The sequence below is a fragment of the Trifolium pratense genome, linkage group LG5 (genome assembly GCF_020283565.1).
Source record: "Trifolium pratense cultivar HEN17-A07 linkage group LG5, ARS_RC_1.1, whole genome shotgun sequence".
Taxonomy (NCBI): domain Eukaryota; kingdom Viridiplantae; phylum Streptophyta; class Magnoliopsida; order Fabales; family Fabaceae; genus Trifolium; species Trifolium pratense.
The window spans coordinates 31,719,773-31,791,861 of record NC_060063.1 but is presented as its reverse complement, the minus strand read 5'-3'; the positions used below and the strand labels follow the sequence as shown (position 1 = coordinate 31,791,861).

Here is a 72,089-nt window from a genome sequence, read left to right as displayed (position 1 = left end):
TCCATGTACATGAGGTCAGGACTGTAATTTTTGAATTTGTTGACATTCTCATAGCTGAGCCCAATATTTCTAGGCTTTCGAACATTTTTCTCTAAGATTTCCTCCAGTTGTCCATCAGCCTTATGAAGTTTGTCAAGATGCTCATCATCTTTATACAACATGTCAGAGAATTTTCTCAGCCGCCAAATGTCAGTATTTAGTTTTTCAATGACTTCCTTAGCTTCTTCAAGATCAGCGGATAGATAATTTACCTTCTTTTGAAGTTCCTCCATCTTTGAGATATTCTCAAATTTTTCTAACTCATTGATGGTTACCTTTTGTTTCTCAATAACCCTGCAGATCTCAAGATTAGAGGACAGAAAATTTACCTTCTTTTGAAGTTCCTCCATTTTTGAGATATTCTCGGATTTTTCTGCTTTTAACTCATTGATGGTTACCTTTTGTTTCTCAATAACTCTACAGATTTCTTCACTTTTAAGACAAAGTTCCTTGTAGGATGCAGCAAGCTCTTCATAGGTTACCTCTCCATCATCAGATTCTGTATCAGATGTAACAATACCTGTCAGGACTGAGATGTGTTTAGCAGTTACAGATGCTGTATCATCTTCTGAGTCATCATCCTCAGACCAACTGACAGTTAGCCCTTTCTTTGCTCTCTTCTGATATGTTGGACACTCAGGTCTGATGTGACCATATCCTTCACATTCATGACATCGAATGTTTCTGTTTAAGTTTGATTTTTCATCACCTTTTGGTTTTCCTTGATTTTCATTGCTGCGCATAGTGCCTGGAGCATTGTTTTTGAAATTAGATCTGGGTCTTTTATCCATTCGTTTCAGAACTTTGTTGAATTGTTTTCCCAATAACACCATGGCCTCAGAGATACTCTCATTAGATTCTTCTTCATCCTCCAGTTCTTCTTCATTATTTTTGGATGAGAAAGCAATGCTCTTATTTTTCTTTTCACTTCTTCCATTTGCAACACTTTCATAAGTTTGGAGTGATCCAACCAATTCATCCAGCTTCATCTGAGATATGTTTTTGGCTTCTTCTATAGCTGTGACTTTCATATCAAATTTCTTTGGAAGTGACCTAAGCATTTTTCTTACTAACTTTTCTTCGGGAATTTTCTCCCCCAAAGCATCAAATTGATTATCATAGTCTAGAATAGTCATATGAAAATCTTGAATTGTTTCCTCCTCCTTCATACGTAAATTTTCAAACTGAGTAGTAAGAATCTGTAATTTAGACATTTTTACCTGAGGAGTACCTTCATGAACAGTTTCAAGAATCTTCCAAGCTTCCTTTGCTGAGACACATTGCTTGATTAGTTTGAAGATGTGCTTATCTACCCCATTGTATAATGCATATAATGCTTTTGAGTTTCCCAAAGCAAGCTCATCCTCTTCTTTAGACCAATCCTCCTCAGCTTTTAGTTCAAGTGTTGGCTTTCCATCCTTGTCAATGACCACAGGGGGGTCCCATCCTTTCAGAACAGCCTTCCAAGTTTTGCTATCCATAGATTTTAGGAAAGCAATCATGCGTGATTTCCAATAATCATAGTTGGAGACACCAACTAGAAGCGGTGGTCTGCTTACAAGCCCTCCTTCCTTTTCAATGTTGCCAGACATTTTCCCTGGAGCTCACCCTATAACCAGAAAGGGTGCCTGCTCTGATGCCAATTCAAATCTGGCACGCAGTGAACACAATGCTGCACAAGATGCTATAGCACACGTTGCAGCACAACAGTCGCAGAACACAGTAAATAAATAAATAAATTACAGAACAATAAATAAGACAGGAAATTGTTAACCCAGTTCAGTGCAACGTCACCTACTCTGGGGGATACCAATCCAGGAATGAATCCACTATAATAGCTCTAGTTCAAAGCCCTCGACCAACACCCGGTACTTGACTTATCACCTAGACACTACCCGTGCAATCCTACCTAAGAACCTCTTAGATAATGAGACCCCGTCCCAAATTCACTCTAACAACACGCACTATGTTGCTGTCAATAATAACGATAAGGATGGAGACACTCTCCTAGAAACTAGACCACACTCTTGCTTAAGAGCTTATGAGTGAATCACACAAACTAACTCCGTGCTTAAAAGCTTAGGAGTCGTTTACAATTAACAACCAAAACTCAGTCCTAAACTTGCATCAAAAACGACACAAGAAAGGCTCACAAAAAGAACACACTAAACCTTAAAAAAACTCACGCTTTAGTAATACACGGTTTAGAAAATACATAAAAATAATAGCTTGAGGCTTCACATATTTATAGTCTTCAATGTCTTGATGGGCAAGCTAGGGTTGCAGACAAAAACCCTTGCAACAGCTGCGGCCAAACCTAGATTAAAATTGAAAATATGTTTTGTGTTGTACCAAACAAAAAAAAAGCGAACAAAAATATAATATAATTATATTTTTGTTTTTAATAACTTTCCTTAGGCCGACTTGGACAATTCTTGTGCAGTAAGTCTTGTCTTGCATATACACACGTGCTGGAATTAATATTTGAAGCAAATCTTGAACGAGATTGACAGAAAAAACTCTGCACTTAAAACAGAGCATCAGGATGCTGTACGAGGATGCTGCAGCATCTCAGTCCAGCATCTGGCTGGTTGGCTTTTGCAAAATGTAGCCAATCAAAACACCAACACTTTTCTCCCAAGGCATCGAACTGATTATCATAGTCAAGTAAGGTCATGTGAAACTCCTGAATGGTTTCATCATCATTCATTCTAAGATTTTCAAACTTAGTGGTTAAAAGTTGCAGCCTTGACATCTTCACCTTGGAGGTACCTTGATGAACAGTTTGGAGAATGTTCCAAGCTTCCTTAGCAGAGGCACATTTTTTTATGAATCTGAATATGTGCTTGTCAACACCATTATACAATGTGTATAATGCTTTTGAGTTTGCAAGAGCAAGCTCATCCTCCTCTTTGGACCATTCCTCCTCTTAGAACTGCTTTCCATGTCTTGTTATCTACTTGTTTTAGGAAAGCCATCATACGAGACTTCCAATAATCATAGTTTGAAGCACCAACCAGAAGAGGTGGTTCGTTGACAAGTCCTCCTTCTTTGTCCATATTTGCCAGAAAAGTCTCCATGAAGCTCACCCTAAAATTCAGAACAAGGTGTCTGCTCTTATGCCAATTGAAATTCCTGGCACACAGTAGACAGGTGTTGATCAAAGTGTGTCAACACTTGTCCGTCACGTAGTAGACAGATGTTGACCAAGGTGCGCCAACACTTGTCTATATACAGAACACAAAATAATAAAGACAGTAACGTAAATAACACACAAGAGTTGTTAACCCAGTTCAGCCTAACAGCCTACTCTGAGGGATACCAATCCAGGAATGAAGTCCACTATCAGCAGTATTACTTCGAAGCTAAACTCACCCGTTTACAACTCCTCACTTAATCACTACCCAATGACACTTCTACCTAGGAACTCCTAGATATGAGACCCCGTCCCAATTTCCACCTTAACAACACACTCAGCGTTGTTATCAACTCAATGAACACGAATGATGGAGACATACTCCTATGAAACTAAGATTCACTCTTGTTTAAAAGCTTGTGAGCAAATCACACATAACACTAGAACAATCTCCATACTTCAAAGCTTAGGAGAAGTTCACAATTACAACTCAATAAAACACAGGTCCTAAGCTTGCATCAATGGGATACAAGAAAGGCTCATAATTAACACTCTAAAACCCTAAGACTCACGCTTTGTAATAACACGTGTTGGCGTTGTATGGTTGGCCTCATTTTGCTAAAACATGTGATCTTTCCTGATGTGGAACTACATGCTTCCACCATCCAGTATAAGCAAGATGTTCGGTACAATGCTTCAACATTGGATACCACATCCAGTAGGCCGGGCCTGTGTATGTTGAGATCTCGCGCCTAAGTTCTAAATATGGAATCCATAATAAATGATCGTTTGTGATAAGGAGCGTTGTCACGCATAATTATTAATGGATCTCGTGATCAACTTGTGCTTACTAATCAGATCTTCAAGTTAAGGAAACAAAACATTTTAATCGAAGAATATTCCTTGAAGGATCCTTTAATCAAGCTATGCCATTGAAGCCTAAGTGAAGACCTAGCCTGAGCTTGTGTAGGCTATTTAAAGAAGGTTGAAGCCTTTGTTCAAATCACTAAAACCAGAATTGAGTCTTACAAAGCGTGAGTTTAGGTTTTAGTATTGTGATTACTGTGTTCTAAGTCTTGTGTTGATTTCCCACTAGACTAGGAACTGTGTGTTTTTGCATTGTAATATCTCTGGAGCTTCTAAGCAAGGAGATAGTGTGTGTATACAATTCCAAAGCTTTTAAGTAAGGAATTGGTGTGTGTTTTATGAAGTGTGTCTTCACCTATTGAATCTAGAAGTGTACGATCACAGTGGCTGTGATCAAGAGGAGGTGAGCGGAGGTTCTCATACCTAGGTGTGTCTTAGGTAGGATATAGCACGGGTGGTGTTTAGGTGAGAAGTCATAAACGGGAGGTTTATTGAGGGCTTCAAACTAATACTATCATAGTGGATTCACTCCTGGATTGGTATCCCCCAGAGTAGGCTTATGCTGAACTGGGTTAACAAATCACTGTGTTAATTTACTTTCAGTTTGTTTAGTTTATTATTCCTTGTGTTTGCGCTGTTGGATGTTGGATCATTGATTCACGCATTAAAAGTATACTATAGTGGTGAAGCGTTGAGTACAACATCTTTATACTAGTGTGCCAGAATTTCAATTGGCATCAGAGCAGGCACCCTGCTCGAATCTCAGGGTGAGCTTCAGGGACGGAAATTTCTGGTGAGATGGACAAGGAAGGAGGAACGGTTTCTAAACCACCACTGCTAACTGGGCCTGAGAACTATGACTACTGGAAAGCTAAGATGATGGTGTTTCTTAAATCCATTGATAGCAGAACATGGAAAGCTGTAGAAAATGGATGGGAACCTCCTATGGTCATTGATAAGGATGGAAAGGTAACAGGTGAAATCAAGCCTAATAAAGACTATTCCAAAGACGAGGATGACCTAGCTCTGGGAAATTCAAAAGCCTTGAATGCCATATTCAATGGGGTGGACATCAACATGTTCAGACTTGTTAAACGATGCACTGTAGCCAAACAGGCGTGGGAAATACTCAGGAAAGCACATGAAGGAACCAACAAGGTAAAGCTGTCCAAACTTCAGATGCTTCACACAAATTTTGAAAATCTGAGTATGAAGGAAGAAGAGACTATTCATGACTTTCACATGAATATTTTAGAATTTGCAAATTCATTTGATGCTTTGGGAGAACCCATATCAGATGAAAAGCTGGTGAGCAAAATTCTCAGATCTCTACCTAAGAGGTTTGACATGAAAGTAATAGCAATAGAAGAATCTCAGGATCTGGCCAACATTCAAGTGGATGAACTAATAGGCTCACTTCAAACCTATGAGATGAGCATAAACCAAAGAAAAGACAAGAAAAACAAAAGTTTGGCTTTTACTTCTAATACTGCAGAAGATGATGAGATAGATATGGAGAGTGATGAAAGTTTATCTGAAGCCATGGTGTTACTTGGAAGACAGTTCAACCGTATCATGAAGAGGATGGATAAAAGAAATAAATTCAATGGTCCAAACACCAAATCTGACCTCAACAATAAGTTCAATGGTCCAAGCACCAAATCTGACTTCAACAAACCTGTATCTAGTCAAAGGAGGACCAGAAGTGATGATAAAAGTACTTCATCTAGAGGAGTTCAGTGTCATGAGTGCGAAGGATTTGGTCATATCAAATCTGAATGCCCTACTTTTCTGAAGAAGAAGAAGAGTCTTGCTGTTACTTGGTCAGATGAGGATGATTCAGAAGAAGATGAAGGTGAATCTGCTAAACTTGTCAATGCATTGACAGGTGTCTATGAATCTGATGTTGAATCCTGCGATGAAACATTATATGAAGAACTTCTGGCTACCTATAAGGACTTATTCATCAGGAGCAATGAATTCTGCAAAGCCTTGGAAAAACAAAAGGAGACAAATTGTCAACTTCAGGCCGAGAAGAATGAATGTCTGGATATAATTAAGACTCTCAACAAAGAGATTGAAAAGCTGAATGAAGACTTGGAGCATGCTAGAAAACAAGTTAGGGTCTTTGCATCAGGAGAAGAAAAGTTTCAAGCCATGCTTCTAAAACAAAGTGCTGGTAAGAAACCTATTGGTTTTGATTACGAGATAGTGGATCAAGAAATGGGTTACAACAAAGCTACAATCACTACCCCCATTGATAAAACTTTTCCTGTTAGTGGTGGGTTACTACCTCCTCATCCTCCCACACATCAGGGAACTGACACATGGTTAAAACCCAAGCAGCATGTCCAGGCTAACTCGATGGCTCAACATCCGCCTCACCATCAATACAACAGGTCAAGATCTAGGACTAAAAGAAGGAATTGGAGGTGTCATTATTGTGGTAGGAAAGGGCACATTAGACCTTATTGCTACAAACTGTACGGCTATCCACAGAATTCACGGCCACTTGAACCCAAATCTGAGAACGTGAATGTCAAGAAAGAATGGAAGAAGAAGGAAGATGGTGTAAGCCTGATAGCTCATACATCACTGCGGGCATCATCTAGACAAGATTGGTATTTTGACAGTGGATGCTCTAGACACATGACTGGAGTGGAAGGGTATCTAGCCAACCTAAGGTCCTATGCCACAAGCTTTGTAACATTTGGAGATGGAGCTAAGGGAGAAATAAAAGGAATTGGAAACCTAATTGATAATGGGTTACCAAACTTAGACAATGTTCTGTTAGTAAAAGGACTTACAGCAAATTTGATTAGCATCAGTCAACTATGTGACCAAGGCATGAAGGTGAACTTCACACAATCAGAATGTCTTGTTACAGATGAAGAAGGAAAACTGATAATGAAGGGAGTAAGGTCCAAAGACAATTGTTACTTGTGGGTGTCTGAAGAAGGAAATTATATGTCTACCTGCCTCATAAGCAAAAATGAGGAAGTCAAACTCTGGCATCAAAAGTTGGGTCATCTACACCTGAGAGGAATGAAAAAGGCCATAGCTGAAGAAGCAATCAGAGGATTACCCAAGCTAAAGATAGACGAAGGAACAATATGTGGAGAATGTCAGATAGGCAAACAAACCAAGGTGGCGCACCCAAGGCTTCAACATCAATCTACTACCAGAACACTTGAATTGTTACACATGGATTTGATGGGACCTATGCAAACTGAAAGTCTTGGAGGAAAAAGGTATGCTTTTGTTATGGTGGATGATTTCTCTAGATTTACATGGATAGACTTCCTTAGAGAAAAATCAGATAATTTTGAAACATTTAGAAACTTATGTGTACAACTTCAAAGAGAAAAGGGGTCTGTCATTATAAGGGTCAGAAGTGATCATGGAAAGGAATTTGAGAATAGCAAATTCTATGATTTCTGTGCAGCAGAAGGTATCCAACATGAATTCTCTGCTCCCATAACACCACAACAAAATGGTGTAGTAGAAAGAAAGAATAGAACCATTCAAGAGTCTGCTAGAGTAATGCTTCATGCCAAGGGTCTTCCATATCAGTTCTGGGCAGAGGCTATGAGTACAGCCTGCTACATACACAACCGTGTAACACTCAAAAAGGGAACATCTGCAACCTTGTATGAATTATGGAAGGGAAGAAAGCCAACTGTGAAACACTTTCACATTTTTGGGAGTAAATGCTACATTCTTGCTGACAGAGAACCTAGACGAAAACTTGATCCTAAAAGTGAAGAAGGTATATTTCTGGGATATTCCTTGAATAGCAGAGCCTACAGGGTCTATAACACAAAAACCAAAATCATTATGGAAACGATCAATGTTGTGATTGATGATGCACCATCCACTCAACCATCGGATGTGGAAACAGATGTTGAACCATCTACTGACAACTCTGATGAGATGACACAAAGTGAAAAGTCTGAACTAAAAGGTGATGAATCTGATCAAGACTCTGTACCTGCCCCAGCAAAAGCACCATCTATTAGGACACAGAAGAATCACCCTAAAGATCTAATCATAGGTGATCCAGACCAGGGCATTGCTACCAGAAGAAAGATTGATGCTATCTCAAACACTTGTTTTGTATCAAAATTTGAGCCTAAAAACATAAAAGAGGCTCTTACTGATGAGTTCTGGATTGAAGCAATGCAAGAGGAATTGAATCAATTCAAGAGGAATGAAGTCTGGGACCTTGTTCCAAGACCACATGGAGTAAATGTCATAGGCACTAAATGGGTATACAAGAATAAGTCTGATGAGAAGGGTACAGTAACAAGGAATAAGGCAAGACTGGTAGCTCAAGGCTACACTCAGGTGGAGGGAATTGACTTTGATGAGACCTTTGCTCCCGTGGCAAGACTAGAATCCATAAGGCTGCTTCTTGGTGTAGCTTGCATCCTCAAACTCAAACTCTACCAAATGGATGTCAAGAGCGCCTTTCTAAATGGGTATCTTCATGAAGAAGTATTTGTTGAACAGCCCAAAGGTTTCATAGATCCAAATCATCCGGATCATGTCTACAAACTGAAAAAGGCTTTGTATGGCTTGAAACAAGCACCAAGGGCTTGGTATGAAAGGTTAACTGAATTCCTGATTAACCAAGGATACAAGAAAGGTGGAAATGACAAGACCTTATTTGTCAAAGAAATGAATGGAAACTTGTTGATAGCACAGATATATGTTGATGACATAGTCTTTGGAGGGATGGCGGAACCGATGGTCCAACACTTTGTGAGACAGATGCAGTCTGAATTTGAGATGAGCTTGGTAGGAGAATTAACCTATTTTCTTGGACTACAGGTGAAACAGATGGAAGACACAATATTTGTGTCTCAAAGCAAGTATGCTAAAAATATCATAAAGAAATTTGGCATGGAAAATGCTGCACACAAAAGAACACCTGCTGCCACACATCTAAAATTAACCAAGGATGAGAAAGGTGTAGATGTAGACCAAAGCCTGTATAGAAGCATGATAGGGAGCCTACTGTACCTCACAGCAAGCAGGCCTGACATCACCTTTGCAGTGGGTGTATGTGCTAGGTACCAAGCTGAGCCAAAGATGAGCCATCTTACACAAGTAAAAAGAATCTTGAAGTATGTCAATGCAACTTCTGATTATGGAATAATGTATTCCCACACCAACAATGCTAGGTTGATGGGATATTGTGATGCAGATTGGGCTGGATGTGCAGATGACAGAAAAAGCACCTCTGGTGGATGTTTTTATCTAGGAGAAAATCTTATCTCATGGTTTAGCAAGAAACAAAACTGTGTTTCTCTATCCACTGCAGAGGCTGAGTACATTGCACCTGGGAGTAGTTGCTCTCAATTATTGTGGATGAAGCAGATGCTTAAGGAATACAATGTTGAACAGGATGCTCTAACATTGTACTGTGACAATTTAAGCGCCATAAATATTTCAAAAAATCCTATTCAGCACAGTAGAACAAAGCATATTGACATTCGTCATCACTTCATCAGGGATTTGGTGGAAGAGAATATTGTGAAGTTGGAGCATGTTGCAACTGAAGAACAGGTAGCTGATATTTTTACCAAAGCTTTAGATGCAAATCAGTTTGAAAGGCTTAGGGGCAAATTAGGAATTTGCCTATATGAGGAATTATAGCAGTTAAGGCATTATGTGCGCGCAACCGTTTTGTTCTCCAAATTTCATCTATTGGCGCACGTAAATCAAGGAAAGACAAAAAATACTTTCCATAACTGCTCTATTACACGCTATCAACTCTCATATCATCATTATTTCTTTCCAAAACTTTCAACTTCCTCTGAACTTTCTGCTGCGATCCTCAAACACAAATCATCATCTCAAATCATCAAAAATCTCAAAAACTTCAACAAGTCCTTTGTGAAAATGTCTCAATCTTCCGGTTCCGCTCAGATCAAAAACAAAATTGCTGATACTGTGAAAACAAGATCAAAGTCTAAGAAGGAAGGAACAACTGTTGTGGTAGATGCGATGCCTTTATCAAGTATTCCTGCAACTACTTCTAAGAAGAAGAAATCTGCAAAATCCACTAAGAAAGTAAGTGAATCGTCTCCCTCAATCTCTATTAAGTCTGATTCTGTTAGGTCTAAGAAGAAGAAACCCCAATCTCCCATAAAAAGGGGTTTGAGCATGTCTGATCTATACTTGAATAAGGATCTTTCTGAAACTGCGAATGTGGAATCGCATGATGTTTGCTCCGGCAAAAATGCGAATGTTGAATCGTCTGTTAAGTCTGTGTCTGAAAAGGTGAATCAAGAAAACCCTTCTGTAGAGGAAAACCCTAGTTCTGTTGAAACCCTAGGAAAAACCCAAAATATTGCTGAGAATGTTGGTGTGAGCAATAATCCGAGTGTTCCTGAGAATATGACAGTTCCCACGAATGTCATAACTGATGTTACTGAAAAATCTCAAGAAAAGGCTGTTGTAACCGATGCTCCAACCGGTGTTGAACCATCCTCTATACCAACTGATGCTGAGAAGGATGTTGAAGCATCCAAAGGAGGATCTAGCCCACATGCTAACACTGCCACTGGGTCGTTTGGCAGTGGATCTAATACTGAAGCTTCCACTGAAGAGGAAGTAAACAAAGAAAGTACCCCTGAAGATGTGGCTGATTCTGAGCCAGAAAATGAAGCTGGTGAAGATTCTGAGAAAACCACCAATGAAGAGCAGGACATAGTAGATGTTGATGAAGTCCCCTCTGAAGAAGATCTGCAACCTCCACCTACTCAGAAAGGAATTGGGAGAAGACTGAGAAGCAGGACCACTACACCTGCACCTGCTGTTACCACTACCCCTGTTGTCACCAAGAAAGCAAAGGACACTACTCTGAAGCCTGTCAAGTATGGTCCTAAGAAAAGTTGGAGCAAGTCTATACCTCCTCCTGAAAAGAAAAAGGGTGTGCTGAAAAGGAAGAGTGCACCATCTAGTGACTCTGATTTTGAAGCTGAAAAGGATGATTCAAGCATCAAGCCTCCTGCTAAGAAGGCTATGTCTGCTAAGAAGGCCATGCCTCAAGTTGTTGCTCCTGACATTGAAGACTTTCCTTGTGACAATGTTTCATTTCATCTTCCATCCTATGCTCAACGATGGGGAATCATTTGCAAGCGAAGATTGGCTCTGGAAAGGGAACTAGGTAAAGATATTCTGGAATGTGAAGAGATTGTGAGTTTGATCAATGATGCTGGATTGATCAAAACTGTGTGGGGCTTAGGCTCCTGCTATGAGAAGCTGGTTAGGGAGTTTGTTGTCAACATTCCTATAGGTTGTGACAATCCCTTGAACAAAGAATTTCAGAAGGTATTTGTTCGAGGAAAATGTGTGACATTTTCTCCAAGTATGATCAACAAGGTGCTAGGTAATGCTGATGATCCTCACCTTGACATAGATGTATCTGACAATGTGGTCTGCAAAACTATCACAGCTGAAAAGGTGAAAACCTGGCCAAAGAAGGCGAAGGTACCTGCTGTCAAGCTAACCCAAAAGTATGCCATCTTGAATCGTATTGCATCTGTCAACTGGGTTCCTACAACACATGCATCTGATATTGCAACAAATCTGGGTAAGCTCATTTATATGATTGGTACTGGTACTAAGTTTAATGCTGGTCTATATATTTTCAATCAAGTTGTGCAGCATGCTAAAACCTCTGTCACCAAGCAACCCATTGCATTTCCAACCTTGATCTGTGACATCATCTTGTCCCAACATCCGAATATAAGGCATGAGGATGAGTCTGCTAAGAAAAGGGCAACTCCTTTGGCCATTCATCAGAAGCTGTTCAGTAAACAGCATGTTCCAGATATTGCTGGACCATCAAATGCTGCTGCTGACACTCCTATGACAAGGAAGGAGATGATTGCTATGCTGGAAGCAAACTGTAAAGAGCTAGATGAAAAGAAGTTGCAGTTTGAAAGGATGATACATGCTCTCAGGGTTGAAGAGGCTGCAGCTCAAGCAGCTGATGCAGATGATGATAGTTCTAGTGGTGAAGAAGAAGCGGACTCAGATGCTGAAGGAGAAGAAAGTGATTCCTCCCCAAGTGCTTCTGTGTAATTCTGATGTTTTCTTATTTGGATTTTTTTGTTTTGCATGTCTGTGGGCTGAGCCCTGAATTTAGCACCTAGTGTGCATGGTTTGTAATATTTTGTCTGCACTTTCTGCTCTGCTACTATCTGCACTGTCTTTGGATATTATTTTATGCAGTTCCCATTTTGTCTATTTTGTGGCTAAAAAGGGGGAGTAGTTATTGTATGCCATAATAGATGCTGAGCTTGATGTGCCATCAGATGCTGGATCATCTGAATACTCCTATGCATGAATTAAGGGGGAGTAAGACGAACTTGGTACTCGATTCTATTTTTGAGGGGGAGCAATATTTTTGCTTAGCACACAATGTGCTACTGCATGTTGAAGCATCATCTGTTCCTGAGAATTTATTTTTCTCAGTTTTGAGGGAATTTATTTTTCCCCAGTGTTTCTTTTATGAGAATCTTATACTCTCTATTGGCAAATTTCTATGAGGCTCTTGTGCTTATCCTTCCGCTGTTGCATGCCTCTGAAGTTCTAATGTGATACATGATAAATATGTTATTTGTTTTTGAGGGGTTATTAAAACAAGCATGTTAAATTATTCTACTTTACTTCATGATTGTGTGCCTACGTTGAGTTGAAGAAAAGGTAGCCTGTGTATCCCTTTAGGATGGTTGAAATTATCTTAGGATGTTTTAGCCAAAAATTGCCAAAGGGGGAGATTGTTGGCGTTGTATGGTTGGCCTCATTTTGCTAAAACATGTGATCTTTCCTGATGTGGAACTACATGCTTCCACCATCCAGTATAAGCAAGATGTTCGGTACAATGCTTCAACATTGGATACCACATCCAGTAGGCCGGGCCTGTGTATGTTGAGATCTCGCGCCTAAGTTCTAAATATGGAATCCATAATAAATGATCGTTTGTGATAAGGAGCGTTGTCACGCATAATTATTAATGGATCTCGTGATCAACTTGTGCTTACTAATCAGATCTTCAAGTTAAGGAAACAAAACATTTTAATCGAAGAATATTCCTTGAAGGATCCTTTAATCAAGCTATGCCATTGAAGCCTAAGTGAAGACCTAGCCTGAGCTTGTGTAGGCTATTTAAAGAAGGTTGAAGCCTTTGTTCAAATCACTAAAACCAGAATTGAGTCTTACAAAGCGTGAGTTTAGGTTTTAGTATTGTGATTACTGTGTTCTAAGTCTTGTGTTGATTTCCCACTAGACTAGGAACTGTGTGTTTTTGCATTGTAATATCTCTGGAGCTTCTAAGCAAGGAGATAGTGTGTGTATACAATTCCAAAGCTTTTAAGTAAGGAATTGGTGTGTGTTTTATGAAGTGTGTCTTCACCTATTGAATCTAGAAGTGTACGATCACAGTGGCTGTGATCAAGAGGAGGTGAGCGGAGGTTCTCATACCTAGGTGTGTCTTAGGTAGGATATAGCACGGGTGGTGTTTAGGTGAGAAGTCATAAACGGGAGGTTTATTGAGGGCTTCAAACTAATACTATCATAGTGGATTCACTCCTGGATTGGTATCCCCCAGAGTAGGCTTATGCTGAACTGGGTTAACAAATCACTGTGTTAATTTACTTTCAGTTTGTTTAGTTTATTATTCCTTGTGTTTGCGCTGTTGGATGTTGGATCATTGATTCACGCATTAAAAGTATACTATAGTGGTGAAGCGTTGAGTACAACATCTTTATACTAGTGTGCCAGAATTTCAACACGGTTTTAGATGCTTGAAACCATATGCTTGCCTTCGTATTTATAGTAGTGGAATAGCTTGGGCTTCAAGACGAAATTAGGGCTTCTAGAATTGCGGCAGCAGCAGACATAATTTCGAAATTAATAGTTATATTTTTGAATTACATAAATATATTTTCTAAAAATATAATTCCTTTAGAAAATAGAACTAGGGTTCAGCTGCCTTCTGAAACACATTGAACATGTGCGCCTTGTTATGTAAGAAACCACGAAACAATTCTTCAAATCAAATCTTCGAAAGATTGAGTAGAAAATAAAAACGCTAGCTGGCGCGCAGTCAGACATACTGGTGTTGTTCCAATGTGTACGCACATCTATCTCAACATATGATGTATGTACATATGTCTCAACACTTGGCTAAAAGATGATTTTGCAAAATGTAGCCAACATACAAAAACCCAACAGAACCCTTAACCTCCCTGTCCAATAATGCTCCACCTTTTTCTTCTCCACGAAGCCTCAATCTTTCACCTATGTTCAATGAAAGCCTTACCAATCGCATTTTCAACTTTTCACCTCCTCCAAATTTGTTTTCACAACCATGTATCCATGAATCAACCCACTGTGAATCTACCTAACATATCAAATTTCAATGCTGGACCTTCAAATGTTGCACCTAGGTCTCCACCAAAAATGCCAAGATCCAAAGTTGGGAGAACAACCTCCAAAACTAGGAGTGATGTGAAAAAATTATTCCAAGCTATGCAACTTCTTGACTCTCATCTCACATATATTACTCTTGAAAACTCAATCAGTGGAGATTGGATTTCAAATGTTTTCTGTGAAAAGTATAACCTTCCAAAACCTCAACTCAATCCAAATCCAATCCCTGTTCTTGTTATGCCTCAACCTTCAACATCATCATCATCAGATGGCTCATCACCATCTAGGCCTGCTCCTTAGATCACATTTTGATGTGACAAAGGGGGAGAAAAGAACAGAAGAACAAGTTGCAGATGCTGGCACAACACAAAGTGCGCACTTTTCATTTTATGTTATGTTTTTAACTTATTTTGCTTTAGGTTCTGTGATGTTAAAGAACTATGTTTTGTGATGCATTTTCATGTGTATTTTGAACTAATGCGCTAGTATGTTATGCTATGATAGCATGCATCTGTAAGTTTCATTTTGAAATGATGTTTTGAAAAACTTCTGCTGCTATGAAATGAATGATTTATATGTTATGATATTAGCAGGTTTGTGAGTCATAAGTCATTATTTTGATCACAGGAAAACAAAGCTATGCTTTGAGAAAAAATGCAGTTGAGAGATATCTCAAAATTTTATCATGACCTCTTTTTTTCTGTCAAAAGACAGTTTCAGGATTCATGTTGAAATATGTGATAAATCTTATATTGTTTGATTCTCTGAAACAAGCTAAGTTTTAAACTATGATATGTTTAGAATCCATCATCACTTTCTGCAATGAAGGCAGATAAAAATTATTCAATCAAAAGGATAAGTAATGCTCTAATCAAAACATAAAAACTGTTTTGGAAATATCCTTAAAAAAATCTGATATGAAACATTTATTCAAATTTTGAGCAAAACCATCATAACCATAAACATTCACTTTGGTAAAAGAACGACTTGTTAAAATTTGTCATATTACTTTTAATCAAAGTTTAAAGTCAATTTGCTATTGAAAATAGAATGCTTAAATTGAGGGGGAGTTATTGACAAATCAAATGCAAAAGATTATCAAAATCTTTTTATCAAAAACTCAAAATCAAAAATAAGTTAAATGTTTGTCATCATCAAAAAGGGGGAGATGTTGAAGACAAAATCCTTATTTGATGTTTTAAAGATAACAAATATGTTAATTAATTTTAATTATGATTATCTTGTTATCTACTAATGTGTTTTGTGAGATTTGTTTCAACGATAATGTTACTTTCCTTGAACGATAACGTTATGGATGAGTAATCAATGCAAAAGCAAAACATAGAAGCAATGAGTAGAAACAAAAGAAGCAACTTAAAGTCTTGGCCTAAATGATATAAAAGCTTCACATGAAGATATTCCTTTTTGTCTCACCAAGAGTGATAGCATTTTAAGGAAACACTTATGTAAGAAATATGCCAAACATGGAATAAATTAAATCATGGTCCATAAAGCCTTTTTGGACTAAAGTGAATAAAAGCCGCTTTGGACAAACAAAGGAAGCTTCCATGAATGATTGAAGATTTGAATGATTTCAAATAAAAGTCACATCACACAATGATGCCTTGGACGAAAATTGGACACCAAGGTGAAGTCACACAATAAGGCAAGATGTAGCAAGTCTCTTTCTCGTCAAGGGAACATAGAGGGGACAAGAATCCAACAAGAGTTATCCCTTTGTGAACAAAGGACATTAGTCACCAAAGCAAGTACAAATGAGCACATGGCCTTTCCCACTTGCATACAAGTTGTCCAAACCCTAAATTAGGAAAGATTCCTTCTTATGGACATATATGGGCCACGTAAATGCAATGGAAACCATGTATTAAAAGTGAAGTGCAAATTGGCCTAACGGTAATGTTACTGAAGCAACGATAACACACTATTCACAGCAAATTGACAGCACAACATTGTGACATGTCAAGTTGGATTTGAAATTCAAATCCCTCTCTCATACGCTCCTCCAAAGGTCATATTTGCCTATAAATACAATGGAGCTACAAGAAGGAAAGTTTAAGAGTTTGCAAAAAGAATCAATCATATACTCAGTTGAAGCAAAAATCAACAAGTCATAAACTCTTCACAAGCAAAGCAAATCTTCAAAGATATTATTCATAAATGTGTGAAAAACAAATAGATAAAGCTTGCTATTATCAATCTCTTACTTGAGTTGATTTAATCCATATTCCGCACAAATATTGTAACCCTCTCAAGTCTTTCTTTCATGTTAGATTGAGTGTTTGTGAGAAAGTCTTTTCGAGTGAAGAAAAACATTTTGAGTGAAAGTCTTTTCAAGTGAAGAAAAGCAGATTGTGTAAAAGTCTTTTCGAGTGAAGAAAAGCAGATTGTATTGATCCAGTTGTGATCAAGTTTTTGATGCGAAGCAGAAGGTTCTGATCTGAGCATTTTTAGTGGAGAATCTCACAAGGACTGTGAGGACTGGACTAGCCCAAGTCGGGTGAACCACGATAACTTCTGTGTGTTTTTCTCTTGGACTCTAAAAGTCTTAAAACATAATAAACTAACTAACTAACTAAGTAATACCAGAGTGCTCTGGGCCTTAAACATTTATTTATTCAGCAACTAACTCAAGAATTATATTGTTCATTTATATCTTGTCTGTTTTATTGTTGCTAACTATATTTCTTGTTATGTTATTAATTGTTAACTAACAAATTAAAAGAAATATTGTCTTGAGTTATTTAAAACTAACATAAAATAATTTTAAAAAGGGTCACAATTCAAACCCCCACTTTCTTGTGACATTTATTGCTACTTCAGTTTTCACTCCTCAAAAGACTACGACATTGTTGTAGAGCCCAAGTGAAATTGTCTTATTTTTCATTAGTAAGCCAAGCAAACCCAACATTGAATGTCGTCTCAGTTGAAGTGAAACTGACTATCTTAAATAATGACATTTTGTACTTGTTCGTTTTGTAGGTCGAATCCATCATCAAGACAGTAGGAAAGGAGTTGAACAAACTTACGAATTTTGAATGTGCAAAGAAAATATCCTGAAGATGTTCAACTCTATCTTCAACAACCAATCTATGTTTGAAAAAATATTTGTTATCGTCAAGATTTTTGAACAAGTGTTGCATTTCAGTCCTTGACGCTTTCATTACAACTTTATACCTATGACGGGCGTTGTAGATTTGCTTTGCTGAAGTCTTATTCTCCGGATCTCTATCTTTCAATGTGGAGATTATATTTCTTGGTGTGACCAAATTCCTTGTCATTTCGTCCAAAAACCCCTTCTCATTCGGTTTCAAACGACCCACCTCAAGATGTCCTTCTAGCTCTTTGTCCAACTTGTGGTTGTGTGTGCCATTCACAACACTTAAACGCCATACCTTTGATGCAAGATAATAATCACGAAGTAGGAATGGACATCCACATTTCCTAGTTCTGGTTTGATCAAATTTCAACTTCTTATTGGTTGACACGTACTTCCCACCCCGTTCACAGCCCAACACAAAAAACGGCTTTCTCTTATCGTCGCCGCTGTCGAATTTCCCAACTACAATAACAAAGTGTGTCAGACCTTTCCTGATATAGAATGAAAAGGATAACAAAGCGACAAATGTAACGACCCAATTTTCAAATTATTAATTTTTAATGTGTTAAAATATTTTATTTAACGTGACATTTTAATTAAGTAATAACTAGAGTTATTTATCGAGTACTTTAGTTATTAAGCGAATAGTGAGAGTTATCGTGTTATTGGGCCAAGCCAATTGGACTTGAGGCCCAATGGGCCTTGTGTGTGTGAGGGGGCGCCATATGGCCATGAGGAAGGGAGAAACATTTCATTTCTCATAGTTCTTGTGTTCTTGAGAGAGTTGGAGAGTTTGGGAGCTAGGGCAAGAAGAAAAGGGAGAGATTCAAGATCATTCATCGAGTTTTCTTTGAATCCAGGTATGAGAGTAGATTCCTTAATCGTGGGTGACCCGAGGAAGGGGAGAATGTCGATTTCTCCTCACCCGAACTTCCTCCACCCCATTTTCGTTTTAGCTTGGAATGGATTTTCTTGATGAAAATCGTTTCTAAGGTTCTTGATATGTTTAACATGCTTTTAACATGATTAATGAACGAAAATAATGGTTAAAAACGAGTTTTCTAACAGATTAAACTCAAGAACTTTGTGTTCTTGAGAGTTTTGATGAAAAAGTGTCAATCTTTACTTTTTCGATGTTTCTGAGGTAGATCTAAGAAATGGACTGTCCTTTTGTGTTTATCTATGGTTGTTATGTTTGAATACAAACTCTTTTGGGATTTATAACATGAAAAATGGGATTTTTGGGTGATTTGGTGTAGAAAACGCAAGTTTTGAACTGTCCTGACAGGAGGCACTCGCTAGGCCTTCGCTCAGCGAACGCGTGGCGAACAGCTCGCCACGGCTCGCTGCAGCTCGCCACGAGCAGGTGTTTCTCTGGTGTTGTTCGCGTAGGCTCGCTAAGCCTTCGCTCAGCGAATAGTTCGCTGATGTTCGCTGGAGCTCGCTATGAGTTAGCCTTCCTCTGGTAACGTTCGCTGAGGCTCGCTACCCTTCGCTTAGCGAACAGTACTAGACCTGCAACTTTTTGTTAATGTTTGTAAGTGTAATTAGACACTTGTAACATGGTTTAAGGGTATCCTTACATGATTATTGATGCATGTTGATGCTTATAATGCTCATTGCTAATCGTTAAATGATTGTTAAACGTGTATGAAGTATAAATGAAGAATATTAAGGTTTTGTTAAATCTTAATGATGAAGTATGTTGGATAGTGTTCCACATAGTAAAGGAAGAGCTTTATGCTATATAATTGTGAGTGAATTCATGAAAAACATATACATGCATTCATGAATTAAATAGGATATTGGATATTCCAATAAAGAAGTATATCGGATTATATTTATCCGATAAAGAAGGATATTAGAGGTGAGATACTCTAATAAAGAAGATGGTACCACATGCATTAGAAATGTCTAGGGTGACATTCATGAAGTTGAAGCATTAGAGTCGCATTAGGCTATGTGTGCATTTTATGATAAATGATATGTGACGCATGTTTGGCTAATTGTGGTATTTGATAATTGATACTTGATAGTTTGGTATTCGATTATGTGTTTGAGAACTTCTAATTGGATTATAGATGTGAATATATGTATAAGTATATGTATAATTGTGAGGCATGCTTATGTTATTGAAGAAGTGTTTAAGTATCAATTTACTTGCACTTGTATTTTGATTATGTGATCTAACTCTCATGCTTTGTGTTATGTGCTGGACCGTTGGGGGTTCAGATTCTCAGGTTGAGGATCCCGATCAGAGTTAGAGGCTGCTCGTGCTCGTGTAGTGCGCTTTTTGGTGAGGAGTTAGCGTAGACTACTCCTTAGATATATGTTATATATCTTTTGATGGGTGGTATAGAATTGCTCTGATTAGGTTTTACCGGGTCGGGTTATTCGTTCGAATTGTATTAAGCCCGTGATGGCATATTTAACTTTGTTAATCCTACCTTTTGGGTTGTAAACATAATATCCTTTGTTGATATGGCCTAGAGCCTAGGGGTATTGTGTGAACAATTATGACTATTGTATGATATGCACAATGAACTATAATTGTTTTTAATTTCCGCTGTGCTAGCATGACATGTTTGTGCCGTGGTTTTGCATTATAATTCGTGACGCCTTAATTTCTTAAGTGTTTTATTTATTTATATTCAATAAATTCGCGTTAAGGGGTTTGGGTGTTACAATAGTGGTATCAGAGCAAGGTCGGTTCATGTGGAACCAATTAGGATTAGTTGCCCATATATTCAACTTGTGTAGAGATAACACTGTTGATATTACCTTTCTAAGTCTGTTCTTGGAATTGATTGGTTGTTCAGGATCATGGCGGCTAGGGCTAACAATCAGATGGCAGATGCGATAGCTACTTTGACCAACATCGTGGCTAGAGATCATCAACCCGGGAAGGAAGATAAGATGAGGTTAGAGAGGTTTATGAAGCATAATCCGAAGCTTTTCACTGGAGGCTATGCTCCGGAGGCTGCTGTCAAGTGGATAGAGGAAGTGGAGATTGTCTTTGAGGCTATGAGGTGTACCGAGGAGAGTAAGTTGACCTTGGGTACTTATGTACTTCGTGAAGAAGCTAACAAGTGGTGGAAGAATGCTAAGCTGAGGATGGGAGTTGGTGGTGTGGTAATCACTTGGGAGATGTTCAAGGGAGAGTTCTTGAGAAAGTACTTTCGGCTGATATTAGGAACAAGAAAGTGGTGGAGTTCATGGAGCTCAAGCAAGGGAACATGTCTGTGGCGGAGTATTCCGTGAAGTTTGAGGAGCTTTGTGCGTTTAGTCCACACTACAACACCGTGGAAGCTGAGAATGACAAGTGTGTCAAGTTTGAAAGTGGGTTGCGCCCGAACATCAAGCATCTTATCGGATTTTCTCAAATCCGAGACTTTCCAACTTTGGTGGATAAGTGTCGTATCTGTGATGATGATAGAAAGGCCAAGACTAATTACTACAAGGCCATGAGTGACAAAAGAGGAAAAGGTCAAGACCGTGGGAAGCCTTATGGTGACAAGGGGAAGAAGGTTGTTGAGACTAGTGGTGGAAAGAAGAGAGGTGGTGGACAATGCTACAAGTGTGGTGAGTTGGGTCATAAGTCTTATGAGTGCCCAAAGAAAGTGGACAAGTGTTTCAATTGTGGGAGGCTAGGACACAAGTCGGATGTTTGTCAAGTGAAGGTGACTTGTTTCAATTGTGGTGAAGAGGGTCACAAGAGTCCTATGTGCAAGAAGCCGAAGAAGACTATGGGAAAGGTGTTTGCCTTGAGTGGAGATGATGCGGATCAGGGGGATAATCTCATTAGAGGTACGTGTTTCATCTATAACACTCCTTTAATTGCGATTATTGATACGGGAGCAACACATTCTTTTATATCCGTTGATTGCATGAAGCGTCTTAGTATACCTGTGTCTGAAATGTCTAGTCGTATGGAAATAGAAACTCCTGCTAATGGTTCTGTAATTACCCGTCTAGTATGTCGTGACTGTCCCGTAACCGTGTTTGGTAGACACTTCGGAATGGACCTAGTGTGTATCCAACTTAGTGGAATAGATGTTATCTTTGGTATGAATTGGTTGATATTTAATCGAGTCCATATCAATTATTGCGAGAAGACTGTTGTGTTTCCTAAACCGGAGGAGAGTTTGCATTTGATGAGTAAGAAGGAAGTAGTAGAGTCGTTGAAGGAACCTGTAGAAGTGTATGCGTTGTTTGCATCCTTGAAGATGGAAGGTGAAATTAAGGTGGAAGAGTTACCGGTTGTTTGTGAATTTCCCGATGTATTTCCGGAAGACATGTCAGATGTACCGCCGAAAAGAGAAGTAGAGTTTACGATCGATTTGGTACCTGGTACTACTCCGATATCTATGGCACCATATCGAATGTCAGCGTCAGAGTTGAATGAGTTGAAGAAGCAACTAGAGGAACTACTTGAGAAGAAGTTTATTCGACCTAGTGTATCGCCGTGGGGTGCACCTGTGTTGTTGGTTAAGAAGAAAGAAGGGAGTATGAGGTTGTGTATTGACTACCGACAGTTGAACAAAGTGACGATCAAGAACAAGTATCCACTCCCGAGGATAGATGATTTAATGGATCAGTTGGTTGGAGCTTGCGTGTTTAGTAAGATCGATTTGAGATCCGGATACCATCAGATTAGAGTGAAAACGGAAGATATACCAAAGACTGCTTTTAGGACGAGGTATGGTCATTATGAGTATTCAGTGATGCCTTTCGGTGTGACCAATGCACCTGGTGTTTTTATGGAGTACATGAATAGGATTTTTCATTCATTCTTGGACAAGTTTGTTGTGGTATTCATCGATGATATTTTGGTTTACTCAAAGTCCGAAGAGGAACATAAGGAGCATTTACGGATTGTTTTACAAGTTTTGAAGGAGAAGAAGTTGTATGCCAAATTGTCGAAGTGTGAATTTTGGTTGAAAGAAGTAAGTTTTCTTGGTCATGTGATTTCAAGTGGAGGAATAGCGGTTGACCCAGCGAAAGTTGAAGCCGTATTGCAATGGGGAACGCCGGAGTCTGTTTCTGAGATAAGAAGTTTTCTTGGATTGGCTGGTTATTATAGAAGATTCATTGAAGGATTTTCGAAGTTGGCTTTGCCTTTGACGCAGTTGACTCGGAAGGATCAAGCGTTTGTTTGGGATGTGAAGTGTGAAGAGAGTTTTCAAGAGCTTAAGAAGAGGTTGACTACCGCGCCTGTGTTAATTTTACCGGATGCTAAGGAATCTTTCGTCGTGTATTGTGATGCTTCGAAGATGGGACTAGGAGGTGTGCTTATGCAAAAAGGTCAAGTGGTAGCGTATGCGTTGAGACAACTGAAGGTTCACGAGAGGAACTATCCGACACACGATCTTGAGTTAGCCGCAGTTGTGTTTTCATTAAAGGTATGGAGGCATTACTTGTATGGATCAAAGTTTGAAGTCTTTAGTGATCACAAGAGTTTGAAGTATCTATTCGATCAAAAGGAGTTGAATATGAGACAAAGAAGATGGCTCGAATTTTTGAAGGACTATGACTTTGATTTGAGTTATCACCCCGGAAAAGCTAATGTGGTGGCCGATGCGTTGAGTAGGAAATCGTTGCACATGTCATCACTAATGGTGAAAGAGTTAGGGTTGATTGAAGAATTCCGAGATTTGAGTCTAGTGTGTGAAGTGACTCCTAAGAGTGTGAAGTTGGGAATGTTGAAGTTGACGAATCCTTTTCTAGAGAATATCAAAGAATGTCAAAAGACGGATAAGAAGTTAATGGAAAAGTTGGCAATAGTAGTTGAGGAAGGAAAAGAAGCTAATTTCAAAGTTGACAAGAATGGAGTTGTGAGATTTCATGGAAGAGTATGTGTGCCCGATGTGCCCGAGATGAAGAAAATGATTTTGGAAGAAGGTCATAGGAGTGGAATGAGTATTCATTCTGGAGTAACCAAGATGTATCAAGATTTGAAGAAGTTGTTTTGGTGGCCAGGAATGAAGAGGCAAATTTCTGAGTTTGTTTATGCTTGCCTAGTTTGTCAGAAGTCGAAGATTGAGCATCAGAAACCGTCTGGTTTGTTGCAACCTTTGTTTATCCCGGAATGGAAATGGGATAGTATTGCGATGGATTTTGTGGGAGGTTTACCCAAGACTACTAAAGGTTATGAAGTGATTTGGGTGGTAGTAGACCGTTTGACGAAGTGTGCGCATTTTATTGCTATTAAGAAAGGTACCTTGGTGCCTAAGTTGGCCGAGATTTATGTGGAGCAAATTGTGAAGTTGCATGGTATTCCGTCGAGTATTGTGTCGGATCGAGATCCGAGGTTCACTTCGAGATTTTGGGAAAGTTTACAAGAGGCTTTAGGGACTAAGTTGAGGTTGAGTTCGGCTTATCATCCTCAAACGGATGGCCAATCGGAAAGGACGATACAATCTTTGGAAGATTTGTTGAGAGCTTGTGTTTTGGAGCAAGGAGTAAGTTGGGATTCGTGTTTGCCGTTGATCGAGTTCACGTACAACATTAGTTTTCATTCGAGTATTGGAATGGCACCTGAAGGTGTGAAAACACAAGAAGGGGGGGGTTGAATTGTGTTTTAGCCAAGTTAAAACTTTTTCAAGTTCTTAACTCAACTACGTTAGCAGCGGATAAATAACACAAATAAAAGCAAGATAGAGAGAGAGAAATCACACAAGCAATTTATACTGGTTCCTCTCACAAAACGAGAGTAGTCCAGTCCCCTTGCACTTCCAAGGGAGTTCACTATAATCACACAAGATTACACCTGCTCAAGCACACAAGCAAGAGACTTCTCAACAATGCTCAAGCACACAAGCTTAAGACTTCACACTTAAGCACACAAGCTTAAGTTTCCTCAAGTAATAGTAAAGTGTATAAAAATATACAAGTGCTCTTAGATGAACCTAAAGAGAGCAAATACAAATAATACAGAGTATTTGACTAAAGTGCAAAAACACTTGATGAAAAGTTCAGAGCTTGTATACACAGAGTTCAGAGTTTGTTCAGCGCACGTTCAATTCTTGATAAATTGTATTTTTTGTTGTAGCTGAATCTTCTAGTATATATACCACTAGAAAAGAGTCGTTGCAAAAAGAACCGTTGGAGTTGATAATCTTTTGTCTTCAAGCAGTCTGTCTTGATGCAGTTTGGTTGTATCCAAAACTAAGAAAGAGTTTCAGGTACTTTGACTACTGCAGAGTGGACTTTCCTTATTCAGCTAACAAAACTGAAGACCCACGTTCTCAAGATAGGACAGACAAAACAGAGGGTAGCTGAACTGATCGGGCTTGAAGGGTCCTTTTCTTCATTGGTAGAAGAGTTGACTTGCAAAGGGAATCTTCACAGATAACAAAATGATCTTCAGAGGTTGATGACGCTTTAGTCACTTAAGAAGTTCTGAAGACTTCATCCTCTGAAGGTTGCAACTTCTGAAGTCCAACATCTTCTGAGCGCTTGTGAACTTCTGAATTCACATCCTCTGAACTTTACTCAGAGCTTATATGATGCTTATATCTGCACACTTAAAATAAATTTTTAGTCCTTCCAATTGTTAATTAATACTTTGTTATCATCAAAACCTTTATAGATTTAGGGGCAAACATTTTTAAATCAATTTTGTTCCAACAATCTCCTCCTTTTTGATGATGACAAACATCAGTATTAATTGACAATTGTTGTTAAATTAACTTATCATGTTTCTCTTAGGTTTATGAGGTTTGCAAGCTCCCCCTAAGATTGATACTTCATAAAGTCTGAACTTTATGTTTTATCCATGATATTTTAATTTAGTATAAGATTAAGATAATTTGAAATAAAACAAGTTTCATATCTTTCTTCAGAGTGAGAGGTTTGCAAGCTCTCCCCCTAAGTCTCATAAGGCTAAGTTAAAATTGCACTCTTAACTTATCCTTACTTATGAAATTTATTTCAGTTTCAACTAACTTAGTCTCCACCTTGAAATACGTAAAACAACTTAAAAAATAACAACTTTTAACATAACGGATAAAAGCGAGATAAAAGTGTGGTTTCAGTTTTGAACTTATCACTTATCAATTAATGCGTAACTACTCCCCCTTTTGTCATTATCAAAAAGAGAGAAGTTTAGAAAACCAAGACAGTCAAAAGAAAAACTTGGCAGTTACAAAGATGATTTAAAGTCAAAGAACAGAAAACAAAGTTCAATAACACAGTATAAAAGGGAAACGAAAACCACAGTTTCTTCACAAAACATTGATCAAAAGCAAGAATCAAAACAATGAGAAGATTTAGTGCGCGTTTAGCAAACAAGAAAAGAGAGAAACGCGAGAAAGAAGATCAGAAGAATGAAAAAGAAGAAAAAACGCCACAAGAAACAGAGATCATTGACATCTCGTCAGACTCAGAGTCTGAGGAAGAGTATATGGATGAAGATTACATAGAGTATCTGGCTAACTTAATTCCTGAAGAAGAACAAGAAGCTGAAGAAGAAGAAGAAGAACACAACCCAGATTTTGAACTCATTGAGCTATCTTCAGATGAGTCTGAGGAGAAATCGGAGATTTCTTCTGAGGATCAGTCTGATTAAATTTAGGTTGATGTATTTCTTTTTCTGCTTTCTATGTACTCTACATTCTCTTTATCAATAAAAAGTTTAAATAAAGTTCTTGTTTGTTTTTCTGTTCCATCTTAAGATCAAAAACATCAGATGAAGAAAATATAATCATAACCATAAACAGCAAACAAGCAAAATATAACCAGAATAATTTGAAATATTGTAAGGCAAGCATGAAAAGAAATTGTTCAGACAAAGATAAAACAACATAAAAAATAAGTGCAAAGAAATCCTAAGGTTTCTTAAGAAAGGCTAAGAGCTGGTCGAATTTGTCATTCAAGGATCCCACATTGGAAACTAAACCATCCACCTTGGTTTCCAATATCTCTTGAGCAGCTCTTTGACGTTCTAAACCTTCTTGCTGTTCCCTCAGGGCTTCTTGAAATATCTGCAACTGATTAGCCATCACAGGAGCTTGATCTTCAATCACAGGTGCTTGTTCTTCAGCCAAAGGTGCTTTGCCTTTATCAGAGGATTTACCTTCCTCTGGATAATTAATCATCAGCACATCATCCTGGTTCAGCACATTCAGTACATCCTCTTCTGTGGCATCCTCATTATGTAGCTCATTTGCCAACTCAGCAACTCTAGCAGCAGCTTCTTCCAGACGTTCATTCTCAATCCGTTGATCCTCAAGATTTTGCAAAAGAGTAGAATCAACCCAGCAATCCTTGAATGCAGACAGACGCCTTACAGCAGCAGCTATAGTGACAAGCTTAGCACGCTCATGCTCTTCATGATTGAACGGTGTTAACCTTTTCAACTCAGCCCTAGCCAAACTGTTCCTCATGAAACTTATACCATTCAGATCCCTCTTACTAAGAACGGCCTTAATCTTTTCAGCAGCAACATCCAAAGCATTGCAAATCCTTGCCTTAATGCTTGAAACTTCTAGGTCCACATCAGAAGGACAAACTAAGAACCTGTCCTTTATTTTAGATAATCTAAGCAAGTCATCACGAAATTGAGTGGATAGATTACTAAAAGGGTTAGATGATGAGGGTGAAGGATTGGGTAAGGTAGAGAAATTAGGTGTTTCAGTAGCAGGGTTGTCAATACTCTCAACTTCTGCATCTGAAGGCTTGGGAGCACAAGTGTGAATACGCTCAGGAGAAGCATGTTCAGCACTTGGGTTAGGAGATGGTTCAGGGGTTGGTTCAAATGATGAAATGTCAGAAGTTGATTCAGGGTAAATATGTTCAGAAGATGGTTCAGGAGATTTATGTTCAGGGGTTGGTTTAGGAGCAATTTGTTCAGGGGTTGGTTTAGGAGAGGGTTGTTTTGTGGGAGAGGTTGGTTTAGTGACAGGAATAGATGATTTTGGTTCAGATGAGGGAATGGTAGGTGGTTCTTTTTGAGGTTGAGGTTGAGGTGATTTAGGTTTAGGTGGTGATGAAGGTTTTTGGGTGAAAGTTTGATTATTAAGAGGGTCAGGGCTAAGATGTTTTTCTAGTTCAGATAGGGGGTTATCAGAGGTTGGAAAAATAGTTCTGAGAGGTTTGGTGTAACCTATTCCAATCTCATTTTCATTAAAGATGAACTTGGTAGACTTACCTTTACCTTTAGGAGTAGGAGCAGGTCTTTTCCTCAAACGTGCAGCCAGAGTCTCTTCATCAGATTCAGTTTCTGATTCAGAGGATTCACTTTCTTCACTTTCCTCTTCATCATCAACAATGATAGGCTCCTTTGAAGATGATGCAGCAGCTTTTCCAGTCAAAGCTTCATGTTTCCTTTTTGTTCTTTGCTCAGCAGTAGCTTCTTCTACCTTAACCTTCTTCTGAGCCAGAAGATCTGGTTTTTCTTGTTCAGCTTTCCTCTTTGGTTTCCTCTTAGGATTATACATGTTTACAGGAGCTGGAGGAACCATACTTCTATCAACAACAAATCCTTCTTGTCTGAGCACTTCCAAATAGTCCTGAATGATGTGCTCAGCATCAGCTTCTGAGATAACTGGATATCCATCCACATACAGGCGATCTTCCAGTCTAACCCTAAATTCTTGTTTAGGTTGAACCAACTTGGTGTTGATTAAGTGCATCTTTGTTAAGAAACTTGCATTCAGAACTTCTGGCGAGAGCTTCTGAGCCATAAGTTCTGGATAGAACTTCTTCAGATTCTGAACAATGTGACCTTGGTACAGAAGATCTGAAAGCAATCTAGGATAAACAATGGTTGTTTTCCTCTGAGACTTGCTTTGGAAGATGGCTTCACAGATCCTCTCAAAAAAGTATTTACCCAGATTTACTTTCCTTTCAGTCAGAAGAAAGTAAATCAGATGACGATGAGGCCACGAGATAGTATCAGTGCCACCAACTCTTGGACTGATAGTTGACAAGATAATCTTGAATAAAACCCTACACTCATCTGTCAGACCTTTAACCTTGCCCTTCAACTTCATATCAATGCACATCCTGTGCAGAAGTTCTTCTCTGAATCTTGTATCCTTTTCGAAATCATCCAGCACCAAACCAGAGTTGTCCAAACCCAACAACGCATTGAAGTGAATTGGAGAAAAAGTAAGATTGATACCACAGATGTTAGACCTAATCTGTGTACCAGTGAACTCCAAAAGACCCATCTCCTTCCTAGTTTTTCCTTTCAGACTGGGATTTCTTTCGATTGCGGCAAGTTCTTCTTGCTTAGCTTCATACTTAGAGAAAACTCGTGCTTTCATCCAGAATTTCTTCAAAAGATCTGGATAGATAGGACCATTCAACATGTCGAAGTACTTGTTCCATCCTTGAGCAGAGAAGTACGGCTTCACATCATACCCATTTTCTTTCAAACTGTCAAAGTCGACCATCTTCTCAGGTAGTAACGTTAGTTGCGATTCTGGGAATTCCATTTCATTCCCAACAATCTGAAGATGTCTAAACATGAACGGTGGAATCTTTGATGAAGACGAAGAACCAGCCATGATGAAGTTTAGGTAAGGGTAGGAACTAATGAGAGAGAAAGAAATTTTTGTTGAAGGTTTAGAGAGAAAAGAAAGTGTAGGTTGTGAAAGTGAGAAGTGTGCAAGTGTATTGTGTAAGTTTTATTTAAATGCACACAGTTAACACGAAAATAGCAAATTTGGGAAGTTACGCTAATTGACAGAAAGTTGAATACCAAAAATCATCATTAACCACCCACTACCTGACACACGTAGACCACGTGTAGAAATTTACTCGGTAACTGCTATTTTAATGGACAACTGTTCAGCAGTGAATACTAAACGTTTCCCACTTAAATAGTTCAGAGCCTCTGAGTTATTTAAAATTCTCTATCAGAGTTAAGTACTTCAGAGCTTGTGTTTCAGATGTTCTGAATCATAAGTTCTGATATACATAACCTCTTACACTTTAAATGCCAAAAAAAAAATTTCATTCAGAGATTGAAAACATGTTCAGATGTTTCTTTATAAAATCAAATCTTTCAACAGATAAGGCTTTAGTAAATATGTCAGCCCATTGATTTTCAGTATCAACAAACTTAATATCTATAATGCCTCTCTGAACATAATCTCTGATAAAATGGTGTTTAATTTCAATATGTTTGGCTCTAGAGCGTAGAATAGGATTTTTAGATAAATGAATGGCTGCAGTATTATCACAATATAAAGGAATATTGTTACTGCTTACCTGGTAATCTTCTAACTGATATTTTAACCAGAGTAGTTGTGTACAACACTTAGCTGCTGAAATGTATTCTGCTTCTGCTGTAGACAAAGCTATAGTAGTTTGTCTCTTACTAGCCCAGGAGATAAGGTTTTCACCAACAAATTGACAATTGCCACTTGTGGATTTTCTCTCAATTTTATCTCCAGCATAGTCAGCATCACAGAATCCATTTAGCACATAATCATTGGATTTCTTATAGAGAAGTCCAAGATTAGTTGTTCCTTTCAGATACCTAAAGATTCTCTTTACAGCAGTAAGATGAGATTCTTTGGGATCTGACTGGAATCTTGCACATAAACAAACACTGAATAAAATATCTGGTCTAGAGGCTGTCAGATAGAGTAAGGAACCAATCATACCTCTGTAGACCTTTTGATCTACCTTTCCTTCATCATCTGACTTGCCCATGTTGGTAGTTGGATGCATAGGAGTATTCATTATCTTGCAGTCATCTAGATTGAATTTCTTCAGAAGTTCTTTAGTGTATTTTGATTGATGAACATAAGTTCCTTCCTTCTTCTGATTGATTTGAATTCCAAGAAAGAACTTCAACTCTCCCATCATGCTCATTTCAAATTCATCCTGCATTATCTTAGAAAAATTCTTGCACAAAGCAGCATTAGTTGAACCAAAAATAATATCATCAACATAAATTTGAATGATTAAAATGTCTTCTTTGGTTGTTTTTCTAAAGAGTGTGCAGTCAACCTTTCCTTTTTCAAAACCCTTTTCAAGAAGGAAATTACTGAGTCTATCATACCAAGCTCTTGGAGCTTGTTTCAGACCATACAGTGATTTCTTCAATTTAAAAACATGTTCTGGGTTTGAGACATCTTCAAAACCAGGAGGTTGCTTAACATACACTTCTTCAGAAATAAAACCATTTAAGAAGGCACTTTTAACATCCATCTGATACAAAGTTATTCCATGATTAACAGCATAAGATAGAAGTAACCTGATTGCTTCAAGTCTAGCAACTGGTGCAAAGGTTTCAGTATAGTCAATCCCCTCTTGTTGACTATAACCTTGTGCAACCAATCTAGCCTTGTTTCTTACCACTTCACCTTGTTCATTCAGCTTGTTTCTGAATACCCATTTTGTTCCAATAATGTTCTTGTGTGAAGGCTTAGGCACTAGAGTCCACACATCATTCCTTTGAAATTGATTCAGCTCTTCTTGCATTGCTACAATCCAAGCATCATCTTTCAGAGCTTCATCAATCTTTGAAGGTTCCATCATTGAGATAAGACCAACTAAAGATTCCTCATTTCTCAGTTGAGATCTTGTCTTTCTTGGACTGTCCTTGTTGCCTAATATCAGTTCCTCTGGATGTGATGATTTGTATTTGAAAGTATTTCTTGGGGGCTCATCATCTTCAGACTCATCAACATCAGGTTCAGCAGTTGCTTCAGTTATTTGTTGTTCAGAGTCTGTAGGAACTGTTGTATTCAGAGGTTCTTCAGAGAATGGATGTTCTGAGTAGTTTGGAATATCTGAATATTGATCCTCTGATACCTGAAATCTAGACAAACCTTCCACAAGCTCTGACACTTGGTCAGGCTCTTTGTCATCAAATTTGACATGCATAGTTTCTTCCACAGTATGTGTTTCAGAAATATACAGTCTGTATGCTTTTGAGCGTTCAGAGTATCCTATAAAAATACCCTTATAACCTCTAGCATCAAATTTCTTTAGATGGACTTTGTTGTTTAGAATATAACATGTACATCCAAACTGATGAAAATAAGAAATGTCAGGTTTTCTTCCTTTGAACAATTCATAAGCAGTTTTGTTCAATTTAGATCTGATATAGATTCTATTTTGAACATAACATGCTGTGTTTACAGCTTCTGCCCATAAAAACTTTGCTACATTTGTTTCATGCATCATGGTTCTGGCCATTTCTTGCAGAGTTCTATTCTTCCTTTCTACAACCCCATTTTGTTGAGGAGTTCTAGGAGAAGAGAATTCATGCAAAATGCCATATTTTTCACAAAAGTTTTCAAAAGGTTCATTTTCAAATTCTCCACCATGATCACTTCTAACTTTTAAAATAGTGTAGCCTTTTTCATTTTGAATTTGCTTGCAGAAGATGCTAAACTCATCATAAGCTTCATCTTTTGTTCTTAGGAATTTTACCCAAGTCCATCTACTGTAGTCATCAACAATCACTAATCCATACTTCTTTCCATTGATAGAGGCAGTGTGAACTGGCCCAAAAAGATCAATGTGAAGAAGTTCCAATGGTCTTGAGGTAGAGACAATGTTCTTAGGTTTAAAAGATGATTTTGTAATCTTTCCTTTTTGACATGAACCACAAAGTGTGTTTGAGTGATATTTAATTTTAGGTAAACCTCTGACAAGGTCAAGCTTACTAAGCTTAGAGATTAACCTCCAGTTAGCATGGTCTAACCTCTTATGCCAGATCCATTTTTCTTCACTCAAAGTCAAAAGACACATCACTTTTTGTTCATTCAAATCAGAAAGATTAATTTTATAAACATTGTTCTTTCTCAGACCTTTGAATATCATGGAGTTATCAGATTGTTTAGATACAGTACATGATTCCTTATTAAAGACAACTACATAACCATTGTCGCAAAATTGACTTATGCTCAATAGATTATGTTTGAGTCCATCAACTAACCAAACATCATTAATAGATAAGGAAGAATTACCTACTGTACCTGTACCTATTATCTTTCCTTTTTGATTACCTCCAAAGCCAACAGATCCTCCTTCTTTCATAGTCAGCTTAGAAAATAGTTGTTTGTCACCAGTCATATGCCTTGAACATCCACTATCCAGATACCATGAATGATTCATGATACTTCTTTGAGTGGTAGGCTGTATGAGAAACAACTTTAATCATTGCGATAGAACTCTTTATCAAGGTTAATGATAAAGTCATCCCAGTATTCTTCCTCTTCATTTCCCAAGTTCTGATTGTTAACTTGAGAACTTGTCAGCCATTGGTCTAGGACATAAGCCCTTCTTCCTTTGCATAGGACTTGTTTCCATACTTTAGGTAAGACATATCCTTTCCTAGTTGGTAAATCTGAATGGTACATAATTTCAGCTTTTGGTACCCATCTTCTGGGTCCACGCTTGTTAGTCCACAAATGCTTATTATGTTGTCTAGTGTTGAAGAAAGACCTTGGTTTGGAATAATAACCTTTTTGAAATCTTTTCTTTGTTTGAAATCTGTTATTGTTCCAAGATTTGGATTGTTTATGATTCCAGGGTTTGTATCTATTATCAATCCCATGTTCTGATTGATTATATCTACTGACTCTAGAATCATAAATAATCTGAGTCTTGTACTTCATCTGAGATTTAGAATTTTTCTTTTTAAAAACTTCTGATGTTTTAGGTTGACTAGCTTCAGGTACTGAAGTTCCTTTGAATCCAGAATTTGAAGTCTCAGATGTTGAAGCTTTCAGAACTTCTGAACTAATGTTCTCAGGTTCTGAACAGCTTCTATCTTCTGAACTTTTCTTTCCAGATCCTGAGGAACTAGGTTCCTCTGAGCTGTCAGCTTCTAAATCACTCAGATCATCATTGTCATTTTCACAAATGCCAGGATTCTTTCCCTCTTCACTTGGTGGAACAACATAATAAACCCAAGATTTTCCAACCTTTTTGGCAAAGGTCTTCAGCTTTGAATATGTTCTACCATATTCATAGCCAAGTCCTTCTCCTCTATGTCTCAAGACATTATAAATTCTATTAGCAGCTTTGCTCTTCCCAAGGTTGAGATGCACAAACTGTTGAAGAGCTATTTCCTGCTCATCAATAGGTTTGTGACAAACAGCACAACCCTTTTCAAAGTCATTTACTCTATTCAGAGTTTCTTGATAAAGACCTTGAAAATGTTCTGCTTGTTCAGTCAGAGTGTTAAGCTTTTCTTGTAAAACTTTTTGTTTACTTAACACTCTGAGATGTTTCTCAATGACCTTGTTAAGTGCAGTTATAAGTTGAGATTTAGAGCAGTCAGAAAATACCTCATCAGTTACTTCTGAATCTGATTCTGATTCATCATCTGAGTCTACATCTGAGTCAGCTGAAGCCATCAGGGCTAGATTTGCCTCTTCTTCTTCCTCAACTTCTTCCTCAGATGATAGCTCTTCAAAAGTAGCCATCAGACTCTTTTTCAATTTGCTCTTGAATTGTTGCTTCTTTGAGCTGTATCTTTTGCTTTTGTCTTTGGCAGACATTTCTGGACAATCAGCAATAAAGTGTCCTGGCTTCTTACAGTTGAAACAGTTCTTCTGATCATCCTTTTTGCTGACAAAATTTCTGGAGCTGTTACCTCTGAAATTTCTTTTGTTAAATCTGTTCCATTGCTGAAACTTGGTGAATAAAGCAAACTCATCCTCATTCATCTCATCCTCTTGACCATCAGCAGAAGATTCTTCTTCAATATCAAGAAGCTGAGTCTTAGGAGCCTTAGAAGTAATCCTAGTTGACTGTAAAGCCACTGACTTGGACTTCTTCTTAGTTTCTGAGTCAGCATCCAGAACCATCTCATGGCTTCTGAGATTGCTTATCAGAGCTTCAAGACTCAGAGTCTTGAGATTTTGAGCTTCCTCTATTGCAGTGACCTTAGGTCTCCAAGCAATAGGAAGACTTCTCAGAATCTTCTGAACATGGTCATAGGTGGAATAACTTCTCTTAAGAGCTTTAAGACCAGATACAAGGATTTGAAACCTTGTAAACATAGTCTCAATGTTTTCATCTTGTTGCATAGTGAATAGTTCGTATTGCCTTATCAAAAGACTAGCTTTAGCCTCTTGAACCTTTTCATTACCATCATAGGTAGCACACATAGAATCAAAAATAGATTTAGCAGTAGACTTGTCCTCTATTCTGACATAATCTTCATGTCTAATAGCACCAACAACAATGTCCTTTACTCTATGATGCTTAGTGTAGGTTTTTAAGTTAGCTGGTGTGAGTAGCTTTCTATGCTCAATGGACAACCTTCCATGTTCATTTAAGTTTTCAAAAGCTACTCCCAGCTCAACCAAATCCCACAACTCATGATCAATAGCAGTAATATTGCTATACAATCTTTCTTTCCACCACTCAAATAATGAGGCATCACCATTGAATATAGGGGCTTTTCTATTGCCACTATGTTCATGTGATTCATTACTTAAGTAGTCATAACCAAAGGCATTTCTAGGACCACCACCAGCACCACTGTCCTCACCAGTTCTAGTGCTACTATCGTCTCCTCCAGACATAGTGTTCTCACAAGATCTTTACTGTCTCACTGTTAAGTGAAAGTAACAGACCAGTGCTCTAGATACCAATTGAAGGTGTGAAAACACAAGAAGGGGGGGTTGAATTGTGTTTTAGCCAAGTTAAAACTTTTTCAAGTTCTTAACTCAACTACGTTAGCAGCGGATAAATAACACAAATAAAAGCAAGATAGAGAGAGAGAAATCACACAAGCAATTTATACTGGTTCCTCTCACAAAACGAGAGTAGTCCAGTCCCCTTGCACTTCCAAGGGAGTTCACTATAATCACACAAGATTACACCTGCTCAAGCACACAAGCAAGAGACTTCTCAACAATGCTCAAGCACACAAGCTTAAGACTTCACACTTAAGCACACAAGCTTAAGTTTCCTCAAGTAATAGTAAAGTGTATAAAAATATACAAGTGCTCTTAGATGAACCTAAAGAGAGCAAATACAAATAATACAGAGTATTTGACTAAAGTGCAAAAACACTTGATGAAAGGTTCAGAGCTTGTATACACAGAGTTCAGAGTTTGTTCAGCGCACGTTCAATTCTTGATAAATTGTATTTTTTGTTGTAGCTGAATCTTCTAGTATATATACCACTAGAAAAGAGTCGTTGCAAAAAGAACCGTTGGAGTTGATAATCTTTTGTCTTCAAGCAGTCTGTCTTGATGCAGTTTGGTTGTATCCAAAACTAAGAAAGAGTTTCAGGTACTTTGACTACTGCAGAGTGGACTTTCCTTATTCAGCTAACAAAACTGAAGACCCACGTTCTCAAGATAGGACAGACAAAACAGAGGGTAGCTGAACTGATCAGGCTTGAAGGGTCCTTTTCTTCATTGGTAGAAGAGTTGACTTGCAAAGGGAATCTTCACAGATAACAAAATGATCTTCAGAGGTTGATGACGCTTTAGTCACTTAAGAAGTTCTGAAGACTTCATCCTCTGAAGGTTGCAACTTCTGAAGTCCAACATCTTCTGAGCGCTTGTGAACTTCTGAATTCACATCCTCTGAACTTTACTCGGAGCTTATATGATGCTTATATCTGCACACTTAAAATAAATTTTTAGTCCTTCCAATTGTTAATTAATACTTTGTTATCATCAAAACCTTTATAGATTTAGGGGCAAACATTTTTAAATCAATTTTGTTCCAACAGCACCTTTTGAAGCTTTGTATGGGAGGAGGTGTAGAACACCGCTTTGTTGGTTTGAATCCGGAGAGAGTGTGATTCTTGGTCCGGAGATTGTGCAAGAGACTACGGAAAAGATTAGAATGATTCGAGAGAAGATGAAAGCGTCTCAGAGTCGTCAAAAGAGTTATCATGACAAGAGGAGGAAAGACATCGAATTTCAAGAAGGTGATCATGTTTTCTTAAGAGTTACATCGACTACCGGAATTGGACGTGCTTTGAAGTCGAGGAAGTTGACGTCGAAGTTTATTGGTCCTTATCAGATTTTGAAAAGAGTGGGGAAAGTGGCGTATAGGATTGCTTTACCGCCGTCATTGGCGAATTTGCACGATGTGTTTCACGTGTCACAATTGAGGAAGTATGTAAGAGACCCGTCACATGTGATTGAATCAGATGATGTTCAAGTGAGGGATGACTTAACGGTCGAGGCTGTGCCTTTGAGGATCGAAGCTAGAGAAGTGAAGAGGTTGAGAAACAAGGATATCGCCTCGGTGAAGGTGGTATGGGGAGGACCCGCTGGTGAGAATGCGACTTGGGAATTGGAGAGCAAGATGATGAGTTCGTATCCAGAGTTATTTCCAGGTAATTTTCGAGGGCGAAAATTCTTTAAGGAGGGTAGAGTTGTAACAACCCAATTTTCAAATTATTAATTTTTAATGTGTTAAAATATTTTATTTAACGTGGCATTTTAATTAAGTAATAACTAGAGTTATTTATCGAGTACTTTAGTTATTAAGCGAATAGTGAGAGTTATCGTGTTATTGGGCCAAGCCAATTGGACTTGAGGCCCAATGGGCCTTGTGTGTGTGTGAGGGGGCGCCATATGGCCATGAGGAAGGGAGAAACATTTCATTTCTCATAGTTCTTGTGTTCTTGAGAGAGTTGGAGAGTTTGGGAGCTAGGGCAAGAAGAAAAGGGAGAGATTCAAGATCATTCATCGAGTTTTCTTCGAATCCAGGTATGAGAGTAGATTCCTTAATCGTGGGTGACCCGAGGAAGGGGAGAATGTCGATTTCTCCTCACCCGAACTTCCTCCACCCCATTTTCGTTTTAGCTTGGAATGGATTTTCTTGATGAAAATCGTTTCTAAGGTTCTTGATATGTTTAACATGCTTTTAACATGATTAATGAACGAAAATAATGGTTAAAAACGAGTTTTCTAACAGATTAAACTCAAGAACTTTGTGTTCTTGAGAGTTTTGATGAAAAAGTGTCAATCTTTACTTTTTCGATGTTTCTGAGGTAGATCTAAGAAATGGACTGTCCTTTTGTGTTTATCTATGGTTGTTATGTTTGAATACAAACTCTTTTGGGATTTATAACATGAAAAATGGGATTTTTGGGTGATTTGGTGTAGAAAACGCAAGTTTTGAACTGTCCTGACAGGAGGCACTCGCTAGGCCTTCGCTCAGCGAACGCGTGGCGAACAGCTCGCCACGGCTCGCTGCAGCTCGCCACGAGCAGGTATTTCTCTGGCGTTGTTCGCGTAGGCTCGCTAAGCCTTCGCTCAGCGAATAGTTCGCTGATGTTCGCTGGAGCTCACTATGAGTTAGCCTTCCTCTGGTAACGTTCGCTGAGGCTCGCTACCGTTCGCTTAGCGAACAGTACTAGACCTGCAACTTTTTGTTAATGTTTGTAAGTGTAATTAGACACTTGTAACATGGTTTAAGGGTATCCTTACATGATTATTGATGCATGTTGATGCTTATAATGCTCATTGCTAATCGTTAAATGATTGTTAAACGTGTATGAAGTATAAATGAAGAATATTAAGGTTTTGTTAAATCTTAATGATGAAGTATGTTGGATAGTGTTCCACATAGTAAAGGAAGAGCTTTATGCTATATAATTGTGAGTGAATTCATGAAAAACATATACATGCATTCATGAATTAAATAGGATATTGGATATTCCAATAAAGAAGTATATCGGATTATATTTATCCGATAAAGAAGGATATTAGAGGTGAGATACTCTAATAAAGAAGATGGTACCACATGCATTAGAAATGTCTAGGGTGACATTCATGAAGTTGAAGCATTAGAGTCGCATTAGGCTATGTGTGCATTTTATGATAAATGATATGTGACGCATGTTTGGCTAATTGTGGTATTTGATAATTGATACTTGATAGTTTGGTATTCGATTATGTGTTTGAGAACTTCTAATTGGATTATAGATGTGAATATATGTATAAGTATATGTATAATTGTGAGGCATGCTTATGTTATTGAAGAAGTGTTTAAGTATCAATTTACTTGCACTTGTATTTTGATTATGTGATCTAACTCTCATGCTTTGTGTTATGTGCTGGACCGTTGGGGGTTCAGATTCTCAGGTTGAGGATCCCGATCAGAGTTAGAGGCTGCTCGTGCTCGTGTAGTGCGCTTTTTGGTGAGGAGTTAGCGTAGACTACTCCTTAGATGTATGTTATATATCTTTTGATGGGTGGTATAGAATTGCTCTGATTAGGTTTTACCGGGTCGGGTTATTCGTTCGAATTGTATTAAGCCCGTGATGGCATATTTAACTTTGCTAATCCTACCTTTTGGGTTGTAAACATAATATCCTTTGTTGATATGGCCTAGAGCCTAGGGGTATTGTGTGAACAATTATGACTATTGTATGATATGCACAATGAACTATAATTGTTTTTAATTTCCGCTGTGCTAGCATGACATGTTTGTGCCGTGGTTTTGCATTATAATTCGTGACGCCTTAATTTCTTAAGTGTTTTATTTATTTATATTCAATAAATTCGCGTTAAGGGGTTTGGGTGTTACAACAAACCTTTCGTGATATAAAGGATCATTTCGGTTAACATTAACCGAAGTTTTTAGCGAGCAGTTTCTAAAAACCGAAGTTTCTATTTTTCGGTTCGTATAAACAGAAATTGTATTCCAAATTTTTTTTAATTTAAAAGGGAAAAATGGGATTTTAGAAAGGTATAAAAGAAACGTGGGAGGTTAGAAGAGAAATTATCTCTTACAACACCACATTAATTCAAGTCCGATTTGTTTCTTTTTAATTTGGTTTTGAATTTTTTACTTGAGTTGTACTTCTTGCACCCCCTGGCATACATGCGTGCGCCCTGATATTCCGAATTTACTCATCTCGTTACTTAGAAAGTAAGTGTGTAAATAGCAAAAATCGGGGAAAAAAGAGATCGCTTTCTGGATAGCAAACTGCAACTGAGTTTGTTTTCTAGATAGCAAACTGCAAACTGAATTCGCTTTCTTTGAGGTTATTATATTTTCCAGTTTTATTTATTTCTTTTCAATTATGTTCTTGTTACTAGTTTTCTTAATTCAAGTTTCATAGAATATTATTGTTAATTTCGATTGATTTATATTCCTCAAGATAGTCGTATTTTAACTTAGCTTATTTGTTTATTCACGTGTTCTTAACCGTTTGCCTAATTCGGTAATTCTAACAAAATGAATGTATAACTCATATAGAATAGAATACGCTTGTTAATCGTTTCTGTGATGGTAAGAGAATTAAATCCGATAGGGACTGATAATATAATAATCAATAAGTCTGAAATTTTCGAGCAGTAGATTAATCCGTTTTTCACAACTGTTTTCAATCAAACAATTTTCTTTATTTTCTAATTACCGAAACCAAACCTAAACCCCACTTTTTACAGTTTTTACTTGATTATAATATTGCAAAACTAATTTAACAGTCCTTGTGAGACGATCAAGGTTAACTACCTTGTTACTACATTTTTATAATTTAATTATTTTTGACCGCGTACGACAGCGATCAATGCTACTATCAAAATATCAATTTTTCATAATTTTTAATAATACACAACTAAAATATATTAATGATCAAAATTGTATATCGACAAATTGCAGTAGTCAAATGTGACAATTATTTTAGGACGGAGGGAGTATAAAATGAAAAAAAGACAAAAACAACCTTAAAAAAAAAGAACATAAGCAAATAAATGTTATTGGAAAAAAATAAAAATTATCATGCGCGTGAACCTGATATATTTTTCATAAAGATTCGGCTATGGATGAGTTAACGTACAACCATCTTCGAGGAAATTTATCGCAATCAAAGTATCATGATATATTTTAATTTTATGGGAAAACACGTTCCCATAAATTCTTAAGGCTATGAAAAATCAAACCATATTTTCATTTGAGAATGAAAACGTGTCAAAATAGATTTGATATCATGCAAAAAGCGAAGGACACTCTCCATCTCGCTCAACTTTGTAACATCTTTAAATATTTATATCATGCAAAAATTATCTTATTTTCACCGTAGATTTTAAACCAAACTACTCAAATAATATTTTAAAATAAATGTATAAATATAATTTTTTTTATAAGCAAAAAATTATTATAAAGAATATTAGGGGTACTCAAACCCTTACAACAATTAACACTAAACTAAGTGCTTAGAATACAAGACATAAGATTTAAACACCAAAATTGAAAATGAGTACAAGTCCTATGCCCATACCGACTATAGTGAACCACAACCAAGAAAAGTTTGATTGTCTCCAATAAAGATGACACATCCGGTATATTGCCCTTAAAAATTACTTTATTGCGAAAATTTCAAATATTCAAAGTTAAATATTCAAAGTGGTTGTCAACAATACCAAAGAAATAATCTCTACCTTCGATCTCGGTTTGTAAAGATGTCCATAACCAAAATAAATAAATATAAATAATAATAATATTAACATATATACGTACTAGTTTTAATTTTAATTTAAATAATTTAAACCTAAAGAATGATAGAGAGAAGAGAGAGGAAGAGCAGGTTGGGGGCATTGAAACAGCTTCGGCACTAGTTGCCGAACCTCAAAACCCTCTTGAACAAAGTACACACACAAACACAAATCTTTCTCTCTCTCTCTCTCTCTCCAAAACTCACTATTTTTTTTTGCCATGGATGAAGACGATGAATTCGGAGATTTATACACCGACGTTCTCCTACCTTTTGCCACGGAATCATCTCCCTCTGTGCCTCACACATCCTCTGCTCCTTCCTCCATCGATCTCAACCAGATCCCCTCCGCCGCCTCTCACTCTATCAACGATCAAATCCTCCCGACACAAGATGAGCCGCCTGTTAAGAACGACGACGAGGAATCACCCGACGACGGCGTTAGGGTTCTTCTTGAACCTGCGGATAAGGCTTCTTCGCTTGATTCAAAACCACTCGCGGTTGACGTTGTGTTTGAAGGTAACAACGATCCAATGGATCAAGACGACGTTAAATTTGACATCGAGGATGAAGATGACGGTGTCTCAGAGCCGGTTATTCCAGGATTATCTGGCGGCCAAGGTGTGGAAGATGGCGGAGGTTACGACCGTGGTGGGAACGATGATTGGGATAGTGATAGTGACGATGATTTGCAGATAGTGTTGAATGATGACAAGCATTTAGCGATGGACAAGGGTGGGCTGGTGGATGATGACGAAGACGATGATGGTGGGCTTGTGATTGTAACTGGTGAACCCAGTCAGGGTTTGGAGGAGCAAGAGTGGGTCGAGAATGCAAACGTTCCGCTGGATGGTGAGAGAAAGGATGTGACGGAACCCGGCAAGGCGGTCATAGGTCCCGGTGGTGTTCCTGTTGTTCCCAAAATTGGTTTTGGTAGTCATATTCATGGGTATCATCCTTTTCATTCCCAGTTTAAGGTCAGTTTTATGATAGGACATTTATTTTATTTTATGGTTTTCTTTTTGTAGTATGAATGTGTTCAGTTTAATTGAATTGGAGTGTATATGATTGACCTTGTAATTCTAAGCCATTTTAAATTGAAATTTCATGATTTAAATTATAAGCTGAAAAACTAGTATGAAGGGATAAATGGATTTGCCTATGGTGTGATATTGTGATCTATAATTTATTTATATTTATATATTATATAATGATAATAATAATGAAACCCTATGATTGGGCTAGTAAAGAGTGAGAGTGGCTTGGGTTGTTTACATTATTTGATTGGATTGAACCTCAATTCTACTTCCACAAGAAACAATTTTATATGAATCTGTTTCAAACTGGCTGTTAATCTCTACCTTCTACACCCGAGTTGTTTGTTATGTTTCCTTTTGGAGGGAGGAGGGGTAGATGAATGACACCAGACAGCTGAACATATTTGGGGATTTTAGTGCTCTGTTCTCTATATCTCTCTTCGACTCCGGCAATTCTCTTCAACTGTGTTAGGTTGTATTTATTTCTAGCATTTTGAATTTGAACAAAATGCGACTTTTGTGTATCATTAAATAGATAACCTTATTTTGGCTGAATGCTATGTTTTTCATAAATCAGGAATTAGATAGTTTAGTGAGTAGGGACTAGGGAGGCGTTCCCATTCAGGTGGTTGTTTACAAATTGCCCTTCAAGGTGGATTGCTGACAGTTTATACTGAATCTGAGACTCTCAATAGTAGTAGTTTAACTGTGACCATAAATAGTATTTTTTTTCTACTTTTCACTTTTGCTGAGATTAATTTTGATCGGAAAGCTACTAAGCTGAATAAAGAGAAGGGAAAGGTTGTAATTTATGAAGACAATTGAATCTTTATGTTATAGATTAGTGACGTGATAGTTCTTTCCATGTTCTGCATATGAATGTACGGTAAATATAGCTTTCTTAAACGGAAAAGATCTAATAATTTGTTTCTTCTATTATTGTTTAGTATATTAGGCCTGGTGCAACAACAATGCCTGGAGCTACTGGTGCTGCTCAAGTAGGGCCTCCTGGTCAGATTCGTCCACTTGCTAACATGATTGGTCGTGGCAGAGGAGATTGGAGACCACCTGGAATAAAAGGGGCTATTGGTATGCAGAAAGGTTTTCATACAGGTCCTGGACAACCTAGTTGGGGCAACAATGCTGCAGGGCGCGGTTTTGGTGGTGGATTGGAATTCACCCTTCCTTCTCACAAGTAATATTTAATTGTGAACCTTTGCTTCTTTCTACTTTAGTTGTATGATGACACTAGGTTTCAAGTGACTGTTGTTAGTTGTTAATGTATGTTTGGATTAGCTTATTTTGAGGGAATAGTCGTCTTTTTTTGGCAGCTTCCTTAGAAACCTTCTGAAATGGTAGAGTAGCAATGCAATTTGTTGTTTTAAATCCTAAAACATGATTAATGAATAGAAAGAGGTTAGCTCTTATCTGTCTGTTTTTTTATGTTGATCTTGTTGATTAGTATCTAAGCACTTGGGGAAACGCTGTCTTAAAAGCTAAATATCAAGGGGGAAGAACCAAGCCACTTAAATACTCCAACAAGTCTCCCAACTACTCGATGTGGGACTTAGGCACCACATAATACCCAAGTTCCTATAATAGTGTCGTCCCTAAGAGACGACGTCACGGAAGCTGCACTCTACAACACCTTACCCAGCCTTTTTGGACTCCGGCAACTAGCTCTAATACTAATTTGATAAATCATAAGTATCTAAACACTTGGGGAATCCTCACTTAAAATCTAGCTATCAAAGCAAATAAAATTAAGAGGTTGATGCTAGTGGTAGCCCAACAACTCCCCTCATTGAGATATTATTTATTTATTAACACTATTAACACTCCTATATTTCACTAATGCAGACATATGCTTTCTTTTGGTTCACAATTTTTTCTGACAAATATCTTATTGATTAATGAACAACTTTTGATATTTGAAGCTTGCATTTACATGCAGAAATCTATTTGTAACAACTCTATGTCTTTGATTTTGTGCGGGATACTTTTATTTACAGTTTTTTGATGTCTTGCTAAATCTCAGTTATATTGCCTTGTTGGTGCTTATATAAACCATCATTTGTTTTCAGGACTATATTTGACGTTGATATTGAGAGTTTTGACGAGAAACCATGGAAATATCCGAATGTTGATGTCTCAGATTTTTTCAACTTCGGTTTGAATGAGGAGAGCTGGAAAGATTATTGTAAACAGCTGGTAAAATTATAGAACACTTTCAACATTCTCTACAAATTTAGTGTAGACTGAGAACAACCTTGTATGTGACTTTTTAGGAGCAACTACGCCTGGAGTCTACAATGCAAAGCAGGATCCGTGTTTACGAGAGTGGTCGAACAGAGCATGTAAAAGATGAATTTTCATTTTTAAATTAATTCCTTATTTTACTTGGTTGTTTTGGTGCAATGATTTTTTATTTTTTTTATTAAATTAATCATCTAGTTGATTTCACTCCAGGATTACGATCCAGATTTGCCCCCTGAATTGGCTGCAGCTACTTGTTTACACGACGGTCCTGTTGAAAATGCGAATTCTTTAAAATCTGATGTGGGACTAAGTGATGTTATGAAAGGTTCCGGACGTATGCGACCGCCGATAGTATGTATTTGTCGAAATAGTTCAGTTTTTCCATTAAAAGAATGTTTTCTTCTTCACCTGCTTGCTGCCGGTCAATATTATACTATAACATGTTTGTGGTAATCAAAGAATCAAATAGTGGTAAATATTTTGCCTTTCTCTAATTCTGTTTCCCTATTCAAATTTCCTACCAGCCAACTGGTAGAGCAATACAGGTGGAAGGTGGCTATGGTGAACGTCTTCCTTCCATTGATACCCGCCCACCTCGAATGCGTGATTCAGATGCAATCATTGAGGTATTTGATGATTTTTCACAAAAAGCTTATGGGATCTTGAGATAAACCTTTTTATGGTACATCCTGGATATTCAATGAATAAATGACAATATTTTTTGTAAACAGATTGTTTTACAGGGTACTGAAGATGATGATTCGTCTGTGGGAATAGGTGTCCAAGATCAATCAGATGATGGAGAAACTCAGATTGAAAGTTCTAGAGAAGACCATGTAGCTGGAGATGGAGTGCCATGTTTGGAGCCCGAGTATTTTGACGGTATTCCACAGGATTATAATCGACGAAAGAAAGAGCTTGCAGGAAGAAGAATGCCATTTATGAATTCTGTTTCTTCTAATGTACCTAATGAAGATGAAAGTTTGTTCGTCTCACAGAATGAGCCAACCGAATACTCTGGTTCAAGGGGCCAAAATCCTAGGTCTTACGATGGCAATTTCAGCTCTTCTCATGAGGAAAGGTATTGAACAGTATATTCCCTGAAAGAGGAATTATATGCTCTATCTGTGTGCTTTTGTTGATATCTGCCGTGTTTGTTCTATCATTTTGTTTTATTTGTTATGCATTGGGAAATCAGCAAATTCGGTAAGTCTAAAATAATCAGAAATGTATTCAACTGTGTGGGTCTTTGCAATAAATAAAGTTTGTATTCCCATGCACCATGAACTAGCTGATATTTAAATATATGTATTAACTAATTCATTCATGTTAGGTTGTTGCAATAGGAAGAAATTTTCTAAACTGGCACAGCTTGATTATGACTGATAATTTGTACAGTGATGTGCTAGAATTAATTTACCATTTCAATAAACAGTCAAACGAGTTGGAGAAACGAATTTTGAGCTTATATTGAACATATCTTCACCTGGAGTCTCAATGTATATAAAAACTGTATATATATATATATATATATATATATATATATATATATATATATATATATATATATATATATATATATATATATATATATATATATAAAAGATTGTTAGTTACTTAGACACATTTTTGTGCGTTTTAGGAATTCTTCATGTGTACATTCTTGTGCTGTTTTTTATTTGCTCATTTTTCTAACATAGTTGTTTTATTGCATTTTCATCTTTTTTGTTAATCATCTATAATTTATGAATATCATATTTGCTTCTGCATTTACAGGAAACTGCAAAAGAGCGCACGTAGTCAATCTCCTGTTAGTCCTATTCGAAAACTGAATACAGATGACAATAAAAAAGAAGATTCAGTTGAAAGCATGGAAGGCAAAGATAGCAAACTTTTGTCATCTCCTGTCATTGAGGACTTAAAGGAGTCCAGTTTGGAGGACAAAGATGCTGAGCTTCAGGATACTGGAACTGCTGATGGAAGTTCCAGATTGGGAAAGGAAGAAATTGATTTAAATACAGTCGACAACGTAGATGTCCTCAAGGATGGGATAGATAAGAAACAGAATTTGACATCTCCAGTTGAGCAATCTTTGCTTGATGAAAGTGATGATTTGGAGGACTTGAAAGCTGCCAGAAGCAGCGATAATAGCAAAGCACGATCAGCAAGCAGCAGAGATAACCAGAAGCGGCGAGAGGGTCTTGAGGAAGAAGTAGTTCAGGATCCACGATCAACACATCTGGCTAGCAACAGACAGCACCCAGATGAAATGGAGCAGGGATTCTATAGAAAAGAGAATGATGGAAAGCAAGAGCCTGAAAGAAATCGCATGGTACTTAGAGGTAAAGAAGGATCATACCCTTACAAGGACCGGCATCGTAGCTCAGTCCCTGTATTGCATACAAATACTGACGGATTTGATAGGCAAAAAGATAGGGACAGTTCTGACATGGATTGGGCAAGGAGAGATGATGACGTCTATAGCAGAAAAGTTAGAACTAATGAACCTAGAAAGAGGGATAGGACTAAGATTCGAGAAAATGAGAGAAGCGACAAAGAAGATAGCCTTTATTCTAGAAAACAGTTGGCTAATGGTAGCTACAGGATTCCGTATGAAAAGGATGTTGGGTCGAGAGACTCAAGACACAGGGAAAGAGATGAGGGTGTGAGGGTTAGGTATGAAGCTGTGGAGGATTACCATATCAAGAGGAGGAAGGATGAAGAGTATCTTCGGAGGGAACATATTGAAAAAGAAGAAATCCAACATGCCTATAGAGAAAATGTTAGTCGGCGCAGGCGAGAAAAGGATGACGTATTGGATCAACGTAAGAGAGATGACCTACAAAGAAGTAGAGATTACCCTGATGATCATTACATCAATAGGCAGAAAGATGATGCCTGGCTACTGAGGGAGAGGGGTGATAGGCAAAGAGATAGGGAGGAGTGGCATCGTTTGAAACAGTCCCATGATGGACCCATACCCAAGCGTGAAAGAGAAGAAGGGAGGAGTTCTGGAAGAAGTGTACGAGGAGCTGAAGAAAAAGCATGGGTGGGCCATGTTAGTGCTAAAGATGAACATAAACTTTCTGAGAAAGAATACCAATCTAGAGAAGCAGTGCGACACAATGACCAACTGAAGAGAAGGGATCGAATTCAGGAAGAAAGTTCACATCTTAAGGGGCGTGATGATGCCTATGCCCGTGGGAATCAATATACTGCTGATGAAAGACGATCTAGGCAGGAAAGGTCGAGCAGTCGTAGTGATCGTGTTGCTAATACTTCAGATAACCATAGACTTCACGAGAGGAAACATAAAGAGGGCTCAAGGAAAAGCAAAGAGCGTGATACTTGTGACCTTAATAATTTAGGACTGTCCAAGAAAGGTCTAGAAAATCCAAATGGTCCATCCAATGAGAAGGTATGCATTACGGTAGCATATAAAATCTGAAACTCTGTCTGGAGAGTTAAATACTTGCATGAAAATAAGCATTATCCAAATGTGCTTCCTAGAATCAATTTTGAAGGTTGGGAGTTATGGTGAGCTGGCAATTTAGTTCCTGTTAATATTTGAATTGTTGGCAAGGCAGGCTTGATTGTGATTAACAAACTAGCTTTTGAATTGCCATTAGTCATGTTTACCTAACTTCATGTGAAAAGGTAGAAATTAGATGTACCCTTTTGAGGCATAGTCTTGTCCTGTTAGGTTCACCAACTTTTAAGACCCAACTTGTGCAAAGTAGATGGATGATTTTGAAACAAAATGTGTGATGAGGATAAATCCAAGATTTTTAATAATTTTTTTTAACATACTGCATTATGGAGTCATTCTTAAGTATATTGATATTATATGAAAATTCCCTAAAATATCAGGCATTCTTTTTTATCTCTGTTGGTTGATTGCACATTGGTCCATGCCATAATGATCTATGATAGTTTATTATTAGTTGTCGATTGCCTAACATGACCCTCACTTTTTCCCCATACTCGGGACTATGGGATACACCATCCATGTGATTGGAAGAAACCTTGTAATTTTTTTTGGGTCCCAGCATAATCTGGTTATAACTGATATAAGCTTGTGGATCTCTTGTTTATCAGTTTTGTTATGGGTTTCTGGACCTGAAAACAAGAGGATTGTGTAGAGCACATTTAATAATGATTCAGTTGTCTTGTTTCTAGATTGTTGCCTACGAGTAATGCAGTTGGGAGATGTCATCAAAATGATCCTGCTCTGTAATCCAAAAAAAAAAAAATGATACTGCTCTATATTGATTTATTGAAATTTAATCTTTTTATAAGAATCTAATGATAGCATTTGATCCATGTAGCCTCCCCTGATAGAGTAATGCTTAGATTTTTTTTTTCTTCCCTTCAAATTGTACCCAAGAATTATTATTTTCCCTAGTTTTCCATTTTGCTTGACCAATGTGTTGATATTCTTAGCAAGGTCCTGCTACGATGTGGAATAAAGGGTAATTAGAGTTGTTAGAGAAGTTAGTTAGTTAGAAGAATATTTGTTTAAGTAGGAGAATACAAGGTTAGAGATCATTTATTCAGTTTGTAAACATTGTTAATAAAAGTGACTCTGTTTTAAAATGGGAAAGCTTTGGAGGAGAGTTTTCTTTCATAATCTTATGTCTTTCCTATTTTCTTTATAAAAGCAAAGTAACTAATCTTGTATTCTATTATTTATACAAATATTCCTCGAGCGAACTAACTTCTCTTACAGCTCTTTATTTTGTTCACATGGGACTTTTTGTTTGGTTTATCATTGACAAGTAAGCTTTGAAGTCTATCACATTGATTGCATTTTCCCTTGTTCTGCCCCCATCCCCCTCTTGCTTTTCAAGATTCTGTTCTGCTTGCAAACTCATTAGCAAAATAATTGTTAGATATATGATATTGTTTTCTATAATAGTTAGTTTCTATTGTGAAGGCCTCCAAAGAATTTGGTGATGAAGAACGTGCTGAGCATGAAATTCCAGGGCATCGCCTGTCCAAAAAACGCCACCAGGATGGCATTTCCTCTGAAGATGAACAGCAAGATTCTCACAGAGGACGTTCTAAACTGGAGCGCTGGACAAGCCATAAGGAAAGAGATTTCAGTATCAACAAATCCTCTTCTTCCTTGAAGTTCAAAGACATTGATAAGGTTAATAATGGCGGGTCTTCTGAAGCTGGGAAACCTGTGGATGAATCTGCTATAACAGTTGATGTTGATAACCAACAACCCTTGTCTGCTGAAGCAAGGGATTCTGTAGACATGGAAAGCAGGGATGGTGATTCCAAGGAATCAGGGGATCGGCACCTGGACACAGTTGAGAGGCTGAAGAAACGCAGTGAGCGGTTCAAACTCCCAATGCCAAGTGAAAAAGAAGCCTTGGTTCTCAAAAAGCTAGAGAGTGCACCTCTGCCTTCTGCCAAAAGTGAAAATCCAGTGGAGTCAGAAGTTAAACAGGAGAGACCTGCCAGAAAAAGGAGATGGATCAGTAACTAAATGGAATCTAGGGCCCTAGTTTTTAATGATGGAAAATCTGATACTGGAGGCTTTGGAATATTCAAATTGGGTTGATTCTATTAAAGTCTAGAACTAGAATCCTTGCAAGCGAGCCAATCTTATGTTGAAAATGGCATCTATAGGGTTAAGATATACTTTGTACTTCAGTTGTGATATTGTAACCACACTGCCTATAAATTTATTGTAAACTGTATATACACGTAAAATGTAAAACATTAACTGGTTATTACAGGTGTGACACATCTTTTGGGTGTCAAAAATCTAGCTCTTACCTGGATGATCTGGGTTATGAGCAGCAACATTGTATGGTGAACGAAGGCTGGATGCAGTTTAGTTAGCATTAGAACTAATTGTCATGACCATGGCATTGTTGGTGGTGAGACTCTCAACCTGATACTATCACCTTTCTCAAGATCTTGGTAAACTGAGAAAATTCTTGAAGAGTGGTAATTCAAAGAAATGCTGCTTGCTTCACAGCCGTTTATTTTATATGGAATTACTGATTATAGAGATTGCCATGGATTACTTTTTTGTTGTAGACTATAAACAAGTACTGATTACTCATTTTTCCTATATTTTATTTTATTTTTTTACGCGGGAAACATGAAACTGGAGGAGCTTTTGTTGTATCAGTCTAGTCTAGATCTAGTCTAGATATCGAATGACATGTAGCTAGGTTAGGAATTATAGCAGAAATAAATGAAGTTTGAGGCACAAATTTTTTAGCATTTTCAATTCTTTCAATCTTAGATGTCTATTGTACTTCCTCCGTATCACAATATATGTCGCTTTGACAGTTTTACACATATTAAGAAATATAATTAATGTTGTATGGAAAAGAGAGATTATGAGTTGATTTATAAAATTGTCTTTCATTTATGTTATGGAAAAAATAAATTGAAGAATTGAAAGAAGAGATAGTAATAAATAGTTAAAGGTATAATAGGTAAAATAACATTAAATACTTTATTGATAATATAAAGTGACATATTGTGGTACGATTTTTTTCCCAAAAGTAATATATATTGTGGTACGGAGGGAGTAATTTTTTTCTTTCAATTGCTAAATTGCCCTTTAAGTTTTCGTTAATATTCATATTGTGTCACTAAACACATTAGTCAATATTATAAAAAAAAAACACATTAGTCGAAGCAAATATGAATTCGTAAAATGAAAAAATTAAGAGTGAAATATTGTCATTAAAATTGCCATTAAGATTTTTTTTTTTTACTAAAGAGACCATTAAGATGGTTAATGAAAATTTGAATCCATAAAAAAATAGCATTCTGATGAAGAAGCTGGAACTGCTCAAGAGGATACCTCTGATGATGAAGAGGACACTCAGTCTGAAGAGAGCAACCAGTCCATACCCACAAATGAACAAGAGATTGAAGCTGACAAGTCTGTAGAAGCTGAGAAAGAGAAAAAAAAAGATGTAGTGGATGTTGATGACTATGAGACCACCAAGACTGCTGAAAGACCAACTGGTGGTATAACAAAAAGGTTGAGAAGCTGTACAGGGAAGGCTGTGCCCACTACAAGCAAGACTCCTGCACCAAGAGTGAAAACAAAAGGTGTTGGACCAGTCAAAGGTTGGAGCAAAGTTTTCTCTCCTCCCAGCAAGAAGAAGGAGACCCTGAAGAGGAAGAAGGAGTCATCTAGTGACTCAGACTATGATACTGCTACAGATGAGGATGATGAGTCTGATAGCAGTGATGATGAATGATTTTGTAATCTTTTTACTATTTTTACTGCACTTTGTTATTTGGTTTGTGGGTTTCTGTGCCCTGGATTTAGCACCTTCTGAGTGCATGGTCTGTATTTTGTTTAATTCTGCACTTTGGATACTTTACTTTCCTGTTTTGGCACATTTTGTGGCTAAAAAGGGGAGTAGTACTTTGATTTGTTTGTTTCTGCTACATGTTGTTGTGTCTTTTGTTATGACATGTTTTTAAGTAGCAGTAAGCAAGTATTCAGGGGGAGTAAATTTTTTTTTTACCCTGAGATGATGCACAAGCTGATGAAGTCAGGGGGAGTTTTGCTGCTGAATGGATGCTGCCCTGATTGGACGAACCTGTGCTAGAAGTTGTGCTCCCATATGTTACAACATCTTTGATAACATATGATGTTATTAGAAGTCTCGCTCTGATACCACGCTAGATAAACATGTTAAAACATCTTTGCTAACACATTTTTTATTTTTGCTCGAGGCTATTTGATGATGATCCGCTGCTGACCCCTCTGATACTTATTTTTTCACCTATGTGAAATTTTGTTTAAAAGATCCTCTAACATTCCTTCTTTTGTGTGATCATGGTGACTTGAAGGATTGCGCTTTTTATATCTCTCAAAGGTGATTAAATGGTCTGAAATTGTTTTAGCCAAAAATTGTCAAAGGGGGAGATTGTTGGATATTTGATATTGGCTTAATTTTGCTAAAACAAATATACTAACAAGATGTTGGAAAACATGTTACAACATCATATTTTATTAAGGAAATCTCGCGCATTTAAAAGAGCATCTGCTATATATGGAAATCCACTTAATAGCATGCATATTGAAGATTTCATCTGATCAGGAGTTTTACGGATAAGACAAACTTAATGGAATAGATATATGACTTATCCTATCTTTTAAAGTCCTTTAAACACTTTTGGAAAGTCTTGATATATCCTTAATGAAGATTGAAAAGGTATCAGATCACCTTTTATGATTGTCAAAGAGCGTCCTATCTATTCTGAAGCAAGAGGAGCGTGCTATTGTGCTATATATATGAAGACCAAGTTCAAGACTAAGTATCTCATTGAAAAAGTATTAGTAACACATATTGAGTCTTTGTTGAGTCTTTATTATTTTATTGTAATTCTTGCTTGTGGATTCTATAACACGAGCTAAGAAGTGAGTTTATTATTTTAAGGTTACTCCTAAGCTTTGAAGTACGGAGTTTACCGTGTGTGATTCACTTGAAGCTTTTAAGAAAAAGTGAAGTAGTGTCTTGGTAAGTTGTTGCCACATCATTCCCAACATTGTTTAAACAACACAGGTTGTGTTGTGTGAGTGGAAGTGAGATGGGATCTCATGTCTAGGAGTTCCTAGGCAGCAGTTGCATGAGTAGTGTCGAGGTTATAAGGCGTAAACCAGGGGTTTGCTGGAGGTCTTAGTGTAAGACGTAAATCCTAGGGTTTGCTGGAGGTCTTAGTAACTAGAGCTATTAGTGGATTTCCTTCCTGGATTGGTATCCCCCAGAGTAGGCAGTTGGCTGAACTGGGTTAACAATTACTTGTGCAGTTTATTTATTTTCTGTCAGTATTTTACTTGTTATGAAAGATGTGCCAACAATAGAAACAACATTATCCATAAAGAAGTTGTTGGGACATCTTGGGTAACATCATTCTAGTGATACCAGAATTTCAGTACTCATCTAACTCTTCTGTGAATTCGTCATATGCTTCTTCAAAAGTTAGCCCTAGCTGTTTGAACCGCTTTTGCAACTGCCTTAGCTCATTCTCATCCCTCTTTCGTTTTTCTTCCACTGTTTCAGTTCTCTCTCCAAGAGCTTTACACTCTTCCTTTGTAGGGTTATCAACTGTGTTTCCAGCATAATCCTTCGAGAAATTCGTTATAAGCTTGGTCAGCTGTCCTATCTGAGTCTCCAAGTTTTTAATGGAGGCTCCCTAATTTATGGTTGTTGTGTGCATATTCTCGAAGTTTGTCTGGCTTATCTTGACAAACTTGTTGAACATCTCTTCCAAAGGTGAAGGTCTTCGTGGCTGTTGGGCCTGTTGTGCTCCTTGAGCAGAGTTTTGATTCCACCTAGGGTTTTGATTACCCCAACCTGAGTATGGACTTGGTCGTCCCATGTACTTGGCGTACTCTTCATCAGAGATTCCTTCGGGAATACAGTGTCTGTTAGGATGGTTCTCATGACAAAAATCTCAGGTCTCTTGGACCTTCTTCAATTCGGCCCCTAGGGTGGCCTTTTCCAGTTTTTTTTAAGTAGGTCTATCTCCTTATGATAGGCAGTTTCTTTGTCTTGTTGCAGCATTCCAGCAGGCTTAGAAGTTATTTCATTGCTCATGTTGTATTCACTTTGGCACATTTGTTCTATGAGCTCTTTAACTTCCGCTGCGGTCTTCGCGTTGATTGATCCTCCAACTGAGGCATCAAGGTGCATCCTGTGTTGTATGCGCATTCCTCCGGTGAAGATTTGCATCAACTCCATAGTGTCTAGACTATGGATAGGGCACTTTATTTTTAGTAGGTTGAAGCGCTCGTAGGCTTCTCCTAGTGTTTCGTTGTCATGCTGCTTGAAGTTCATAATGTCTGCCTTGTTGGAGTAAGCCCTAAAAGCCAATCTATTTTGATAGAATCGTCTTTTGTATGATGACTTTGATTTATATATTTAATATATATAATAAGGCATTTCTTTATTATGTTTGTTTCAAACTAATAAAGTCCCTAGAATAGCTAGTCTAATTAATGGAACATTAAGTGTGACTTAATAGTGAGACTCCATTAAACATAATGACACTATTCTTAAAGTATCCATAGTCAAGTTTTACTGTGATGTGGGATAACAGTAAAACATAGAGACTATTATGTGAGTAGACCGATGACTTCATCTCACGAGTCATGGATATGAGATATCAAGTCTTCACATAGATATAAATATTAGGAGTAATATTTATATTGGATTGACCCGCCATGAGAATGCTACATTGTATGTTATGAAAAGTGTCATAAGTTATTCTCATAGTGATAATGGTGTATACCACCCTTCGACCTGAAACCACTATGGACCCTAGATGTGGAGTAGAGTACTTAGTTGTCGTTCAAACATTGTCCGTAACAGGATGACTATAAAGTCGGTTGATGGGTACTCCACAAATCATGCTGAGGGACATGAGTGACCTAGATGGAATTTGCCCCTCCTACGTAACAGGAGCAATATCTGTAGGCCTCTTGATGGAATATGACTGATAAAATGCGTGGCCACGCCGAACTAAGTCAATATGAGATATTGAGCTTATTCGTTGCTCAGTATATTCTGGGATCAAGAAATAAGATATTGAACCATACAAGGGTGACACAATCTATGTCTTGTGTTCAATATAGATATAAGGGCAAAGGGGTAATTATACACACGATCGTTATCACGGAAAGGTTTCGTCAGATCACATGACATTCTCGTCACTTGGGTAGCAGTGATGTGTTGCTAGATACCGCTCACTGTTTATAATATTAAATATGTGATTTAATATTATTGCCAACGTTACGAGAACCTATAGGGTCACACACAAAGGACAGATAGTTGAGAGAAATAAATAAGTAAGACTTATTTATAAAATAATAAGTAGGACTTATTAGTAATTAAATAATTAAGTATGACTTATTATTTAATTTATGAAAAATAGAGAAATGCGGTCCACCGTAAGGTACGGTGCAGTGCTTGGTTTGATGACCACACAAGTGGTTCTATAAATAGAACCCTTGTGATGAAGTTTTGTAAGTTTTAACCTAATTTACAAAGTGAAACCTAGCCGCCACTCTCTAAACCCGGTTCTCTCTGAATCTCTGGTGGAATTGGCTAGCACCGGTCATCGGAGAAGGTCTGTTCGTGTGGACTGAGTAGATGCATCGCTACTTTGCTTTGCTCGTGATCAGAAACAGTTTCTACTTCAAAGGTTCTGCACTTCAAGAGGTAAACACATAAACTTGTGGTTTTGTGTTCTTTGATTTGTGATTAATGGTTTAATCAAGATCCGTTCATCGGGATTGTTCCGCTAAGAGGATTAAATTTTTGAAAAACTCCTCTTAAATCCCTTCAGTGGTATCAGAGCACCGGTTCTGATTAAATTATTAATTCGAATCTGAATAATATATGATGATTATATTATGATATATTCCTATATAGTGATATACATGTATGATTAAAACTGTTTAATCATATGCTCTAAATTGAATTTGGATTCGGAAATTCTATGTCGTTAGAGAACTATGTGCGTAGATGAGTTTCCATCAGAATTGGTTTTGAAAGATTGTTACATGATTATTGAGTGCCTTTTGAAAGGAGTTTCAATTTTGTTTATTTTAATTTAAAATAAAAGAATAGGGCCACGTACCATTATTTGTTTTGAGATTTTGAATTCAAAATAATCATAGTTAATCATGGGAATTAGCAACTCACAATTCTTCTATACCTGTTCATGTATTTGAGGAAACTTTTCAATCGTATATACGGTTGGGTTGTTCTATTAATTGGATTAATATGAACTGTGAATGTGGAGACATTCGTTTTCTTCGACTGTTCATGATTTATCAATTTCAAAATGTTTGAAATTTTTGAACAATAATTCTGTTAATGTATCAGAATTTGATCGGTTTCCAAAAGGATTTTGAAACTTATTGGCAGTACCTTAATTTTTATTGGCAGTACGAGAATTTGAAACCAATTTGACTCTTTGAAATCAAGCATATGTGATATGTATTACTGTTTGGTATTGATCAATTTCTCAAACCTGTTTGCTGCTAATCCGTGAAAAGTTTTTAAGTGCAATCAATTAAATTGATTTGTTCTCAGAATATGATATTTGGTTTGGCCACATAATTAATTTTGACTTTTAATTTGGAATTAAAGATGTTATTATTTATTGGTAACAAATCAGTAGCTATATGTGGTATAAATATATTTGTGAGATAAATAAAACTGTGATTTGATTTTTCTTAATGGTTAAGAGATCTTTGAATCAATTGCCCGTAATTTGTTGCGATTGGCTCATAATTATTATGATATGATTCAATACTATAAAATTGATTATGAATCAAAAGAGTTTTGATTAAATTACCATATTTGATAATTGGAGAATTGTCAAAGATTTAATTCCAAATATTTAATTTAGAATTAAAAGATTTGAATTAAACTTAATTGATTCGGTACTTTCAAAGCCATTGTGAATCAAAAGGTTTGATTCTATTTTAAATTAATTATTTAAATTCATTTCATATATTCAAATTTGATTTGGTTTGTTTTTATTTGATAAAGTATATACATGATATGATCATATATATTTTGTGTGCTGCTTTGGACATAAAGCATGCGTATATCATGCATATATATATGTATGATATGATCATACATATATTAATTTAATTTATAATGATAACTATAATTTTAATTAGAGGTGTATAGTTATGGCCATAGTTTGTTTGATTTTATTTTGTTTGGTTTAAATACGACCTGCGTGTCGTGGTTTATTTAAAAATACGGCCTGCATGTCGTGACAATTTATTTTATTTATTTAAATATTTTGTAAATTGTAAATTGCTCATGAGATGACCGGAGACAAAACCAAACAACGACGCCGGCGGAGTAACTTGAGAAGTCTGCTCGAGGGTCAAAGAATTGTAATAAATTAGTTTATTTAATTCTTTCGTTATTAGAAGGCCATAACTATACTACCCATGTTTATTTTATGTATGTGATGCATGAGATGTATGTTTTAATTATATTTGCCATGTATGTTTTATATAATTATTAAACGCATATTTACATGAATGTCATGTAAAGTGAAACGCGTGTATAAGATACACATGTCGGTGAGATCAAATTTAATTAAAAATCCTTCAAGTACTCATAAAGACTAATATTGAAGATGTAGGTTTTGCCAACGCAAGGTGCATCTTCTATACTAGTAAGATGTGTCTATATTAAGTTTTATGCTTTCCAAAGAATAGCACCCTTCAAGATCAATATCGATTAATGTAGGTTTTGCCAACGTAAAGTGCATTGTCAATATTGATAAGTTGCGGTGAGATAACCAGTTTATCCGATTGCTATTTATTGGGTTTAACTTAACTAAAGAAAAATATAATATGATTATATGACTTTAGAAGCAAATGTTGGGTTACTCCATATGATGGATTAAAATAAGTGTTATTCACCCAACGGAAAGGATATGAGAGTTGTATGAGATACAATTGGAAACAGTTTCCTACCTAAATAACTACGTTTTGTGTAATCAGCCCAACGCTGACTTAAAACAAAGTGAAATATGGATCTCATTCCCACTAGAAAATTTTCAACGGGATTTTCCGAATCAAATGTCGAGGGTCATTTGTTTTGAGTAAAATAGTGGGAGCATATTTAATTAAAGACCTAGTTAAATATGTTTTGATCATGATACAAATATTCTTATCTTCATAATTAGATATATTTGGCATATAGTTTATATTTCACTAAAGGTCCTTACGAAGGACATAAGGTTCGGAAAAGAGTTTCTGAATTGGTACATATATTGAGAATTGTTCTCAAATACGAGAAAAACTACTAATAGTTTTGAAAGAGTCAAAATGGAAGAAAGAAGTAAGACTTCTTCATACATCTTGTTATAGAAAGTTAAATTATTTACTTTTACATCTAAGGTATATGATACTAGATGCAAATTTCATATTTGTTGAAATATGAAATTGTTTTAAAGAAGTAAAAATTTGACTATAGATAAAGTCAACTTACGTTTAGAATGAAATAGTTTCATTGATCGTATAAGTTGAGTTTGACATGGAACCAAATAATTGTTATTAAGTTTCATTTAATAATAGAAGCATTGAGCCTAAACCTTGTATTGACAAGAAAAGGACTACTTGTTTCATTTCTCTTACTTCATTTACATTGCTAATAAGTTTAATAGATGTGAATATGTGTATTTGACACAAACTATGATTCTTTGAATTTGTTCAAAGAATTCATGAATGAATGAAGTAAAGAAAATTTTGAAAAGTATTTAGACCATACGAACATGTCGTGATGGTAAATGCTTAAATAAGAAGTATAATAATAACTATTTGTATTACATCATGTTTGACATGTTTACATATAAGATAGTTCATTTATATCTCTTACGACTCTTTTTGAAAAATTATTTTAATTACAGTTATTCTTTACCCATAACAAGTTCCAATAAATCAAATCATAAAGACACCATATTCGATATAGAGGTAAGAGTACCTTATTTGACTTTATGATAGTTTGAGATTGTAAGGTTTATTAGATAAACTTAATCCCAAATTGAATGAATGTGTATTTGTGGAAGTACCTAAGGGATACTAATTTTACGACACTCTCTAGGATAAAAGTTGTTTTATTACATGAACTGAAATATTTCTTTAGAAGAAATATGTCTCTAAAAGAGACAGTGGGAGTGACGTAAAACTTGAGTAAATTCAAGTAACACAAAACACATGTCCTTTCAAAATTGGAACACGAATCAATTCCACAAGGTTGTTGTTGGACTACCGGTTCGAGTAGCACAAGAACTAGATGAGTCTAATATGTCCTATCAAAAGTTGAAGGACATGGCCTCACCATAACACTTCTGGCGGATAGATAACGAGGTTCTATTCCTTAATTGGAATGACATTACATATGTATTTGACATATGGATAGGGTTTTGTTAATCTAAAGGATGCTAGAAAAGTATATAAATTACAAAATTCATTTGTGAATTTGTTCAAATTTCTCAAAGTTGAATTATCAATTTTATTGATCAAGTTTTATGAAAACAAAGATTAATAAAGGAAATCTTGTGCACACAAGAAAGTCAGTGGGAGTATTTAAATTAATCTGGTATTGTATGTGGATGACGTACTGATCATCAAGACAATTTTCATACACTACACATGTAAGACATGATTAGGTAATTGTTTCTTGATGAAATACTTTGGTGAGACTTCCTAAAAGTTAGGAATCAAGATCTATAGAGATAGATTGTTGACATATATCAACCTTAGCCTATGTACAAATTTGATGAAGTGTACAGACACCTCATGTGCTTAATTTTATTGAAATTATTGCATACATCACATGATGTATTTTTGTCTCAAAGACAATATCCAACCTCATTGGATGAGAAAGGGATGCATGAGAAGTATCCAAATGCTTTGGCAATTGGATTGATCATGTATATCATGATATGTACTAGACCAAATGTACTATATGCTATTAGTATAAACAATATGTACCAATTATTTCTAGTGATTGTCATTAGATCACCATCAAGAATATCCATGGATATCTTAAAATCACTAAGGATGACTTCTTGATCGGATCTGGAAATGATCATTGTAAATGAGTTACAATGATATTGATTGTCCAAAACCGAAGAACAGTATACCCAGATTGTAGTCTGGAATAAACTTTATGCTCGGATGTCAAATCTGTAAGCTTACAAGTTTCAGAAGATTGATATATCTATTACAAAGGTCAAATATATGATTTGAATCGTTTGTCTCATAAGATGAGGCAGAAAATTGTTTTCCTTACGTTGCAGATTCCCTTGACCTCATTAAAGATGGTAATGGTTTAATCTTGCAAGCAACGGAAAACCAGATCTCACCAACGATTCAAATACAAGTTTTGACACTTGATTTCTTTTATAGAAGATCAAAAGTGTAAATTGGAAGATGTATCGGGTACAAACATAGGAAAGAGTTTCTTATCCACTAATAGAAAATCTTGCATAGAAGATGCTTGATGATGACGCTAGTCCAATAGATGTTGAGTTAATATCTGATTGGCTTTAGTGCTAGTGGGAGATTGTTGGAGTAAGCCCTAAAAGCCAATCTATTTTGATAGAATCGTCTTTTGTATGATGACTTTGATTTATATATTTAATATATATAATAAGGCATTTCTTTATTATGTTTGTTTCAAACTAATAAAGTCCCTAGAATAGCTAGTCTAATTAATGGAACATTAAGTGTGACTTAATAGTGAGACTCCATTAAACATAATGACACTATTCTTAAAGTATCCATAGTCAAGTTTTACTGTGATGTGGGATAACAGTAAAACATAGAGACTATTATGTGAGTAGACCGATGACTTCATCTCACGAGTCATGGATATGAGATATCAAGTCTTCACATAGATATAAATATTAGGAGTAATATTTATATTGGATTGACCCGCCATGAGAATGCTACATTGTATGTTATGAAAAGTGTCATAAGTTATTCTCATAGTGATAATGGTGTATACCACCCTTCGACCTGAAACCACTATGGACCCTAGATGTGGAGTAGAGTACTTAGTTGTCGTTCAAACATTGTCCGTAACAGGATGACTATAAAGTCGGTTGATGGGTACTCCACAAATCATGCTGAGGGACATGAGTGACCTAGATGGAATTTGCCCCTCCTACGTAACAGGAGCAATATCTGTAGGCCTCTTGATGGAATATGACTGATAAAATGCGTGGCCACGCCGAACTAAGTCAATATGAGATATTGAGCTTATTCGTTGCTCAGTATATTCTGGGATCAAGAAATAAGATATTGAACCATACAAGGGTGACACAATCTATGTCTTGTGTTCAATATAGATATAAGGGCAAAGGGGTAATTATACACACGATCGTTATCACGGAAAGGTTTCGTCAGATCACATGACATTCTCGTCACTTGGGTAGCAGTGATGTGTTGCTAGATACCGCTCACTGTTTATAATATTAAATATGTGATTTAATATTATTGCCAACGTTACGAGAACCTATAGGGTCACACACAAAGGACAGATAGTTGAGAGAAATAAATAAGTAAGACTTATTTATAAAATAATAAGTAGGACTTATTAGTAATTAAATAATTAAGTATGACTTATTATTTAATTTATGAAAAATAGAGAAATGCGGTCCACCGTAAGGTACGGTGCAGTGCTTGGTTTGATGACCACACAAGTGGTTCTATAAATAGAACCCTTGTGATGAAGTTTTGTAAGTTTTAACCTAATTTACAAAGTGAAACCTAGCCGCCACTCTCTAAACCCGGTTCTCTCTGAATCTCTGGTGGAATTGGCTAGCACCGGTCATCGGAGAAGGTCTGTTCGTGTGGACTGAGTAGATGCATCGCTACTTTGCTTTGCTCGTGATCAGAAACAGTTTCTACTTCAAAGGTTCTGCACTTCAAGAGGTAAACACATAAACTTGTGGTTTTGTGTTCTTTGATTTGTGATTAATGGTTTAATCAAGATCCGTTCATCGGGATTGTTCCGCTAAGAGGATTAAATTTTTGAAAAACTCCTCTTAAATCCCTTCATGCCTTTCTTTTCTGGAACTGGTTATGAGTGAAGAATCTCTCCAGAAACTTGTCCTCTAGCTCCTTCCACATTTGGATGGTTCCGCTGGGTAAGCATTGTAGCCATTCTTTCGCAGTACCTGTTAAAGAGAAGGTGAATAATTGTAGCTTCTTCTGTCCTTCATTGATCTCATTAGGTACTTTTTGCATCTGGCAAGTCTCAGAGAATTGGGTCAGATGATCCCATGGGTCTTTGTTAGCTCTCCCATCAAATTGGTTCTCTTTCAACGCTACTAGGACGTTTCCTTTGATGTCAAAGTTGACCGGCTCGGTTGGTTGGAAACCAAGAGATACTTGCTCAGTGTCGGATCTCTTGCAGTAGTCTCCCATCGTAACTCTAGGTTCGGCTGCCATAGCTGCTCTTTGTTTCTTTGCTCGTAGGTTCTTTCTTAAGGTTCTTTTTGGCTTAGGATCGTATTCGACGATTTCAGGATCTGCTTCCTACATACACTAAAGAAGATACCTTTAGCAGCACAGGTTTTAGTATTTTTGGTTGTTCTTATATGCAAAGATTCAACCACAGGGATTCCCAGTTAAGAGAGGTGGATCACTAGGATCGCTTAAGTACCATATCTTGCCTAGCCATAATCGTCTGTTAGTTTAATTTCTGCAAGAACAGATTTTTAAATTTTTTTGATTTTTTTTTATATTTTCTTTTTTTGAAATATTTACAATTCCTAAACTACTCTAGTTACTTTGTAAACACCTACCCACAGGCATACTCTGCAAGGGAGAAATCATCGTTCTATTCCAATCCTATACTAAGACCGCAAATACTGAATTTAATGCTCTCATGTAGGCCCTAGCAAGCTGTCCTTCGGTCGGGATTACTAGCTTTGTTTCCTATGCGATATCCACTAGGTCCTTAGATTTTATTCTAATGTGATCAATATTAAAATAACTAAAACCAGACAATCAAAAGAGTTTAAAGTAGAAATAACTGAATTTATATAAATAATTACAACCAAGTATTCGTAAGGAGTTTCTCGACTCCACCTAACCTAGGAAAAATAAATTACAAAGACAGAAAGAAAAAAGCCTTATTGGCCTTGAAATTCCTTGGCCTCCTTGCCTCCTCCTTAGAGTTCTCCTAACTCTTGAATATGTTGGAGTGTTGTGAATTTTTGTGAATGTTTCTGAATGAATAATAGTGGAGGAAGGAGGCTTTATTTATAGTTTTACGATGGCATGTAATTTTGCCTCATCGTGGCCACGATGGATCCTACCGTGGTGCGATGAAAGATCTTCTCAGGATTTTCTGCGTATTTTTCAAGTCATCATCGTGCCATGATGACAAGCCATCGTGCCACGATGGTAGAGATTTTCAGCAGATTTTCTTCAATTTTAACCGTCTTCTCATCACGCCACGTTGAACCTCATCGTGGGTACGATGGTGCGCTGCTTTATTCCATTTTTGCCCCTTTTTTGTTGCCTTTTCCACTTTTATTGCTTCTGGTCCTTGTGTCTTCACTTTTCCCGATATTTACTTGCTTTTGGTATTTAATTACTATAAAAACTATACTAATCTACTACTAAAAACGTCATATAATTGGTTGTCATCAATGTGTCAATGATGATGCCCAGTCATCCACTTAGAGGGACAAAATCCAAAAATAAAATTGCAGAGAGGGACCAAAACCAAAAAACTAAATTAAACCCAAAAACATATTTTTCTTATGTTTTCTCTAAACTCAGAAATTGACTCATTTCTCTGAACCCAAAAATTTCAAAACTTGTTTTAATGGATGAGGTTTGAGAGACTGAAAAGAAAAAAAAAGGAATTTTTTGGTTGACATTTGAGGATAAAATGGAACTCAAATTTTACAATATATAAAGTTGTTTGATTAAAAATTCATGTCAAATTTTGAAGATGATTATTAGTAAATTAATATGGTCTTTTGATTAAATCAAAATAAATTGTGTATCAGAAAACTCAATTTTTTGTTGGTTAAAACGTTTTATGGAATTTTAGGTTAGGGAGAAGAAAGAAGAAGAAAATATCGTTTTGGTACATTCAACACAAATTTCTGGATTTAGAGAAATATGAGTCCATTTTTTGTTTTAGAGAAAAAAAGAAGAAAAATATGTTTTTGGGTTTATTTTCGTTTTTTTGGTTTTGGTCCCTCTGCAAAATTTGTTTTTGGTTTTGGTCCCTCTAAGTGGATGACTGTACATCATTATTGACACATCATCCTCGTTTGCCACGTAACACATTGCCACATCAGCCTTTGTTTGCCACATCATCATTTTTGTAACGACACATAACGTTAGAGACTAAAACTAAATGGATTTGCATTTTAAAACAAAAAAAGATACAGGGTCAAAAACTAAAAAATTGCGAACTTACAGGGACGAATTGAATATTTAAGCCTATTTTTTAATAGTATGTAATTTCTTACAAGAAACAAGATTTTATAAAAAATAAATTACTTTTAAAAATAATTCAAGTTATATTTTGTAATAGTATCTCATATTTTTACAACAAACAAGATTTCATATAAAAATAAATTACTTTAAAAAAAAATCACGTTATATTTTTTAATAGTATCTCATATTCTTGCTTCAAAAAAAAAAAATAGTATCTCATATTCTTATTTCATAAAAAATAAATTACTCTTAAGAATAATTCAGGTTATATTTTTTAATAGTATCTCGTATTTTTACAATGAACAAGATTTTGATAAAAGATTAATTACTTTTGTTATTGCTAAGTGATGTAAATTACTTGCTTCAAGAAAAATATATAAAAGAGAGAGGCCGCATTATTGTTTGTCTATTGTGTTTTGCATCAGCGATTAAACATGTACTAATCAAAGTCAAAAGCCTTATATTTTTTTTCGCTGCTCCGTTTGGTTTGTTAGAAAAGGTAACAGAGTGAGAATTTTCACTAAAATACTCCGTTTGGTTTGGAGGACACTGTTTGATCCGGGAATTGCGACCAGAGGGCCGCTTAATGTCAGAACTAAAAAAATAAAAAATAAAAACTCCTAAAGTGAATTGTGTTTTATTGGCTTCAAATTCATCAGTCTTGTCAATTTTGTTTTGTTACCCTTTTCTACTTGAGTTTTTCCCTTAATTTGGTTTTCTCACCTGAGTATTTTAATTTGCTTTGTTTTTGTTTGGTTTCTTCTCTGATAAAAAGATGGCTGTGGAGAATCAAAAGGATCATTTGAGAGATGAAGAAGAAGATGGTTTCATTAACCGTTTTCCTATTGTCGGTATGCGTGTTCTTGCTGTTGATGACAATCCAACTTGTCTCAAAGTTTTGGACAAATTGCTTCGTCAATGCGAATATCATGGTTCGTTCCTTTATTTTTCTTGTCAAAATTCTTTGTCTGGTTGTCAACACACACACAACATAGTAACCTTAATTTTATGTTTTAGATTAATAATTCTTGTAAGTAACATGTACATGCTTTGTTTTCAACCTTATTAGTAGTTTGATTGATTATACAGTAGAAATTCCAATTCAAAAATTGGTATTTTGTAAGATGTGCATATTCTTGATTTGATAATTAAAGTTCAAGACTTTTGGTTCAAAACTGAATTTTTTATTTTATTTTTATTTTTTTTACATTACTAATAGTGGTTAGGTTTGGCTTTGGTGAATCTATTGTTTGATTTGTGGTTGTTGCAGTTACTACTACTACTAATGCAATTGAGGCGCTGAGAATGTTGAGGGAAAACAGAAATAACTTTGACTTGGTTATTAGTGATGTTGATATGCCTGATATGGATGGATTTAAGCTCCTTGAGATGGTGGGACTTGAAATGGACTTACCTGTCATTAGTAAGTGCATATGTACGCTTTAATTTACTTTTTGTTTACAATAATGGGTTGAATTGAATCGGTTTACTGATTCGGAATTATTTTCTTGTTGCAGTGTTGTCGGGACATAGGGATAGAAACATGGTGTTCAAGGGTATTTCACATGGTGCATGTGACTATTTGCTGAAACCTGTTCGACTTGAAGAGCTCCAGAACATATGGCAACACGTAGTCCGAAAACAAACAACTGCTTCCAAGGATCAGAATAAGGCTTCCAATGAGGATAGGAACCCTAATATTTCTGGGGGAAATAGTCAAAACGTATTGGAGAACATTGCTGAACAGAATAAAAACCTAGGTAAAAGAAGGAAGGACCAAGCCGAGGAGGAAGAAAATGAAGACGGTGAAGGGACTGGAGATGAGGATGACCCCTCATCGCAGAAGAAACCTCGTGTGGTTTGGTCTGTTGATCTGCATAAGAAATTTCTTATTGCTGTTAATCAACTTGGCTTGGAAAGTAAGTTTTTGACGATGAAGATATAACTTTCTCAATTTGTTTGACTTCAGTGCTTAACAATTGCAAATCTAGACATGGTTACTATATTCCTAATACAAGATTTACTCATGTGTTTGTTGTTGCAGAGGCTGTTCCGAAGAAAATACTTGACCTGATGAATGATGAAAGGCTTACCAGGGAAAATGTGGCAAGCCATCTACAGGTTTATACTCTTAATGTTGCAGCCACCATAATTCTTGTGTTTAGTCTTTTACAATCATGAAAGCAAAAATCTTTTTTAGATTATATGATTCCTTAAAGAGTTAAATAAGGTTTTTGTCTTACAAAATTATAAAATTTTGTTTTTCGTCCCCATAAAAAAATGTGGCAAGGCATGTTTTCATTCTTATAAATTTTTATAGTGTTTTGATAAAAATTGACGTGTTTGGTAACAAGCTTATCTAATTAGCTTTATAGTGTTTTTTGAGATGCTATTTCAAGTAGCGTACGAGTTTATAGATTATAACTTTTTATGTTTTATTCCATTTTTACCCTTATTATTTTCATTTATTATTTCTTTATTTATTTTTAAAATATAATAACTACCCACTAACCATGTACTTTTATGTCATTTTATACTTACAACAACTAATTTTTTCAAACACTTTAATTTTATTCTATTAGCTTTTCATCTATAAGCTATCGGCTATCAGCTATCAAATATAAGCTATCTTTTCAGCTATCAGCCAGCTTATAGCTTATTTTTACCAAACATAGCCATAGTTACTTTTGGGAAAAAACATGATAGATCAAACATTAAAAAATGGGTGGGCTTTTAAGAATTGAAACACAAGTTTTCAAGTCCTACTGAATTAACATGTTTATTCAAGCATAGATGCGCAACTCTATATCTGCACTAGTTTATTGATTTATGTAGTGCAATTGTGCGGCCTTAGTTGTTCTTGGTTAGATCTCCATTATGTATTAGAAAATATACTTTTCGGTATTTGTGATGATTACACGAGATGCTCACTATCCTTTTGTGTATTGCAGAAATTTAGACTCTATCTGAAAAAGGCAAACCATCATCAAGGTAACATGGTTGCTGCATTGGGTGGTGGTAACGATTCTTACTTTCAGATGAATGGAATGGAAGGATATGCAAATTTCTGCACCTCAACTGGATCTGGAACGATCTCAAGCACCGGAATGCCATCTTGTCCATCAAGTGCAGTTTTCGGTAGGCTGAACTCTCCAGCTGGCCTTAACATGAGAGGAATGAGTTCTTCAACGCTGGTTCAGCCTGTTCCGTCTCAAAACATCAACAACTCCTGGATTCCTGCAAATCAAAGCTCAAGCTTATTACATGGCATTCCAACTCAGCTTAACCAATCTAAGCTAAACAATTGTGCTACTGGTATATCACAGTTAACTCAAATAGATTCCACTGGATTTGCAGTTCCGTCTGGCTTCCACAATAGTAGGGCTACTCTTAGTAATGCAAACAATTCTCTACAAGTCTCAAATCATCATTTAATGATGGACGGAAATTCACAGCAGACACACAATTCAGGGTCATTTAGAAATCAGTCTTCAGTTGGATCTGCTTCTTTGGGAAACACAAACGCTGGCATTGGTGGTTTTTCTAATTTGTTGGATTATAATCACTGCAATGAAAACTGGCAAAGTCAAGCTCAGCTACCTAAATTTCCTGCCAATTCTTTGCCAGTATGCGAGTCTTTCAATGGCAACCAACTGCATCCCACTAGCATTACTGCTTTTAACCCAAGGCCTTGTGTTGGTAACAATCAAGTTGACTTTTCGTCTGGAAATGTAATCACTGCTACTTTGGAGGATGCCAGAAATGTGCCAAGTTTCCAAGAAGGCGGCTTGATTGGGAATGTTATACAGCCTACAAGTTATGCTGTGCAACAAAGGTGGGAAGAACATAAAGTTGATTACAGCCAAAACATGATCCGTCCCTTCAATCCTATAAATTTACAGGTTTCTTCCAGCAGGGAAGCGACAAATTTTGTGGTGCATAATACAAACCAAAGTAAAACAGTTTGCAACAATAGAGTTGATGCATCTTTTGTTGATCAAGTAAATGGCACTTCTACATCAGTTGGCCATTGCACTGAAGTTGAGAAATTATCATCAGACTTACGAGTTAACTCGAATGATGCCTACATGAGGGAGATTATGGCGTCCCAAGTTGGATATATTCCCGGTTTTGGAACCATAAATGACATAATGGGTACAATGGTAAAAAGGGTATGATTAAACTACCTACTTCAGCTGCGTAGTTTTTAAAAATAAACTAACAAATTTTTTCTTCTTTATACTCATTTTTATTGCTCTAGTCTACGATATTTTTTTTTTTTAGAAAAAGTATAGTCTTACATATTATGCAACAAATAGCCGCGTTATGAATTTTATTTTAGTTTGATAAAACCTATTTATGAATTTTAAATACTTCTTTTGGATGGATGCTTGTTTGTGTGTACAGTATTGTTTCTTTGGTTTATAACTTGTATATCAACCATGCATAATAATTTCAATATTAGTAGGCTTAATTAATAAAATGGTCCCTTAAAGACATTTTTGGTTTCAGATTGGTCCCTTAAAGAAAAAAAGGTCCAAATAGGTCCCTTAAAGAAAAAAAAGTCCGAATAGGTCCCTTAAAGACATCTCCGTTAATCAGTTTGGTCCCTAAAAAGAGGTCTAAATAGGACCAAACTGATTAACGGATATGTCTTTAAGGGACCTATTCGGACTTTTTTTTCTTTAAGGGACCTATTTAGACTTTTTTTTCTTTAAGGGACCAATATGAAACCAAAAATGTCTTTAAGGGACCATTTTATTAATTAAGCCATATTAGTAATCTTACCTTATAGAAATAATGCAAATGAAATTATGGACAAATTCTGCAGTTATAAAAACTTTTACCAAATGTAGACATTTTGCGGTTATTGATGTTGTATAATTTTTTCTTTTGACAACGATGCTTTATTATTTTAAAGAGTAATGCTAGAGACACACCCACTAACACACTCCTTTCAACACACTACTATCTATTGGGCCACATCATCACATTTTTTAAAACACTTACCTGATAACCAATACAGCCCTTTAAAAAAAATAAAGGAAAGAAAGAAAGAGAAAACGAAAACCGTCTTCCTTCTCTGCGATCTGCGATTAAGTTCTTGTCTGCGACATTTGTTCTTCCCCATCTCTATCTTTGTTGGTCATCACTGCATAGATATGTCACAAGATTAGGTACCATTTTTGTGTCTATTGTTTGCAAAGCTCACGTGGCCAACCGTTTTTGAGATATGGATTCCATTTTTTTAATTTTGGAGTTGGGTTCTATTCTGTGTTGAGATTTTTTTTTCTACCACAACAGTTGTCCATCTACCCCAACATTAATTTTGAATGGATGAATCTGCCCTCATATATAAATTAAAACCCCGATGAAAAAAATTTGCTTACCGGAACACTTTGGAAAAAAGTGTTCTGGTATGTAAATTTTTTTTGGTTACCGGAACACTTTGTAAAAAGTGTTCAGGGATATGAAATTTTTCTAAATTTTTTATTTATTACCGCAACACTTTGGAAAAAGTGTTCAGGTATATACAATTTTTCTAATTTTTTTTTATTACCGGAACACTTTGGAAAAAGTGTTAAAGTATATACAATTTTTCTAATTTTTTTTTACCTGAACACTTTGGAAAAAGTGTGTAGGTATGTAACATTTTTCTAAACCTACACACTTTTTTCCAAAGTGTGTTGGTTTAAAAAAAATTTACATACCTGCACACTTTAAAAAAATTAGAAAAATTGTATATACCTGGACACTTTTCCAAAGTGTTCCGGTAATCAAAAAAAATTTTAGAAAAATTTCATATACCTGAACACTTTTTCCAAAGTGTTCCGGTAACCAAAAAAAATTTACATACCAGAACACTTTTTTGCAAAGTGTTCCGGTAACCAAATTTTTTTCATCTGGATTTTAATTTATATGAGGGTAAATTCGTCCATTCAAAATTAATGTTGGGGTAGATAGAAAAGAAATAATTTCCTGTTTTTTTTAGAAGCTAAATTAGCCCACCCAAATTGGTGCCAGAGAGAATCGAACCTCAGACCTCAAAATGAACACACTCCCAAGTCTCAAGCCAATACCAGTGAAAAAAAAAAAAAAAAAAAATTCCTGTGTTAGAATGTTTTCTGAATCATCTTTTAAATTGGTTTTGAGTTGGATCCTATTTTTTCATTGATGTTTTTAATCTGGGTATACTGAAGCGGATCATCATCGACCCAAGTTTCAATTTTGAGATTTTATTTTGTGTTGTTTAACTTTAATCCCCTTTTATGTATTGTTCCGATTTTAATTTTTCTTTCTTTCTCCTATGACTTTGTAATTTTAGCCAAAATGATTTCTCCCGACCATGTTTACTGTTTTCACTTTCCAACAATTTTTTGTTTTGGGTTGTTGTTTTGAGATGAAATTGAAAAGTTAAAATAAATAATAATAAAAAAATAAAACAAATGGTTCCCTAAAATAAACCAATAGCAGGTAAAATGAATAAATAATTGGATAAGGTGGCTAATTTTTATTAGTGTGTATCAAAAGAATGTGTTAGAGGGTGTCACCCTAACACTCTATTTTAAAAGCAGTAATTTACATCATTCCTTATACTTCTCTAAATCACAATCACTTCTCTATGTTTTTTCCTTGTTGCAAACACCTTGATTGTCTTTTTATTTTAACTTTTTTATTTTTTTATTTTTTTTTATTTTAACTTAATTGAATGCAAACTTTTCTCCAATTAGAAATTACTCCATTAAACTACACGTGGGATTTGCTCATAAATATTAATTTCATGATAAAGTATCAGAAAAGAAAAAGAAACTTTAGATACAAACTTCTTATAAGTAAGAAATGAAAATACAAAGTAAAAACATGAGAGTGACGGTGGTTTTGTAAGTGCACAGAATCACTACCAAGTAATAAGTCATAAGTTTATCGTTCTCCACAAGGATTGTGCCAAAATTACTAGTTTCACTTAGAAATATAGATAGTTCACTTCGCTTTGTTTGTTTGAAATGTATATTTGCGGGTAATAGTAAATGACACGAAATTAAAGAACAAAAAGTAAATGACGGTAAAATAAATGTTGTGTGTGACCACATGAGGTGGTTAAGTGTGGTCGGATCCCACCCTTACTCCTGCTTGGTGGTTATTCCACTGTTTCCCTCTATCAGGAATTAGACTATTAAAAATAGGTTCAGAAGCACTTGTTCCCTATTTCTATTACAAACTATACAGAGCCTAGTTAATGGTTATCCTTACTCTGTTTAAATATCTTCGCCCTAGGTTCCACTTGTAAGTTTAAGAGTGCAACCTAAGAGGGGGGTGAATTAGATTATGAGTCTTTTTGGTTATTTTTAGAGATGTTATGGTAACTTTATTTTTCTTGAAGGTTATGATGAATATAGGAATAAGGTACAGAAAAATAAAGAGGGCAGGGAAAGAGAAAATGGACACAAGAGATTTATAGTGGTTCCCCTAATGGTACGTCCACTCCCTTCACACCCTGTGAAAGATTTCACTATGATCTTTATAAAGTGAAACAAGAGAACAATCCTCTCTTTTTCACTCTCTTGATTCCAACAATCCTGGACAGCAAGGTGATTCCCCTTACAAAGTGAAACAAGAGAACAATCCTCTCTTTTTGACTCTCTTGCTTCCAACAATCCTGGATAGCAAGGTGTTCACACTAATATGAATTTATACAAGAGTTTGGATACAAATTTGAGTATAGAGAATTTTGATACAACAAAATTCCAATAATACAATTAAGAATAATAAAC

The 72,089-nt window shown here is 36.5% G+C and overlaps 4 protein-coding genes across 6 annotated transcripts; 3 read left to right on the top strand and 1 right to left on the bottom strand.

Moving 5' to 3' along the window:
* Nucleotides 1-9,949: 9,949 nt before the first annotated feature.
* Nucleotides 9,950-12,404, top strand: LOC123886449. Its single transcript, XM_045935764.1, has 2 exons — nt 9,950-12,110; nt 12,349-12,404. Exons 1-2 carry the CDS (start codon nt 9,950-9,952, stop codon nt 12,402-12,404), a joined length of 2,217 nt encoding a protein of 738 aa, XP_045791720.1.
* A 4,981-nt stretch (nt 12,405-17,385) lies between these two features.
* LOC123886448 lies at nt 17,386-20,434 on the bottom strand. Its single transcript, XM_045935763.1, has 2 exons — nt 20,391-20,434; nt 17,386-18,100 (listed from the first exon to the last, which is right to left on the bottom strand). Exons 1-2 carry the CDS (start codon nt 20,432-20,434, stop codon nt 17,386-17,388), a joined length of 759 nt encoding a protein of 252 aa, XP_045791719.1.
* A 20,587-nt stretch (nt 20,435-41,021) lies between these two features.
* Nucleotides 41,022-50,387, top strand: LOC123882844 (FIP1[V]-like protein). Of its 2 annotated transcripts, none has more exons than XM_045931481.1 (9): nt 41,022-41,984; nt 42,992-43,239; nt 44,129-44,255; nt 44,333-44,401; nt 44,514-44,654; nt 44,828-44,929; nt 45,035-45,384; nt 46,080-47,721; nt 49,240-50,387. In XM_045931481.1, exons 1-9 carry the CDS (start codon nt 41,229-41,231, stop codon nt 49,798-49,800), a joined length of 3,996 nt encoding a protein of 1,331 aa, XP_045787437.1. In that variant the 5' UTR covers nt 41,022-41,228; the 3' UTR covers nt 49,801-50,387. The 2 variants fall into 2 exon arrangements, with proteins under 2 accessions (XP_045787437.1, XP_045787436.1); XM_045931480.1 differs by having other exon boundaries at nt 41,032-41,984; nt 49,222-50,387.
* Nucleotides 50,388-64,680: 14,293 nt separating this feature from the next.
* Nucleotides 64,681-68,577, top strand: LOC123882843 (two-component response regulator ARR12-like). 2 transcript variants are annotated; one of them, XM_045931479.1, is made up of 6 exons: nt 64,681-64,816; nt 65,093-65,249; nt 65,588-65,740; nt 65,835-66,236; nt 66,362-66,438; nt 67,269-68,577. In XM_045931479.1, exons 2-6 carry the CDS (start codon nt 65,093-65,095, stop codon nt 68,493-68,495), a joined length of 2,016 nt encoding a protein of 671 aa, XP_045787435.1. In that variant the 5' UTR covers nt 64,681-64,816; the 3' UTR covers nt 68,496-68,577. The 2 variants fall into 2 exon arrangements, with proteins under 2 accessions (XP_045787435.1, XP_045787434.1); XM_045931478.1 differs by having other exon boundaries at nt 64,731-65,249.
* The last annotated feature ends 3,512 nt before the right edge of the window (nt 68,578-72,089 follow it).

Excerpts from the sequence above, each read along its gene's own strand:
- LOC123886448 (XM_045935763.1), bottom strand. The coding sequence starts at position 20,434 with ATGATCCTGAACAACCAATCAATTCCAAGAACAGACTTAGAAAG. Across the intron at positions 18,101-20,390 it reads CCAAGAACAGACTTAGAAAG|GAAAGGTCTGACACACTTTG; the intron begins GTAATATCAACA and ends ATTCTATATCAG.
- LOC123886449 (XM_045935764.1), top strand. The coding sequence starts at position 9,950 with ATGTCTCAATCTTCCGGTTCCGCTCAGATCAAAAACAAAATTGCTGAT. Across the intron at positions 12,111-12,348 it reads AGATGCTGAAGGAGAAGAAA|ATGCTGAGCTTGATGTGCCA; the intron begins GTGATTCCTCCC and ends ATGCCATAATAG.
- LOC123882844 (XM_045931480.1), top strand. The coding sequence starts at position 41,229 with ATGGATGAAGACGATGAATTCGGAGATTTATACACCGACGTTCTCCTA. Across the intron at positions 44,930-45,034 it reads ATTCAGATGCAATCATTGAG|ATTGTTTTACAGGGTACTGA; the intron begins GTATTTGATGAT and ends TTTTGTAAACAG. Across the intron at positions 45,385-46,079 it reads AGCTCTTCTCATGAGGAAAG|GAAACTGCAAAAGAGCGCAC; the intron begins GTATTGAACAGT and ends CTGCATTTACAG.
- LOC123882843 (XM_045931479.1), top strand. The coding sequence starts at position 65,093 with ATGGCTGTGGAGAATCAAAAGGATCATTTGAGAGATGAAGAAGAAGAT. Across the intron at positions 66,237-66,361 it reads TAATCAACTTGGCTTGGAAA|AGGCTGTTCCGAAGAAAATA; the intron begins GTAAGTTTTTGA and ends TTGTTGTTGCAG. Across the intron at positions 66,439-67,268 it reads ATGTGGCAAGCCATCTACAG|AAATTTAGACTCTATCTGAA; the intron begins GTTTATACTCTT and ends TGTGTATTGCAG.